The sequence below is a fragment of the Homo sapiens genome, chromosome 2 (genome assembly GCF_000001405.40).
Source record: "Homo sapiens chromosome 2, GRCh38.p14 Primary Assembly".
NCBI classification, from domain to species: Eukaryota; Metazoa; Chordata; class Mammalia; order Primates; family Hominidae; genus Homo; species Homo sapiens.
In genome coordinates, this window is record NC_000002.12 from 105515681 (window position 1) to 105587769 (window position 72089).

Genomic DNA, 72089 nt, shown 5'->3' on the forward strand with positions numbered 1-72089 from the left:
ATTCAATTGTACTTTGCAGGCCCGGGCACTCAAAGCTAATTGTATGTGTTGACACATGCGTACCCAGGATGGCATGGGCAATGAGCCCAGACCTGTCCCCAAACTCTTCTCCGTCCCTGGCAGCCGGCGTCAGTTTCCATTCAGCCACTGCATGCTCCTGTGTGCCCCAGAGCAGGAACAGCAGCAGGGTGGGAGGAGGGAGCTGCAGGCCGAGCGAGTCCTTATCCTGAATGTCATTCCACTGCCTACAGGATGAGAGCCACGCTCCTTGGCAAGGAAGCCCAGCCCTCCACTAGCCAGTCCTAACTTCTTTCTCCAAACTCACCATCTGCCAGCCTTGCTCCCTATCTCCCTGCTGCCAAACATGCCTCTGACACCAGCCGAGCTTCTTTATACCTCTGTGTCATTGCACGTGCTGCCCTGTGGCAGGGCATGGTGTTGTTCGCCCACAGGCCTTCCTCTCCTTCCTTGCCATGGTCACTGTGGAGGAAGTAGCCCACCCTCCTGGCCCACTGATGTTGGAACTGGCCATACCACTTGTGCTGGCCAAGGAGATGGTGACAGGAGGGACAGTGCTGGTTCAGGGCCAAGCCCTTAAGAGGGATGCAGGTTTCTGCTCACTTCTCTTGCGCTTCTCCATCTATCATGAGGAGAACATGCTCTGAGTAACCGCTGACCTCCAAACCTGGAGCCAGGAGGAGCACAGCTGAAGACAGTCCGCAGCCTGAAGCCAAGTCCAGTTGAGCCCAATAATGCCCAGCTAGCCCGTGGACCAGAAGCTAGAAACAAATGCTTGCTGTTAAAACCACGGATTTTTGGGGGTCATTTATGACAAACCTTATTGCATAGTAAATGTTAACTACTTATTTATTGCATTCCCCAGGTGCATGCAAATGTGCGGACACACCCTTATAAAATTGTTTCCCACCTGAAAAAGCTTCTACTGATTTTCCAAGACTGAATTCAAGGAAAGAATACCCTGAGGTAAAGTTTAAACCTTGTTTAAATGAAATGTTAGCAGCTGATTAGTTTAAGCTAAACAGCAGGGCCGGGCTTAGGAAGGGGCAGAGAGAGCAGTTCTCAAAGACACGTGAAGTCAGGAGCCATCCACCCCAACTTCGCTGAGGAGCCAGGTCAGGACGCTGGCATTGACAAACGTGCTCCTACTGAAAGGACTGTAATGACCCATTTGCTTCTACATCAAGATGCCCTGCAGCCCAGACTTCCACAGCCAGCCTCCTGGCTTAAGCCTTTCAAGGTTACCATCATGAACATTTAGTAGAGAAAGTATGATACGTTGCAGTGTCTCAGAGAGATTCATTAAGCCACAACTAGTGAGCAGCTACTTTCGTATGAATTGATTTGTGAACTAGCATAACACAGGGCCCTGATAGAAAGGGAAGAGGTGGATACATTTGGATGGGGCAAGACAGGGAGCAAAGAGTTCCTGCTGGGGGTCGTGCCCACCTGAGACTGCAAAGGGTTGAGCAGTGCTTATGGGGAATCCAGGGCAAATGGGGGCCTGGATCAAAGGCCCTGCAGGTGGGATACCAAATAGAAATCGGGGAGAACGAAACTGTGAAGAAACTTACTTTTTAAATGAGGAATATCCCCTGGGCTATCAGTGAAAAAAAGGGACTGTATAACCAGTCCCTGGGCTTGGTGGATCCTGCCCTGGCCATGGGCCATAAACTTGCTTCTGTTTCTCCAGGAAACATACACACAGCTAATCTTTTCTGCCAGGTTCAACTTCCTCTTGGTTTGTTAACTTTGACTTCTAGATAGTAATGTAGCTGGGCAATTTTTTTCTTTTTTTTTTTTTTTTTTTTGAGACAGAGTCTCGCTCTGTCCCCCAGGCTGGAGTGCAGTGGCGCAATCTCGGCTCGCTGCAAGCTCCGCCTCCCATGTTCACGCCATTCTCCTGCCTCAGCCTCCCTAGTGAGTAGCTGGGACTACAGGCACCCGCCACCACAGCCAGCTAATTTTTTTGTGTGTTTTTAGTAGAGATGGGGTTTCAGCTGGGCAATTTCAAATAGAGGCCTTGTCTGTTTTGAGGGCTAAGATCCAACTTTGCATTATTAACATATATTTATGTGTGTGTGTATATGTGTACATATATGTACGTGTATATATGTGTATTATGTATGTATGTATATTTTTCTCTGATAACTTAATGCTGCCTTTGAGGGCACAGGCCCCAGCTCCCTGGTATTTGTGCTACAGAACTCTGGCAGGCACCCAGGGACTTGGCTGGCCAGAGGACCAGGAGCATGTGGGACCAGTGCCTGGGGCTCCCAGCCAGGTTTTCAGCCCTTGCCATGCTGCCTTCTATACTGACCCCTTGCCCTTTGCAGAATGCCTGTGGGTTTGAGAACGTCCCAGGGGACTTGCTGTTAGCCGCTTCCAGCTGGTGACATCTAAAGGCTTGGAGGCCATGGCTCCATAGGCAGCATGCCCAGAACACTTACCAACAAGAGTGCACCCAGAGGCTGCAGTTTCGGCTCTAGATGGGGTCCTCTTGTCCTGCCATGCCCATGTGTCCCAAGCAGGCATGTGAGGGAAAAGAGAGTCAGAATCCCTTCTGCACTGATGGGCTCTCAAGAGGTATTATATGTACTTGCATAGAGAGGGCCAGTGGGGATTTAGAATCAGCCAAACAGAACTGGGTTTGAACCCCAGCCCCCTGATGACACATGTGTGACCTGGTGAGGTGGCCTGGCCTCTCTGGACCATAGTCCTCACAGGAAACATGTTTGCACCTGCATTGGACCTGCTTCCCGGGGTGCTGGCCGGCCAGGGGCTCAGCCTAGGTGTTCAGTGATGTCTGTCTCGGTATCATCACTGCCTGACTGCCATGGTCTGCAGGCGGGGTGGGGCAGGGCTAGGAAGGGTCCATGGCTGGGACCAGCTCCAATGTTGATGAGCGTTTCCTTTATAAGAGGTGCTGAGCAAGCACTGTCCTCATCCAATCCTCCCAACAAACTTGGGAGTTTGGTTTGTTAATCCCCAGGTCACAACCAAGGAAGTCACCTCTCACGAAGGCCACTCAGCTGATGGACAGAGTCAGGCCTACATCTGGCCTCCCTGATCTGCTTCCCCAGGAGTCCAAAGACCCAGATGTCCTCCACATTAGCTCATTTCCCACCGCACTGCACTTTGTCATCCACACCAAAGTCAGGTGGAGTTAATTCCCTGCTAAACTCATCCTTGGCTCTGCAAGATGAATGCCGAACCCTTAGCCTAGGCCAGGAGGGGAACCCTTCACACACCGGGGGCCGCAGCTCCAGCTCAGCCCCCAACACCCATCAATGCACACAGGCTATTTGACCCCCTTGACAGCTCCCAGGCAGCCCACACTTGTGTCTGTGCACGTGTGCTGCTGCATCTTCCAGGGACCATGCTTCTCCTCTAACGCCTTGTGTAAGTGTGACCTCTCTGGGGAAGGTCTGCCTCATCCCCTGGGGAGACACACTTGCTCCCTCATCTGGGCCCTCTTGGCATGGTGTTCATTCTCCACTGCATAGCGCTATCATTGATCAGTTTGCATGTATGCTAGGAGCTCCTAACCAGTATTTATTGGACCTCTGCAAGCCTGGGAATCTGTAAGTGCTGAACTCCATGCAGGCAGGGCTGTCTCAGCCACCTGCTGCCTGGGTGGCTCTGGGCAGGCCCTTCAACTCTGTGCTCAGGATCCTCATTTGCACAATCAGCTAAAAGTAGCATTTTGTTCCTAAGGTTTTTATAAAAATTAAATTAGTTAATATAGATGAGGTGCTTAGAATAATGTTTGGCTCACAGTAAGTAAAAGCTAATAAAGATTGACTACTATTATTATACTCAGTAAATATTAAATTAATACATGAAAATAGCACAAATGGAAGCCCAATTTAGCCTTTTGCCCTTCACAGACCGCAGGTTCCCTTTCTTCCGTATCTATAAAAAACTTTCTGGACAAAGTAGTTACTCAACATTTATTAAATACAAAGAATAAATTAGTTTAAATATCACAGAAAAGAAGGATGCTAAACCCCACACCGCCACTTACTGGAAGATATCATGCACTCAAACCATAGGCTATTACTAAACTTCAGTTTGTCTTTAAATAAAAATTCTTGGGGGGACAGAGTCTTGCTCTACTAGAGCTAGAGTACAGTGGCATGATCATAGCTCACTGTAGCCTCAAATTTCTGGGCTGAAGTGACCCTCTGCCTTGACCTCTGAGGAGCTGGCATGCACCATCACACCTGGCTGACTTAAAAATAAATTTTTTTTAAGAGATGGGGTCTTGCTATGTTGCCCAGGCTGACCTCAAGCAATCCTCCAACCTCAGCCTCCCAAAGCACTGGGATTACAGGTATGAGCACCATACCCAGCTTAAAATTTTTTATTTCTAACTGACAATCAAGAACTTGCACTGGAACAACTAGCAGGGAGCGCTGCCCCTTCAAGATATTTCTTACTTGTTTTAGCCAAATTGGTTTCAGTTTGGGTGAGATTAGATTTTCAGTTGTTTTTTAGTAATGTAGACACACATTACTATATGCTTATTTATATCCTCTGACTTTGAGTGTTCTCAAGGGTTCTAGTCACAGAGTCATCTAGTCTTTAGGAAAAAAAGAGACCAGAAGGGCATTAACATATATTTAGTTCTGACCATGTGCCAGGCATGGACCTCTGGGTTCAAATGGCCTCATCTAGGATATGGGATAAGTAAGAACAGAACGGTTAAGTATGTGTGATGAAATTTAAGTATTTCTGGAATCTATAATGCAACAAACCGATATCCCCTATTCTCTTACCCTATCCATTTGTGCACTCATTCTTGCCACAGCTGTGTCAGGTATCTATGCCATAATACAGCTGGGCACCTCAGGGGGACCAGGAGAGCAACATTAACCTCTAAGTTCCAAGCAGTTTATATTTGAGATTAATGCTAAGGCAAGTTCACAAATAGTATAATGGGCAATGTAGGACATATGAACTAAGACATTCCACGGTTCCAAAATGTAGCCATACTTACACTTTTAAAATTTAGGGATAAATTCTGCAATTTGCGTGGAAGTATAAGGTACATGGACATTTGCATCTTCTGTACAGTTATTTGTTGTGAGAACGAGAGAGGTCTATCTTATGATAATTAGCATATTGAATGTTTATTACACTAGTTATTGAAAAAGAATCTCTTAGTATTTTTGCTTTGCTCCTCAAGTTTAGTAGGGAAAAAAGTAAAATGAAAACAAGATAACACACACAATAAGAAGAATACAAATTCATTTCTTATGATTGTTAGTAGTAGACATAAATTTCAAAAAATGCATTTGCAAGCAGTATAGTTGATGTTTCAGAAACTATTGGAATGATAAGCCAATAGGTTTTATAATTGTATATAAAAATTATGAAAACTTGTGTTAGTTTGAAGGCAACCACAGGTATTATTTAAATGCATAATTCCTTTGGCAAAGTAGGTATAATCTAGCTGAATCATACTCTCTAGACCATCTGCTATTCTGTTTCCCCCTAAAAGGCTTAGGGTAAAGTAAGCCTTTCATTGTGCTATGTCCTTATGTGAAAAGGTATTAAACAAATTATATTGACCTGATGGGAACCAACAAGTAAAAGCTGGTTATATAAAATAGGCAGCTATTTTGGAGTCTTTAAAAAAACAAACAAACAAAAAAAAAAAAAACCAAAGGAAAACCAACTCTGCCATCTGGTGTAAAAACAGATTATTACAACTTCTTTCTTCAAACAAAGCATAGTGGCTATTCCAGTTATTCCTTATTTATCATTGATTATCATGATGTGGTGAGAATTTTGAGCGAGTGTTCCCCCTCTCCCTCCTTGGGTAACTAAAGCTTGATGTACATATATTTTAAATTGTTTATGGGAATATTTCTAAAATAATTACTAATTTACTGCCTTATTAAGTGAGAGATAATGAACCCAATTACATCTTTCCTTGATGATGCAGCGTGCTGACTGTATTGGTCCATTCTCTGTTGCTATACCAGAATACCACAGGCTGGGTAGCTTATAAGGAAAAGAAGTTTCTTTAGCTCATGGTTCTGGAGGTTGGAAGGTCCGAGAGCATGGCACCAGCATCTGGCGAGGGCCTTTCTGCTGTCTCATGACATGCGGGAGGCATCCCATGGCAAGACAGGGCAAGCGTGCATGTCAGCACAAGACTCTCTTTCTCTTCCTATAAAGCCACAAGTCCCTTCATGGGGATGCACCCTGATGACCTTATCTACTAATATTTCCCTTTAATGCTAAAAGATACCATCTTCAAATTCCATCAACATATGAATTCGGAGATTAAGTTTCCAACACATAAAATTTAGGGGACACAGCCAAGCGCGGTGACTCACGCCTGTAATCCCAGCATTTTGGGAGTCCGAGGCAGACAGATCACTTGAGGTCAGGAGTTTGAGACCATCCTGGCCAACGTGGTGAAACCCTGTCTCTATTAAAAAAAAAAAATTAGCTGGGCATGGTGCTGGGTGCCTGTAGTCCCAGCTACTCAGGAGGCTGAGGCAGGAGAATTGCTTGAACCCATGAGACAGAGGCTGCAGTGAGCCAAGACTGTGCCACTGCTCTCCAGTCTCCAGAGAACAAGACTCTGCCTCAAAAAAAAAAAAAAAAAAAAAAAAAGAAGAAGAAGAAGACTTACGCCTTCTCTTACGCCTGTAATCCCAGCACTTTGGGAGGCCGAGGCGGGTGGATCACCTGAGGTCAGGAGTTCAAGATCAGCCTGACCAATATGGAGGAACCCCATCTCTACTAAAAATACAAAATTAGCCGGGTGTGGTGACGCATGCCTGTAATCCCAGCTACTCGGGAGGCTGAGGCAGGAGAATTTCGTGAACCTGGGAGGTGGAGGTTACAGTGAGCCGAGATTGCACCATTGCACTCCAGCCTGGGCAACAAGAGCAAAACTCTGTCTCAAAACAAAACAAAACGAAAAACCAAGAAAACATTTAGGGACACATTCAAACAATACCACTCATTATGAGCATTAATTAGCTTACTTTCTCTGTAATAGATAACAGCGATAACCTCAGGGTTAAACAATACTTTCGTCAAGCCTAACTGACCTCATGGATTGTACTTTTTTAGCTTGCAACACACAGTGTTTAAATTTCTGCTCAGTATGGCATTACTGCCTGCTGTGGAAGCTGGCCAGGAATCTGGGTCAAGGTGACCAGAAACCCGGTTGCAGAAACCTGAAGCTACAAGGCAGAGATGGGTTTCACTGCAAACAGGTGGCCTCCAGATGCAGCAGCAGACCGTAAAAGTAGAGCAGAAAGTCAACAGGTCAAATTGGCAGGGAACTCTCATGGGACAAACTCAAGGAAGAGGCCAAAAGAATAAAAACTAAGGGGAGGCCGGGCACAGTGGCTCATGCCTATCATTCCAGCACTTTGGGAGGCCGAGGCGGGTGGATCGTTTGAGATCAGGAGTTCAAGACCAGCCTGGCCAACATGGCAAAACCCCGTCTCTACCAAAAATACAAAAAAATCAGCCAGGCGTGGTGGTGTGCACCTGTAATCCCAGCTACTAGGGAGGCTGAGGCAGGAGACTCAGTTGAGCCTGGGAGGCGGAGGTTGTAGTGAGCCAAGATCGCACCACTGCACTCCAATCTGGGCAGAGAAAATGAGACCCTGTCTAAAAAAAAAAAAAAGAGGAGAGTTGAAGGGAGACAAGAGAACTATGTGATGGTCTAAGCACTGTTGCCCAGACAAGATTCTACATCTTTCTTCACTGTGGCTCCAGCTCACCCCTACTGAGTTCATTCCAAATCTTGGTGCTTCATTCATCACTAGTATCACAGCAGAGCCCAAACTTCAGTAGGAATAATAATCAGCTGGAGGGCAGATCACAGAAGGATCCAAGATGCGCCTGCATGTCTTCATTTTTAAAATAAAACCCACAGATGACCTTGATCCAGGTGGTACGAAGGCCCCAATTTGAGAAACAAAATCAACTCCTAAAATTCTATAATCAAAGTTGTTTGCCACATGCCAGAGTTGAACAAATAACAGATCTGGAACATATAAGTTGTGTGTTGTTTACTTTACTACTGACCTTTCTTTACCTAGAACCCTTTCCCATAAACCTTATTAATATAGAGAGTTTCATTAACATTGTTGAGGACATATTTATTTGAAACATTTTTTAAAATAAAGTAGATGGCCGGATGCGGTGGCTCATGCCTGTAATCCCAGCATTTTGGGACGCTGAGGCAGGTGGATCAAGAGGTCAGGAGTTCAAGATCAGCCTGGCCAATATGGTGAAACCCTGTCTCTACTAAAATGACAAAAATTAGTCAGGCGTGGTGGCACATGCCTGTAGTTCCAGCTACTCGGGAGGCCGAGGCAGGAGAATCGCTGGAACCTGGGAGGCGGAGGTTGCAGTAAGCTGAGATGGCGCCACTGCACTCCGGCCTGGGAGACAGAGCAAGACTCCGTCTCAAAAAAAAAAAATTAAAAAATTTTAAAAAATAAAGTAGATAAACAGTGTAATATTTTTCTCCCAACAAAACAACAATGTGAAATTTTATTACTAAATACTCTGACACTAGGGGTAAATTTGTAATTCCAGAGTACTGGAATCAATTCAAGCATTAAGAGCTTACTGCCTGATAAATATTCAGTTTTGGAATCTTTGCAGTGCCTGCTTATAATTTTCCCTTAGCCTATGAAACATGTTTTTGCTCATTTCACCTATCTAGACTCTAAATTTTATTTTACGAACTTTTCAAATTTCTTTTAAAATTGTTTATTTTATCATTGTATAAAATCTTCAAATGACAATGTAGAGTGATTTTTTCCAAATATTTTTCTTTCTTTTTTGGAGACAGAGTCTCGATCTGTCGCCCAGGCTGGAGTGCAGTGGCACAATCTCCGCTCACTGCAAGCTCCGCCTCCCGGGTTCACGCCATTCTCCTGCCTCAGACTCCCTGAGTAGCTGGGACTACAAGCGCCCGCCACCACGCCCGGCTAATTTTTTGTATTTTTTGCGGAGACGGGGTTTCACCGTGTTAGCCAGGATGGTCTCGATCTCCTGACCTCGTGATCCACCTGCCTCGGCCTCCCAAAGTGCTGGGATTACAGGCGTGAGCCACCACGCCCAGCCCAAATATTTTTCTATACATACTCCATGTAAAGAGAAAGAGAAATCATTAGTTTTTTTCCTCAATAATTATTTGTAAGTAATTAACAGAAGTAGGCCTTAAAGTGAATTTAATTTACTGTTTTTATTTCTTAAAGTGAAATTTTGCTATAATTCCTAAAATTTGTAACTACAGGTAGGGTGATCATGCATTCCAGTTTTTCCAGGATAATCATAGTGATGGCAGTGGCAGCCCATCTGGAGTGGCTGCTGCGGGCAGGCCAGCTGCAGCAGGAGAGGTGTGACTGGGGCTGCATGCTCTGGGGAGTTGGTGGGGGCTGGGAACAGGTGATCCCAGAGGGAGCCCCGCATCCTACCAAGTTGGCTGGTCAGGAGCCCATGCTCCCAGGCAGAACTGCAGCCACCCAGCTGCAGCTCTGGACCTGGGCATCTCTGTGCTCTCAGGAGCCTGGAAAGATCCCTGCCCCTACAGGCTCAGAGGTGCCTGCTCCCACTCCCCAGCCTCTCCCCACTCCTGGTGCCCACTCCAGTGTGGAGCAAAGTTATAGCTGAGCCCAGGGGCTGTCGCAACCCAAGCTGCATGTGTGCGTGCTTAGGGTGGCACTGACATGCCAGCTCTTCCACCACTTTGGCCCCCTCTAAACTTTGGGGGCCAACGAGCTCAGGGAGGTGGGGAGGGCTGAGGGTGGCTTGTCGCAGGCCTGTGGGTACCCCTCAGCACGGACAGCATGGGTACCGCTAACAGCATGTTGATGGTGGTGGGAGGCAGACAGGTTCCTGGGCAAGGAGTGGGACCTCGCCCCACCTTCAAGTCAGGAACAGCCTGAAGCCTGGGGGCCTTATTGCCAGTTCTGGGTGGAGCCCACAACCTGGAGTGAGAACTTCATTGATGCCTTTCGGACAATCCAATGGTGCTTTTTCCATGTCCACCCATGTCTGCACATGGACCAATCAGCATGCACTTCCTCATTACAAGCCCATAAAAAAACCCAGATTCAGTCAGACTCAGACGCTCACTGGGACGACCTGCTTGTGGAAAGGAGCTACCTACTTTGGGTCTCTTGAGAGCTGTTCTGTCACTTAGTAAAGCTCCTCCCTGCCTTGCTCACCGTCCAGTTGTCCATATAGCCTCATTCTTCCTGGATGTGGGACAAGAACTTAGGACTCACTGAACAGCAGGAGCAAAGGGAGCTGTAACACGTTCCTGGCCAGCTTGCTGAGCTGTGGGTGGTGACATACCCCTGGACTACAAGAGTGAAGACTGGAAACCCTTCTGGGGGCCTAGACCTTGGGGTTCCCTGAGCCAGAGCTGCTGTAACACTTTAGCCCTTCCACCCTCCACGGGCGCCAGGTAGCCGCCCCACATGGCAGGAAGCAGTGGTGGGGCTGAGCCAGCCCAGAAGCTGCAAGCCAGAACAGGGCGGGCGGTGGGACTGAAAGTGCTATAACACAAATGGGCTGAAACCCTCTAAACATGCCGGCTCGCCCCCCGCCCTCCACAACGTGCTTACCACATTGCAGGCAGGCAGCCAGGAGAAAAGAGTTGAGGCCCGTCCTTCTGGGGGCCCAGACCTCGGGGCTCCCTGAGCCTGGGCTCTGACACAATGTAACAACATCTTCGGGGCTCTGCAGTTCCTGGCGTCTCCAAGTTTTAGGCGCCACCACGTTCCCCGGTGCCCACAGCAGAAGCCACTTGCGGTACACCTGGTCCAGACACAGCCTCACACAGAGCCAGTGGCTGTGCTGCTGCCTGGAGCTGCCCACCCCACTGCAGCCAATGTGCCTGGCTGTGCACAGTGACCGGACCCTGAGTTCACTCATGCACATACCCTTTGCCACCCTGCTCCCGGCTTGCCCTTGACAAGCGTGGGATCTGGATCGGTAGCGTGAGCCAATCACAGCCTGCTGGGTTGAGTGGGTGGAACGAACCCAGCAGGTGCGAGCAAAACTCAAGCAGAGGCGCCGCCGGCCACAGAGGTTTCGACTGTCCAAGCGACACCCTAAGGATCCTGTGACATTCATTTATACCTATTTTTTTCTGGTGTATCCTATTTACTTAATGGCCCTTTTACTCTCAAAAGTATATTGCTTTGGATGATAAATAATATGTTTATCCTAATATTAGGCAAATAATATCAACTCACAAATAAATAGTATTATGTCTTCAGATTCAACAAAACTTCACTTTTCTTGTCAGAAAAAATGTTATTTTTTTTAAATGCAACAGCTTAAGTTAAGCACATCTTTTAAAAAAACAGATGCTTCTTTCTATATAATTTTGAAAATAGTATTCTAAAGTGCAATTTTTGTAAAAATTTCACTTTTGGCAGTTTTCACACACAACCCCCTTACTAGAACCCTCTAGCTCTGGAAAACCAGGAAAATTGGAGTTAACAAAAATAAGTTTGAAAACAATACTGAACTACCAGGCAGCAAGAACTTAAGAAGCCACTTTTCCAGGCAAAAATGTCCAGAAAGGTAAGTGATCTTTGCCTCTACTTTTGCACCACAAGATATCTGGATTTTCCAAAGTGGAAGCTGATAAGGTGTGCACAGCTGGGGGAGTCTCAGATGGCTGGAGAGACAAAAGTCAGAGCTCAGGAATCACCAAAAAGGAAGGCCAGGTAAGCATTCCGGGTTTTCAGTTGGGATCTCTGAAAGGCTGCACCCTGGGAAAAATCATGAATCTAAACCAGATATGAGCTTCTAAAAAGCCCAGATTTGAATCAAACTAAATTTAAGAGATATAGTAAGATTCTCCCACCCCAGCTGCCTGTCAGAAGCAAACGTAAATTCTCTTGTGGAAGATAATATCATCCAGAGTCTCAAATTATCTCCATGAATTTTCTTACCCAATGTCTCACATTCAATTAAAGATAACCAGGCATAGAAAACAAGACACAATGAACATAAAATCAAGAAAATGTATAGACAATATATCCAGATATTGGATTTATCAGATATAAACTTCAAAATGACTGTGATAAGTTCAATACGTTTAACAAAAAGTTGAAGAAATTCATCAAGAAACTGAAAAATTCAAAAATTCAAATAGATATTCTAGAACTGAAAACAGTAAACAAAATTAAGACCTAAACAAAAGGGTTTAAGAGCAGAAATGAGTTAGGAAATTGAAGTATAGATAATTGAAAAATAACTAGATTGAAGCATCTCCATGCTTATCTTTCAAGCTAAAAAAAAAATACAGAAAATAGCTTAAGGCATATGTAGGGCATAGTGAAAAGTTCTAACCATACGACGTATTTGAGTCCCAAAAGGAAAAGAGAGGGAAAATGAGGTTGAAGCAATCTAAAAAGATTAATGGTGGGGAACTTTTTAAAAGGACAAAACACTACACCAAAGATTTAAGAAGTGCTACAAACGCTAAATAAGATAATTTCTTTTCTTAAAAAAAAATACACACTTATACTGTCACAGAATTGTTAAAAGGTTTTAAAAATTGAAAGCAGCCAGATGAAGAATAGACATATTTTCTTCAAAGGAGCAACAACAAGGCTGGGAGATGACTTTTTAACAGAAATAATGGAAGCCAGAGGATAATGGTTTCAAAAAGATGAAAGAAAATAACCCCCAATATAGAGTTCTATATCTAGCGGAATTAACCTTCAAAATAATGACAAATAAAATACACTTTCAAATAAAAACTCAAAATTTCAACAGCAAACTGCTCTAAGGTATTAAGTTTGATTGTGTTGTCATATATATATAACACTGAAATCAGAAATGGAAGATTATGCTTTCTTTTTTCAAGGGCACATGAAACATTTACCAAAATTGACTGTAAGCTGGGACACAAAACATGTTTCAACAAAGTTCAGAAGATTAAAAACATACAAATACATTATCTGAAAACAGTACCACTAAGCTCAAAAGCAACAATACAGCAGTAATTATTTTTTCTTGTTTAGAAATTAAGTGATGCATTGCTATATAAGCCATTGATCAAACGCAAATCACAATGGAAATTACAAAGTATTTTTAACCGAATAAAAATATTTATATTGATACTTGTGGGATTTGGCTAATGCCAAAATTAAAGGGACATATACAGCTTTAAATGAATACCCCAGAAAAGAAGCAAGGCTAACAACCAATGACCTAAGCACTAATCTCAGGAGTTTTACTTGGGTTTATTTTTAAAATGCATGGTTTGTTTAGTGGTTAAAAAAAAATCATAATAAACTAGGACTTGAAGCAGTTTTTCTTAACTCAATAAAATATATAACCCATATACGTTTATTTTATTTTATTTTACTTATTTATTTATTTATTTTATTATACTTTAAGTTCTAGGGTACATGTGCACAACACGCAGGTTTGTTACATATGCATACATGTGCCATGTTAGTGTGCTGCACCCGTTAACTCGTTATTTAGCATTAGGTATATCTCCTAACGCTATCCCTCCCCCCTACCCCCATCCCCCAGCAGGCCCTGGTGTGTGATGTTCCCCACCCTGTGTCCATGTGTTCTCATTGTTCAGTTCCCACCTATAAGTGAAAACATGCAGTGTTTGGTTTTCTGTCCTTGTGATAGTTTGCTCAGAATGATGGTTTCCAGCTTCATCCATGTTCCTGTAAAGGACATGAACTCATCCTTTTTTATGGCTGCATAGTATTCCATGGTGTATGTGTGTCACATTTTCTTAATCCAGTCTATCACTGATGGACATTTGGGTTGGTTCCAAGTTTTTGCTATTGTGAATAGTGCCACAATAAGCATACATGTGCATGTGTCTTTATAGCAGCATGATTTATAATCCTTTGGGTATATGCCCAGTAATGGGATGGCTGGATCAAATGGTATTTCTAGTTCTAGATACTTGAGGAATTGTCACACTGTCTTCCACAATGGTTGAACTAGTTTACAGTCCCACCAACAGTGTAAAAGCATTCTTATTTCTCCACATCCTCTCCAGCACCTGTTGTTTCCTGACTTTTTAATGATCGCCATTCTAACTGGTGTGAGATGTGTATAACCCATATACATTTTATCATAAAATAATCCCATTTATAATTGCATACAAATATTCTTTAAAAATCTATCAATAATAAATAAATAGAATTTGCAAGAGAAATTAAAGACCTAGTGTGCATGCAAACACACCACACACACACACACACACAGGCACACACACAGCAAGCATATTTATGATAAAATATTGAAAGCTTTCCCCTTAAGACTGAGAAAAAGACAAGATGTCTGCTATCAAAAACCCTATTCAACCTTGTGGTGAATATCCTGGCCATTGGTCTAAGGAAAAAAAGGATAAGGATTGCAAATAAAGATATAAAATTCATGTTATTCAGAAATTACAAGATTGTGAATTTTAAAAATCCAAACAAATTCTATAGAAAAACCACTAGAATTTAGAATTTAGGAAAATTGCTGGAAACAAGGTAAATATAACAGATTAATTTTATTTGTATGTACCAGTATCAATTAGAAGATAAACATTTAAAAATGATCTCATGTATAATAGCATCAAAAATACTTTTTAATCTACCAATAATAAATAAATAAAATTTGCAAGAGAAATTAAAGAAGACCTAGTTAAATAGCAAGACATACCATATTAATGGATATAGGAAATCTCAATTTGTCAAGGCATCAAATGTCAATTCTCCCCAAATTTATAGATTTAATGCAATACAATCTCTCAGCAGGTGTGTGTGTGTGTGTGTGTAAATTGAAAAGCTGAACCTAAAATTTATGGAAATACCTGGGAAATAAATGTTTAGAAAAATACAAAAAACAAAGGTGAAAGATATACATTATCAGATATCAAGACCTATAATTAAGCTAGAGTAATTAAGACAATATAATACCAATGCAAAGATTAACAAATAGTCTGTGAAAAAGAATAGAGAATCTAGACATAGATTCAAACATAAATGAATGCTTTATTACTGTCATATGTGTTTATGACTAAGGAGTACTGGGGAAAGAATAGTCTTTTTAACCTTATGTATTTATTTTATTTTGAGACAGAGTCTCACTCTGTTGCCCAGGTTGAAGTGCAGTGGTATGATCTCGGCTCATTGTGGCCTACCTCTGTAGCCCAAGTGATCCACCTGCCTCAGCCTCCTAAGTAGTTGGAACTACAGGCACATTCCACCACACCTGGCTAACTTATTTTTTATTTTTTTGATAGAGACAGAATCCGTATGTTGCCCAGGTTGATCTTGAGTTCCTGGGCTTAAGTGATCCTCCCACATCAGCCTCCCAAAATGCTGAGATCACAGGCATGAGCCACTTTGCCTGGCCAGGATGGTCTTTTTATAAGTCGTGCTGGGTCAATTGGATATGATAAAATAAAACCTTACTCTTACATCATTCCATATACAAAAATTAACTTTTATAGTAAAAAACATAAAGATTCTGGAAGATAATATAGGAGAATATATCCATAAATTTGGGATATTAAGAAAATTCTGAATCCAGACACAGAAAATACTATCCACAAAGGAAAATATTTACAAACTGAACTATATTAAAATTAGAAACTTCTTTCCAACACAAAATACCATTAAGAGTGTGAAAAGGTAAGCCATAGAGCAAGAAAAGACAGTTGCAACTTTTTTCTATCTCTAAACTCCTACAAATTATTTTTTTTAAAGAGAAAACACATAAAAGAGTATATTCAAATGCTCAGTAAAGTTAGGAAAAGATCAACTTCATCATTCATCAGAAAAATGTAAATCAAACTTCAGAAAAGAAGCTATATCCTGATGATAATGATTTAAAATAATAACAATACAAAAGATGGTTATTACCACACGTTGACTGGGAAGAAGAGCAAATAGCCAGGCGCGGTGGCTCATGCCTGTAATCCCAGCACTTTGGGAGGCTGAAGCGGGCGGATCACCTGAGGTCAGGAGTTCGAGACCAGCTTGGCCAACATGGTGAAACCCCATCTCTATGAAAAATACAAAAATTAGACGGGCGTGGTGGCAAGTGCCTGTAGTCCCAGCTCAGGCGGCTGAGGCAGGAGAATCTCTTGAACCTGGGGGACAGAGGTTGCAGTGAGCCGAGATCACACCACTGCACTCCAGGCTGGGCGATAGAGTGAGACTCTGTCTGAAAAAAACAAAACGAAACGAAACAAAACAAAAACCTCTTGTGCTCTCATTGGGAGTGTAATCAGCACAACTACTTTGTAAATGAATGAATTGCTACCATACACAACAACATTAATGAACCTAGCAAACCTGGTATTGAGCAAAAGGAGGTAGGCACAAAAGAACACTGACTTGTGCGATTCCCTCTATATAAAGTTCACAACCCAGCAAAACTGCTTTATGGTGTACAGTCAAGATGTGGCTGTACAAGATGTGGCTTCCTTCAGGAAGGAGGGGATTTGTACCTGGGATTGGACATGAGAGGGATTCAGTGATGCTAATAATGTTCTACTTTTTGATCTGGGTGGTGGTTACAGAGGAAAGTATACTTTGTGCTGTGCACTTGTCTGTATGTCCATTTATAGTTCAGTGGAGAGCTTCGACTCAAAAAACAAAAATTGTAGAGAACAACCAGAGTCAAGAGACAGCCTATGGAATGAGAGAAAATATTCTCGTACCGTATATGTGTTAAGGGGTTAATATCCAAAGTACATACAGACCCCAAACAGCTCAATAGCCAGAAAACAAATAACCTGATTAAAAATGGGTAAAGGACCTGAAAAGTCATTTCTCAAGACAGGACATAGAAATGGCCAACAGGTATGTGAAAAAATGCTTAACATAACTAATCACCAAGGAAATGCAAATCAAAACCATGATGAGATATCACCTGACACCTGTTAGGATGGCTATTTTTAAAAATAAGAAAGATAAGTGTTGGCAAGGATGTGGAGAAAAGAGAACACGTGTACACTGTTGGTGGGAATGTAAATTAGTACAGCCATTATGGAAAACTATTTGGAGATTCCTCATAAAATTAAAAATAGAACTACCATATGAACCAACAATACCAATCCTAGGTGTGTGTTCATAGAAAATGAGATCAATATATCAAAGACCTATCTGCATTCCCATATTCATCGTAGCATTATTCACAATAACAAAGCTATGGAATACGGAATAAGCCCACGTGGCTCTAAGTGGATGAACAGATAAGGAAAATGTGGTACATATACACAATGGGAAACTATTCAGCCTTAAAAAAGAAGGGAACTCTGTCATTTGCAACAACATGGACAAACTGGGAAATATTAGGTGAAATGAAGTAAGCCAGGCACAAAAATACCACATGATCTCACTTATATGTGGAATCTAAAAAGTCGAACTCGTAGAAGCAGAGAGTAAAGTGGTGGTTACCAGAGGTAGGGTGGTAGAAGGATTGAGGAAAGGTTGGTGAAAAGATTAAAAATTTTCAGTTACACAGGAGGAATAAGTTTAGATCTATTGTACAACATGGTGATTATAGTTAATAACAATATGCTATTATTATATATATCATGTACTTGAAAATTGCTAAGAGAGTAGATTTCAAATGCTCTCACCAAAAAATAAGTATATAAGGTAATATATATGTTAATTAGCTTGATTTAGCCATCCCACAATGTGTACGTAGATCAAAACATCATGTTATACACCATAAATACATACAACTTTTACTTGTCAATTAAAAAATTGAAAATTAAAAAAATTTGAAAACTTTTAAGTAAATTGTTGGTATACCAGAAGAAGGTGAAATTACTTCATTAATGTAATTCCTCCAAGTGTGTGCTATTTACCAAAATACACACTGCTCTTAATATCCTGAAAAGCTGGATGTTGCTATTAAGTGCCATATGTTTTCTTATAATTCATTAAGGCTATAGTTTTTTTATATTGTATTGTAGGCTATTAAACTGTTTACTCTTTTTTTTTTTTTTTTTTTTTTGAGACGGAGTCTCGCTGTTGCCCAGGCTGGAGTGCAGTGGCCCGATCTCGGCTCACTGCAGGCTCCGCCCCCCAGGGTTCACGCCATTCTCCTGCCTCAGCCTCTCGAGTAGCTGGGACTACAGGCACCCGCCACCTCACCCGGCTAATTTTTTTTTGTATTTTTAGTAGAGACGGGGTTTCACCGTGTTAGCCAGGATGGTCTCGATCTCCTGACCTCGTGATCCGCCCGCCTCGGCCTCCCAAAGTGCTGAGATTACAGGCGTGAGCCACCGTGCCCGGCCTAAACTGTTTACTCTTAAAGAAGTCCAGCAACAAAACGAAAAATTGTAGACTTTCTGCTGTTGGGTTAGGAAACAAAACACATGAGAAACTTACCAATGCACTCCCAAATTGGAGTCAAAAGGTGTTTATTTTTTACCCCTTCCAAACCTGCTGCTCTTGCTGTTTTATTCCAGTGAATGGCACTGCCTCCATCTGGTTTTCAAGCAAGGACTGAGAGTTTTCTGTGATGGTCTCCCTTTTCCTCAACCTACAACACTCAGTTAATCCTGTCTTCCCGTCTTCTTTTTTGAAAAAATTTATTTTGGCTGGGCACGATGGCTCATGCCTGTAATCCCAGCACTTTGGGAGGCTGAGGCTGGCGAATCACGAGGTCAGGAGTTCGAGACCAGCCTGGACAACATGGTGAAACCCTGTCTCTACTAAAAGTACAAAAAATTAGCTGGGCATGGTGGCAGACGCCTGTAATCCCAGCTACTCAGGAGGCAGAGGCAGGAAAATCACTTGAACCCGACAGGCGGAGGTTGCAGTGAGCCAAAATCATAATACTGTACTTCAGCCTGGGCGACAGTGCAAGACTCCATCTCAAAAAAACAATTACTTTATTATGTATTTATTTATTTATGTTTGAGACAGAGTCTTGCTCTGTCACTGGGGCTGGAGTGCAGTGGCACGATCTCGGCTTACTGCAACCTCCGCCTCTTGGACTCAAGAATTCTCCTGCCTTAGCCTCCCAAGTAGCTGGGACTACGAGTGTACACCACCATGATGGACTAATTATTTATTTATTGTATTTTTAGTAGAGACAGGGTTTCACCATGTTGGCCAGGCTGGTCTCAAACTCCTGACCTCAAGTGATCCGCCTGCTTCTGCCTCCCAATGTGCTGGGATTACAGGCATGAGCCACCATGCCTGGCCAATCGTGTCTTCTTGTATTCTCCCTCTCAAATTCACTTACATCTCTCCACGCCCTCCACCTCATCCATAATCAGGTCACCGCCATCAGCTTCAAGGGGGTTCCTGCATTAGCCTCCAACCTCCAGTCCTGCCTCTGCTATCCACTCTCCCTTGAACCCTTGAGCACCCACTGGGCTCTTTGACGTCACCTCTGTTGAACACTTCTGTGGCTCTTCAGCCAGCCTGTAGGATGGGGTCAAAACTTCTTTTTTTTTTTTTTTTTATTATACTTTAAGTTTTAGGGTACATGTGCACATTGTGCAGCTTAGTTACATATGTATACATGTGCCATGCTGGTGTGCTGCACCCATTAACTCGTCATCTAGCATTAGGTATATCTCCCAGTGCTATCCCTCCCCCCTCCCCCCACCCCACAACAGTCCCCAGAGTGTGATATTCCCCTTCCTGTGTCCATGTGATCTCATTGTCCAATTCCCACCTATGAGTGAGAATATGCGGTGTTTGTTTTTTTGTTCTTGCGATAGTTTACTGAGAATGATGATTTCCAATTTCATCCATGTCCCTACAGAGGACATGAACTCATCATTTTTTATGGCTGCGTAGTATTCCATGATGTATATGTGCCACATTTTCTTTGAAAACTGGCACAAGACAGGGATGCCCTCTCTCACCACTCCTATTCAACATAGTGTTGGAAGTTCTGGTCAAAACTTCTTAACAAGGCTTAAGCGACCTTTCCTGACTTCCCCCTTGCCTCCACCCTGTTCCCACCCAGCTCAGGCTCACTGCAAACCTGGTGAGCTCCTACAGTCTTCCAAAGCTCCAGACTCTGCACATGCCCTTCCTCTTCTCTGAAACAGTCTTTCCTAATCATCTCAAGACCCAAGTGAGCATCCCTCCTAGGACCTCCAGGATGTCACCCTATCCTTCCCCCACCACAGCACACATCACACTTTCTAGTAACTGAGTGTTTGCTTATGTGAGCACAGGGACTGTGTCTGTGTGTTCATTGCTCTGTGCCTGTGCCCAGCGCAGTGGCTGACATGTGGTACCTCCTTGACGTGGCATCCAGTGAGTCCAGTGTTTGATAATATCTGTTAAAGAAGAGCTTGGCAAGTGGAAGAGTATGAATTGTGTCCCCGCACCACTCCAATTCATATGTTGATGTCCTAATCCCCCAGTAATTGAGAATGAGACTTTATTTGGAAATAGGGTTAGAGTAGATGCAATTAGTTACTATGTGATGAGGGGGTACCAAGGTGGCTCCTATTTCAAGATGACTGGTGTCCTTATAAAAAGGGAACATTGAGACATGAACAGGAACACAGAGAGAACACCATATGAGCACCAAAGATTGCCAGCAAACCACCAGAAGCTGGGGGAGAGGTCTGGACAGACGCCTTGCCCAGCCCTTAGAAGGACTTAAGCCTGTGCACACCTTGCCTTTGATCTTCCAGCCTCCAGATCTGAGACAGTAAGTTCCTGATGTCTCAGCCACTCAGTTCGTGGTATTGTACTACAGCAGTACTAGGAAACTAACACAGATAGGAAAGGGAATGATGATCAAAGGAACTCTGAAGCAATTACTAGTTTTTCTTTTTGTCTTCCCCATGCACAGCTGCTGAAAGCCGCATTTTAAACCTGAGAGCCTGTCAGGACACACAGAGGCATCCATGGAAAGCCTGTTTTGCGTGTGAACAGCTGGGAGCTGGCCCATGCTTCTTCAGTTCTGTGCTTTTTGGTCTACAGACTGATTTCTGTCATACTGAAGCAATCCTCACAATGTTCACAAGAATTCTGGACAGAAATACAATTATAATTGAGCATGAATCAGGCTGCTCTTTGACCCACTTCCTTGTAACTAAAAGTCATGTAGCACTAGATACTGACCATTCGCTAGATATCAACCACTCGCTAGATACCGACCACTCGCTAGATACTGACCATTCGCATCCCCACTGTTCCCATAGATAGCATCTCTGATGTTAGAATCAGAAGGCTTTTGTTTAAGAATTGCTTAGGCAGATCCTGAATTCTGGTGGAACAGCTGATGCCAACCAGTTTGAAGAGCCCCACAGAGGAACTGAACTGGCATGAGAATACAATGGCTTCCTCTCCCCATCCCATGACTTCACCTTGTACTCTTGACCAATCAACAATCTCCACACTTCATGCTACTCCAACCCTTTAAAACCCTCCTAGGGGAGATGGATTTGAAGTCTCCCCGTCTCCTCGTTCAACGGTGCTACAATTAAACCTTTCTCTCTGCTGCAACCCAGTGTTTCGGTGTATCGACTTGCCATGCGTCAGGCAATGGATCTATATGAAGAGGCATTCTTCAGACCTCCAGACACTGGCTAACCAGCATTTACTGTAAATCAAGAGGTTTACACTTGCCAACTGAAAACGCAGGTTGAAGAAATGGAGCTGAATTCCAGGTAAGCTGCAGTCAGGTTGAGGCAGCACAGTGGAAACTGTAGGCTATGCCCAGGGCTTTACACACCATCTCACTTAACCTCCCCAGCATTCCTCATTATCAAAGGATAGTTTGCTTCTCAGCTGCTCTGTAGTTAAGGACCAAATTCTCAAGCATCCCTACTTACAGTGGGCATGACGTTGAGCTTTCTTAGTAGGGCCTCGCCTGCTGATCACTTCCCTGCAGCTCCCTCGACACTATGCCAGCAGCTCCAGGCCTCCAACCCACAGCAACACCACGTGTCCTCTGCAAGCCTGTTAACACTCTCTGCTTGCCCAGCACTTGTGGACCAGCTTTGACCCAGGCAATCCGGCGAACTTCTGTGTCATCCAGGAGTGGCAAGCACACCTTCTCTCTCTTCCAAGTTCACCTTGCTCGGGCATGCTCCTGCAGCCTCAGGAATCATAGAGGGATTTTGTTACAGGTATTTACTTGCTTAAAAGAACTAAATAATTCACTGCTGTTTAAATTATTGTGTAGTCCCATTTCCATCCCTGGCTGGACCCAGACTCATACACACAGGAAAGTGGGGATGGCTGTATATTCATTTTGAGATGAGAAAACTGACATGCTGAGAAATCAACAGATTTGGTAAAAAACACACAGCTATGGTTATTTCTGCAACCCGAGCCCTCCCTCTGCTGCAGGGCTACCTGGCACAGCGTGCCCTGTGTGTGATCTCCATACAGTTTCGTGTTGCTCACTGACATCTGGGTATGTGAATGTTGCTTGTTAGTGGGTGGGAGCCTCTTTTATTTATTTGCTTCATTAAGGTGCATAATATATGTCAGTTCCTCAAGAGCATGACCAGGTCTCTGGGAGTCAAACAATTGATCTTCAGGCAGAGTGGGAAGGACAAATGAGCTGGATGGTTTTCCAATTGTTCATACACTCATTCCAAACACATTCATCGAGGAAAATCTCCTCCCTTCTCCCCAAGTCAGCAGCAGAAGAGAAACTTCTGAGGAATAAGACCCTTCTTACTCCTCATGGGAACACTCCCACCATGCTGCTGTCTTTGCTCAGCACTTTGGGTTTGGGGTTGATGGTTAATTTTCTGTGTAACTTGTTTAGGCTATGGTGCTAAGTTGTATGGTCAAACCCAAATCTAGATGTTGCTGTGATGGTATTTTGTAGTTGGATTAACATCCGCAATCGTTTGACTTTAAGTAAAGCAGATGACCCTCCATAATGTGGGTGGGCCTCATGTGAGCAGATGAAGACCCTGAGAGGAAAACCAGAGGTTTCCCAGAGAAGAGGGAATTCTGCCTCCAGACTGCAACATGGAAATCCTGCCTGCACTTCCAGCCTGCTGGTCTACCCTGGAGATTTCAGACTCACCAGCCCCCACAATTGCATAAGCTGATTCCTTAAAAATACATTTCCTTGCATATCTCCAAGAGATGCTGTTTGTCTGGAGAGCCCTGAGTGACATCGAGGCAGTCACCATCCAGGAGATGATCAAGCAGCCATTGCTAGTAACAGAAGCAGCTCCATCATTAAAATCCTCGGGGTGGCTAAATCCAGAAGAACTTCCAGGTCACTTTCTAGTGCCACCTGGAGAGTTTGTGGAGGACAAGGTGGCATGTGTCCAACGGAGGACAGGACGGGGGTGGGCAGTTTAGCAGCTCCCTGCTGGGAAGCTCAACAAGCTCAGAGTAACCATATTGAGGGGCTCTGGGGTCCCTGGGCTGGAGAGACTTCAGGCGCCCTGAGGACAGAGGTGTTCCTGGTGAGCTCAGGGACCCCAGCAAAGTCCTTGGCACAGAACAGAGGGAGGCAGGGAGCTGGGCAATAAAAATAAATCCCTGGGCACCTGGTACAGTGAGGCCCTGAGCTACGAAAAGTGTGGCTAATCCCTGGGTTCTGGTACAGGTTTAGAAGTGTCGTGCCACAGTGACTCTGAAGCTGTGAAGAAATTATAGTTAACAACTAGTGCCAAATCTTTAAACAAGAGTCAGCAAACTATGGCCCATGGACCAAATATGACATGCCTCTTATACTTTATGTCCTGTCAGAATGGTTTTCACATTTTGAAGAAAAACTACTTTGTGGCATATGAACAGTCTATGAAACTCAAATTCCAGTGCTCAGGAATGACATTTTGTTGGAACCCAGTCATACCCGTTCCTTTGTGTATCGTCTGCAGCTGCCTTTATGCTACGATGGCAATGCTGAGTAATGGCGGCAGAGACCACTTAGCCCATGCTTAAAATATTTACCAGTCTGGCCTCTTACAGAAAGAAGCTCCTGCATTAAAACATCATAAAGCATTTTGTCTTCCTGGGAGGATTATAATTAGTGCGCCCTGTCATAGGCCCATAGCGTGATAAAATCAATAAATAAACAAGGATGCTCTTAGAAGTTTTCAACACATAAAAAATTCCAAGAAAGAAAAGCAATACAAATATTTTAATAAAAAAATGTGGTCACCTAACTCACAGAGGAACATGCAATGTTAAGTGAAAGTCCTAACCCCTGTACGGAAGCATTGTTGGGTGCTGTGAGCTTAGCAACATATGGTGATTTAATGCTACTGTAGAAGGGAGAGGTGGTTTTTAAGCACTGGTTTTAAAAGTGGCAAATCCAAGGCCAAAAGTCAGGACATGCCTTTGCCTGTCAGTGGGCACAGAACCCAGGACTGACCAGGTGGGTCCCCTGTCCTCAGAGATGCCACCTTGCCCTCTCCAATGAGGGGACTGTAAGAGTGGCTTGGTCCAAAATCATTTCCTTCTGGAGAGATCAAGTACAAGTGTTGCCACGCTCTTGACAGTTCCAAATGCAACTCTCTCCTTCTTCATTCCAAAGTGAGGAGGCTACTGGAGTGGAATTTCTGCCTGTGGAGGGAGAAAGGGGCAGTGAGCAAAGGCTGTCACCCTGCTCAAGTTCTGGCCTCTTCTCTGTTGTCTTTGCAACAGGGAGATACTACCGTGATTAAGCAGTGACCCTCTGGCTAATTGAGTAGACTAATCTCTTGCAGTTGGAACAATATAAACCCAGGGTATGGAGGAACCTTGAAAGTCCTCAATACCACCCTAAAAACCACCTCTAGTTGGAAAGAACAAAACTACACAGAGTGTAATTGATACCTACGGAAGCCCCAACACTTCAGCCCTTGGTTTCTGGGCATCTCTTCTGTGTCTTAATCTCCAAGGCCTGAGGGCTGTCCCATCCTCCTGCCCAATATAGATTATGAGCACAGAATTAAAGCACATGCACAAAGAGGGAAAGAATTGAATCAGTTTTCGAACGATGCTTCAGTTTGAAAATATGGCTTTCTTCATAAAATGTGTAGATAATTAAGGGAAAATATTATCTTAAAAAATATATTCATTTTCTTTTTTTTTTTTGGTTACATGCCTTTGACTTTCTGGGCATGTGTCTTCTGATTTAAAATAACAATAACAACAGTGTCATCACAGGAAATGAGCTTAAAAGGAAATGAGCCAGCTCGGAGCTTGGCCTAATCACTAGGAAATGGCCCTCATCTTTTCTGTAGGTTATCAATCCCCTAGCTCATCAGTGGCCCCTAAGAAATGCTGTGCCTTGTGGCATAATTATGCTTAATCATGTAGACTGTTGAGTAAACTTATGCTTATGCCTTTCCTGTTCCATGTTAGGTGTTATCCATTCAATTCCACTTCTTTGCAATGGTGAAGCCCCGTTTTGATGATACCTTCTTTTTGTAAATAGCCTTTTTTGCAGATTAATGCAGGGTCTACTGCACCTTGGCCCAAGTGGCCTCAGTTAATATTTGATGAATGAGTAAATGAATGAATGAATTAATAAACCCATCTGGATTTCAGGACCCTGATATCAGCAGGAGACGAGTAGAAGGAGGAGCCTTTGAAGTCAGCAGTGTCAGCTGGCTGGCAGGGGCCAGGTCATTGCCCTGGCTTGCTTCGTAGAGACTGTTCCAGTGACAAGTTCCTCATAGCGGGGTGAAAACGGAGGTGGGGAGAAGTCATTTCTTAACTCACCCCTGGGAAGCCCAGGGCAAATAGCAGGTGCCTTCCCCCATGACCCTCTCTGTCTCCGAGGCCCACTCCCATGGCCTTCCTTGTCTCTTGCAGGTGCATCTCTGCCTTCAGTATCAGGGATCAGGGGAGACTGTTGTCAGGGTGTGGTGGGTGTCACCAAAATCCTCATCCTCCTGTGTGGCAGCCCCGCCTAGAACGAGGTTGCAGTCAGGGAATCTGCCTGCCCCACGTTGGAAAAAGCAGGCACAGAGGATTCTTTGGAAGTGAAAATGCCCATAGAAAATTTCACAAGGTCTCGGAGGATGTGCTTGAAGTCCAGGGTGCGGTGTGCCTGTGGCTGATGTTTTAGGGGAGGAGAGTTCTCTATGGATGCAGCAGCTGTTATTGCTGGGTGGATTTGCTTCACACCCTTTGTTGATTCACAGCCTCAACATGCACACAGGTGAGCAGTAGCAACTGCCCTCTCCTCCGCCCTTTGTCACATTCCATCCAACACCAGTTGCTGTCTCTCTCATTCCAAGCTGTCTCCTAGGCCTGCTAAGCAATATACTAGCAATTAGTGGTGACTGAGTCACACCTAAGTATTTCAGCTTCTTTCCTGTATTCTATAGTGGCGTTCCCTCCTCTTCGTCTCCTGTCCCTCCTGCACAAGGCACTCTGTAGCAAACATTAATCTGATCCCATTAAACAATGCAATGCCCTCTACATTGCCTGGGGACAGGTCTGAAGAGATGCTTGCAGCCTGCCTTGAGTGCAGCCTGGCCTCGATCTCCTCAGCCATGCTCTGACCACCATGGCCATTTGGCCTTCCTGTCACCATCCCAGGCTTCCACTTGCGTCCTAGGCTAGTTGGGTTTAGTCCGCATCTACCTCCTCTCTCCTTTTGCTGATTTCTCGGAAGCGCGGCTGACAAATTGCTCCTTTCCAAAGCAATCCTGTCTTCTGTATGTTTTTTCTAAAGCCCTTCTTACCAACCACTGTCCCAGCACCATATGATGACTTAGTGACATGCCTTTTTACCTCACCCTCCACTGACCAGGAGCCAAATGTATAACACAATTCCTGACCTGTGCTTGGAGGGTGGTGGAACAGGCCACCCCAAAATAGGTCACTTTGGCAGAAGGATTCTCTTGAGCTGAAGGCACTTGAGAAATAGCAGATACAGGAAGGGCATTCGAATCACCCCTTTTCTTCCTAAAAACAAGGGATAAAAATCTCCCACGTGAAAAATGTACTCTCTGTAAAGGGAGAAAAGAATCATTCTTCTATGGGGAGTCGTAGTTGAAAGAATTCTGCATAAACAGACCTTTTTAAAAATAGTTCTTATTGGCCAGGCGTGGTGGATCATGCCTGTAATCCCAGCATTTTGGGAGGCCAAGGTGGGCGGATCACTTGAGGTCAGGAGTTCGAGACCAGCCTTGCCAACATGGTGAAACCCTGATCTCTACTAAAGATACAAAAATTAGCCAGGCACAGTGGCATGTGCCTGTAATCCCAGCTACTCGGGAGGCTGAGGCAGGAGAATCGCTTGAACCTGAGAGGCGGAGGTTGCAGTGAGCCGATACGGCACGATGGCACTCCAGCCTGGGTGACAGAGTGAGATTCCATCTCAAAGAAAAAAAAAATTAGTTCTTCTCTTCGTTTAGTCTCCCCACATGGTTGAGTCACTTGTCCACAATTCCCATTCAGTATACAATGTTCAACTCTAACCCCATCCTTGGGTGTCCATTTCCTTATGAGGGTTCTTGAGTCAGATAAAACTTAAATTACATTTGTTTGCTTTTCTCCAGTCAATCTATGTCAATTTAATTCTCAGGCCCAGCCAGGGACCCTAAGAGGGTAGATGTAAAGTTTTTCCTCCCCTACATGCTCAATAAATAAACACTGAGTGAACCTGAGGCCCAAAAGGTGTATGTGAGAGATGGTACCTTCCAGATTTCCTTGTAACATAAGAAAGCTAGGGCTGTGACATATGTCCAAGTCCCTCTCTTAGAGGTTCTGGCTTAACCAATTGTTACAAGGCCCCCCAGGTGATGGTGAGGTGCAGCAGTAATTAAGAAGAGGGCCTCTCCCCATATTGGACGATGAGAAAATTGAAGCCAGCAGAGCCTAAACAACTTGACCAAGCATGCAGTTAGTAAATGGCAGAGCCCAGGATGGAATGCAAATGCCTCAACTCTCATTGTCAGGAAGGAAGTAGCTGAAATATCCAAGTGCACCAGATAGAGTCCCAAAGGAACCTGCCACCATCAAGGTGGGGCAATTCAAAGAGGGTCTGGTTCACAGAAAGATAGTTTTCAATGGCTGTTGTGTAGGAGAAACACACAGGACACTATGCTGTTCCAGAGCTGGTGGTGGCCACACAGTTACCACCCTAGGCTGGAAGATACCTGGGAAGAGGGCAACTGCCTGAATCTGGAAGGAGGGAGATTAGTGTAGAGTTGGCTTGAGAGGAAAGTAAAGTTTGGCTGAGGAACTCGGGCTGCCCAAGGTGACCTTGCAAGAGAAAACAAGTAGAAAAACACCCTGATTCACTCTCCACTTCCCCTATCTCTGCCATCCTCAACTTCTGCAGGGGCTCCCTCTTGACTAAACCCAATCAGAAGCTGGGGGTCATGGACACCCTACTGATGTAGTTCATGCAGGACCCCTTCTGGGGCAGAGTACGATGGAAAAAGATGAGGAGCGGATCCAAGGGACCAATAGAAGATTCCAGCACATAAAACTATGTACTTAGGAAACTTTCAAGAATGGTCATGGTAAGTATAATTCCAATTCCTTTTTGGAAGCCATTTGGGCAAACCGCTAGGCCAGTGCTCATTCATGTTCAGTATCTAATGGACACAGGAACTCTCTTCTGCTTTCTCCACGGTTGTCACCTCTCGCCTCTCACCCAGGTTCTTATTTTATACACAGTTGTCCACTTGATTGAGGCAGCCCTTGATTATGATTCCCAGAATATTTTATAGGAAAGAACATGAGACAATGGACTCACAGACTGGAGCCTAGATGTCCGGTGGGCAAGCAGCAGCCCGCTGACTCAATTTCCATGACTTTGAAATGGGGAAGATAGAGTTGCTACACTACCTCCTAATGGGCACGTTACGAGGCCTAAGCAAGGGGCTTTAAAAAGCTTTATGGAAAACAAGGACAAAGTTACACATCATGAATGCACCACTGGGGAAGAAATTTTCCTCTACAATGAAAGGTCTTGCTGCTAACTTATTCTATGCAACTAATGGTTGTTGGAAGCACAGACCTTTAAGCTCTGCCCTTGAAATCTTAACTCATTCAACATCACAACGCGCAAATGAGGCAGGCCACATTAATTGCAGCTGATGGATGAGAAGGTGAGTCCCTAGGGGCTGAGTAACTTGAGCGGCCCCAGGAAGTCTGGCTGCTGGGATGCAACAGGGCACAGCTCTGAGCCCTTGTTCTTCATCTGCTGGTGTGGTCAGCCTGGAAAGGGGGTCCTGAGAACGAGGGAACACATGTGAGTGCTTAGGACCGGGGCTGGCATGGAGTGGACAGTTGGTAGCTATTCGTTATTAACTTTCCTGTTTGTTGTAACTTCTGAAAAACATTGACAAACTTGGGCATACCTGGCCAATGGCAAAATATGCCTCACTCAGATTCCGTCACAGCCCTGTGGTGATGGGGTGATGTCAGCCTTATTCTGAAGAACTAGAGCTCACTTCAGGGCAGCGGAGAGGAGTGGAGCTAGAACCACAGAGCTATCCTTGTGTTTGAAAAGGTGGCAGGCTTTTCTTCTTGACGAGAAAGGTCACTGGAATTTGTGCTTTATCAGCAAAATGCCGCCTGTCAGGACATTGAGTTTTTGCTTCATCTACCACCTAAATGTGCTTCTTTTAGCCACATGGACTTTCCTGGTCCTGTCTTCCATGTTAGTTCCCATTGCTCAACAAGGCAGTTAACTCCTCACGGGCGGGGACATTTTATTTCTAATACATCTGATCTGAAACACTACCAAAGACATTGGATGGGTGTGCAGCGTGTTTACTATTATCCCTCTCAAATTGCATGTGAGTTTCCTTCTTGAGTATCTTATATTCTAGACAGGCCCCAGGAACCCCTCATCCTTAAAGAAACGTGCGTATCTTTCAGGGGATGGGCTGTGGCTCTAGTCGGAACTGAGTCTGAATTCTGGCTTCGAGACGGTTCTCAGTTCTGAGGGCTTCAGCCACTCATTGAACCTCCCTGAACGGGACAGGAGCCTGAGGGCTGAGGATAATTCATGGAAAGCACTTAGCACAGTCCCTTCCTGCAGAATGTCCTTAAAACGATGCCATCATTTCCCTTCCTAAGCGTTCTCTCCCTTCCTATTTTGCTCCTCTTGTTATTCATGCAGTCTCTCAAAATAGAAGAGACTCATAAAACGTTGAGGAGATCCTGAGATCATTGTCCTAAACCTCTATCAGCCCATGCAATAATACACTGAATATTTTTCCCCTCCTTTTCTCCCAATTCAGATCGGTTCCTGCAGGTGGAAGAGCCTGCCAGTGGTTTCCCACCCTAGCTGGGGCGCCATCTCCTGGTCATCTCGGGAAGATACAGGTGTCTTATTCACTAAGCCTTTCTAGCCACAACAAGCAAATGTTCAATTCCAGTATTATTACCACATACTTTTAAAAGAAATAGGCAGAAGAGCAACCCAGATAGAATATTGGGGTTTTTGTATCTTGGCATCTTTGTTTTAACTTACCACAGTACTGGGGATGAGAGATAAAATGTATAAATTTATTTATTTATTTTATAAAATGGCTTTCATCTGAACAGTTGAACTTTTCAAGTGGGTGAAATGTTGTAAAAAAGTAGCAAATGATGACTAGGAGTCAGTGTAATTAATGTTTCGGGTGGAGTGAGTGCATTAGTGATACTGAATGAGGTTTAATGAGGTTCTTCTACACCCCAATCCTTCCTGCTCCCCAAAGCAAAGCAGAAAGGTTAGGACCTGAGGGGCTTTGTTGGCAGTGGTGCTGCTGTCTCCCACGGGATGCATTTCCTCCATGGAGCAGGTGCAGCGTGTGAGGGAAACCCACTCACCATTTGCGCCCTTGCCAATCACTGCTGTTGCTTCTCAGGAAAAATTCCGTCCTGCTCTTCAAACACAGCAACTTCTGGATGCTGGGGAACCACTGGTGACCACTGAGCAAAACCGTTTCCCTGTGAAGCACCAAGGGGATTTGTCCTTTCCCAGGGGAGAAGACTTCAGCAGGCAGAACAGGCTACGAGGCAGGGATGGAGAAAGAAAACGCCTCCAGGACACTGAGTCGCTGCTAGGTTGTGAGGGAAGCTGCACATCAGATAAAAAATTCAAAGTCCTCACTGTGCTGCTGAGGTGGAGCAGGTTTTGCAAGTGACACAGCCAAGAATCTTCATCAGGCACACCTGTGCAATCAGCTGCTGAAGCAGAGGCAGGGGGTTGACAAACTCACTATCATTGCCATCCGCAGGAAATACAGGACGTGCTGACTGCCTGTTGTTTCCGCTCCAGACTCCCCACCCTTGCTTCCCATAGCTTGCAATAGCTAAAAATTATAGCTAGACTAGTTGCTTAAAATACGGATGAGTCTAGGTTATTTGGGTTCCCACGTCCCTTTTTTTAAAACGTATTCCTTAACGTCCAGCCTACCACATTGTGTTGTGGTGAATGCATGACTCCCTGATAGAGCGAACAGAGACGCTTGCTCTCTTATATGCAAATGGTTAAGACTCTACGACGAGGCAACTCATTAACAGATAGCTAGATAGCTATTCACAAATAACTATTGTCATCTAAGCCTCAACATTTTGATAAAATGGTCCCAGCTTTTAGCTATCTTTTTTTTTTTAGATGGAGTTTCGCTCTTGGTAGCCCAGGCTGGAGTGCAGTTGCATGATCTCGGCTCACTGCAACCTCCACCTCCTGGGTCCAAGCTATTCTCCTGTCTCAGCCTCCTGAGTGGCTGGGATTATAGGCACCTGCCACCACGCCAGGCTAATTTTTGTATTTTTAGTAGAGATGGGGTTTCACAATGTTGGCCAGGCTGGTCTCGAACTCCTGACCTCAGGTGATCCACCTGCCTGCCTTGGCCTCCCAAAATGCTGGGATTACAAGCATGAGCCACTGCGCCCAGCCTAGCTATCTTATTTGTAGTCATTTCTAAAGCAAGTTACTTTATTCTATTCAATGTAAGCAACTATTTCGGCAATAATTTATGTTAGCTGTTACACCAAGAAGCTGTTACTTGACAAAGCAAGACTTTCTATGAGCATTTTCAATTGAATTTCTGTCTATGTGTTTGTTTAGTGACTGAGGCCAGTTTTTGGTTCCACTTACTTGAAATTTTTTTCTAGGGTAAAAGTTCTCCTCCAGCCGTAGGTCCTTGCATCTGTTACCACCTCCGACCTTGTTAGAAATAGATAATCGATGCCGCAAAGAGAAGTCAGTACAGAGACAAAAGACCTCAGTAAGGCCATCTTTACTTTCTGCAGAAAGGGTGCTTAATCGCAGATGGAACAATGGTGGGAGCACACTTGAACAAAGGAAAAGCAGACTTATTTATCCCTTATGCATTTGGGTTGTCCTTACTGCTGTGTCCTGCATCCATTGGCTGGAGCAGGACCTCACAATCTTAAACTGATACCCGATTTGCTAATAGCCTAAAACTTTCCTAAATAGGTAAGTGCAGGGAAGAACAAAGAAGTTGCTTAGAAAAGGTTTAAGGAAGCGATAACATTTCCAAATAAGGAAGGGGCATAGGCCGTGACCTGGGATGTGCCTGTGAGCATGTCCAACAGTTATATAGGATAGGGCTTAACAAAGAGTTATTAGCACAAAGCAAGGAGGCTTGAAGAAAGTTGGTCTTTAAAAGAAACTATTATTTCTAACACTTATGATTTATTCTTTAACAAGAAGGGGAACTTTGAAGGGGAAACTTTTTACTTTCTGCAATCCCTCCTCTTTTACTTTATCGTTTTCCTCTTCAAACTTGCTTAACATGTCTTGGCTTAGTTGTTTTGATTAACTCTTGGATGTATGGTGCAACATAATACCTAAGAAGAAGGAGTACACTTATTATAGTTGTTAAAGAGGTAAGAAGTGAGGCTACTTTTGTTTTTCTCTTTCTGGTTGCTGAATGCCAGAGTAAAAGGGATAGCCAATTGAACTAGAGCGTAAGTACTGCTCTGATTATTTGGTAAAGTGTCCAGTAAAGGTCCTCCATAATCCCACCATACATCCACTCAGGGATGAAAAAGGGCAGACTGATAGGTCAGCTCTTGAAAGTGCCTGACTTCACTGCATCCTGTTAAGTCTCCAAGGAATGCCAAATTTTTCCCCTTGTCGTTGGAGACACCAGGTAAAATTGGTTTTGGAAGATGGAGGCTGGACGGCCCTTGGGGGATGACCCACAGGGTGTCACTCCAGCCTGGGCGACAGAGCAAGACTCCGTCAAAAAATAAATAAATAAATAATTAAAAATATATATAATTTTAGCTTGTAGTATGTATTTTAATTGGTAATGTAAAGGTACCAAACCATAAATTCAAACAGTATAGAATAGAATGCAATGACAAGTAAACCTCCTTCCCCATCCTAGTACCCTGGCCAGCCTGGGACTCTTCTTCCAGACAACTTGTGTGAGCAAGTTCTTCAGTGTCTTCCCAGCAAGGGACTAATATGTCCAATTACTTTATTATGCATCTTGGTCTTTTAAATTAAAGAATTTATCTCGGTGTTCATTCCATAAAGATAACGAGCTTCTTTATTCTGTTAATAGTTGCATATTATCCTTTTATAGGAATAAACTGCAATTTATTTAACTAGGCTTTTGTGGATAGACATTTAGATTAGTGTCAGTTTTTTTTACATCTATAAAATAAATTCTTAGGCGTTACCAGATTATAGGCATCATTTCTCCTGGAAGTAAGAGCTTTGTAATTGGTGTTCCCTCATCTACTCTCAACCACTGTAATCCTTTTTGTACTCTGCAGCCTGAATGATCATTTTTCCACATGGGTATCCAGTTGTATCAGCACCATTTGTTGAAAAAAGACAATCTTTTCCCTCATTGAATTATTTTACATCTTTGCGAAAAAATCTATTGACTTATCTGTCTCTCTTTTTTTATATGTGTGTGTATATATGTATGTATGTATGTATGTATGTGTATATATATTTATCTTTAGGTATCTTTCTTTATATCTACCTGTTTATCCATTCATCCATCCCTCCATCCATCCATATATAAACTCTTTTGTTGCATTGATCTATACGTTTATCCACATGCACATTTCACACAGTCGTGATTACTGTTTTTGCTTTCCTGGGTCTTTCCCAGTTCCATATAATTTTAGAGTTAGCTTGTCAATTTCTATCAAAACAACTCAAAAAAAAAAAACAAAAAACATTTAAAAAAAGCCCTGCTGAGATGTTGATTAGGATCATGTTGAATATATATAGATCGATTTCACAATTGGGGAAGATCAATCTGGGGAGACTTATATCTTAATAATATTGGGTCTTTCCATCTACAACTTAATATATTTTTCTTTTTATGTAGGTGTTTTTTAGTTTGCCACATCAATATTTTACAGTGTTTTGTGTAAAGGTTTTGCATATTTTTAATTGAATTCATCTCTAAGTATTTAAGATTTTCTGATGCTCTTGTAAATCGTACTTCAAAATTTTTTCTTCTTCCAGTTGTTGTTGGTATATGGAGATAAAATTAGTTTTATGCATTCGTCACATAACCTCTCAGCAAACCATGAATACAAGGGAACTTTATTAGCCCAATAAGAGGCATCTATGAAAAACCTACAGCGGTCATCATACTTAATGGTGAGAGACTAAATGTCCTGCCCCCAAGGTTAAGAACAACATAAGGATATTTTATCTCAGCATTCCTATTCAATTTTTTACTGGAAGTTCTAAGCAGTGTAGTAAGGCAAGAAAAAAAGATACAGATTAGAAAGGAAGAAATTAAAAAGTCTCTATTTGGATATGACATAATTATTTATCTAGAAAATCCCTAAGAATGTAGAAAAAAATGTTTCTATAACTAGAAACTATACACTATATATACTATATAGCTATAACTAGGTGAGCAGGGTTGCAGGATGCAATGTTGATATTTAAGAGTGAAGCGTATTTCTTTCTTCCTTTTTTTTTTTTTTGAGACAGAGTCTTGCTCAGTCGCTCAGGCTGGAGTGCAGTGGCGCGATCTCGACTCATTGCAAGCTCTGCCTCCCAGTTTCATGCCATTCTCCTGCCTCGGCCTCCCGAGTAGCTGGGACTACAGGCGCCCACCACCACGCCTGGCTAATTTTTTTGTATTTTTAGTAGGGACGGGGTTTCACCGTGTTAGCCAGGATGGTCTTGATCTCCTGACCTCGTGACCCACCTGTCTTGGCCTCGCAAAGTGCTGGGATTACAGGCGTGAGCCACATGCCTGGCTGGGCCCGGCCGTGAAGCATATTTCTGTATGTGAACAGTAAACGATTGGAACTTGAAATTTTACAAATATTTACAAAAGCATCACAAGAAATAAAATACTTAGGTATAAGGAAGAGAGCCCTCACTAGCAACCAAATTTTGCTAGCACCTTGATTTTGGACTTCTCAGAGTTCAGACTACAAGAAACAAATTTCTGCTGTATTAAGCCAAAAGTAAAAAAACTTAGATATAAATCTAACAAATGATGTGCAGGATCAGTATGCTTAACTACAAAACACTGAAGAGAGAAATTAAAGGAGACCTAAATAAATGGAGAAATATATCATGTTCATGGATTGGAAGATACAATACCGTTAAGATGTCAATTCTATCCAATTAGATGTGGAGATTCAGCATAATCAAAGTCCCAGTAAACTTTTGAATCAATAAGACTCAGTAAGCTGATTCTAAAATGTATATGGATAAGCACAGGAACTGTTTGGAAAGGCCAAACAATATAGTTAATTGATTTTTGACAAAGATGTTAAGATAATTCAATGGAGAATTACTAATAGTAATTTGAGCAAAGGATTAAAAAAAGAGAACCTTAATATACACCTCAGAACTTTTTCAATATTAGCTCATGGATTATGACCTAAATATTAAACATAAAACTTAAAAAAGTGCAAAAGAAAATGTAGGAGAAGATCTACATAACCTAGAGTTTATCAAAGAGTTTTTAGATATGACTTCAAAAGATAAATTTAATTTGATCAGTTTGGGTGCAGTGGCTCATGCCTGTAATCCCAGAACTTTGGGAGGCCGAGGTGGGTGCATCACTTGAGGTCAGGAGTTCGAGACCAGCTTGGCCAACATGGCAAAACCCCATCTCTACTAAAAGCTAATACAAAAAATTACCTGGTCATGTTGGCAGGTGCCTATTAATTCCAGCTACTTGGGAGACTGAGGCAGGAGACTCGCTTGAACCCGGGGGCTGGGGTGGTGGTTATAGTGAGCCGAGATCGTACCACTGCACTTCAGCCTGGGTGAAAGAACAAAACTCCTTCTCAAAATAAATAAATAAATAAAAATAAAATAAAAAATAAAAATAATATGATCAAATTTAAAAGCTTTGCTCTGTGAAAGATACACAGAAATACAAAGAGAATAAAAAGATACCCAGAGAATGAAGACAAACCAGACTAGCAGGATATGTTTGCAAGTCACAAATCTAATAAAGATCTTGTATATGGAATACATAAGGAACACTCAAAACTCAGTAAGGAAACCACCCATTTCTTAAAAAATGGGCAAAGGATCTGAACGCACACTTAACGAAAGAAGACACAAGGACAGCAAGTTCCAAGCAAATGAAAAGATAGCAAATCCTAAGCAAATGAAAATGTAGCAAATCCTAAGCATATGAGCAGATACTCAACAATACCAGTCATTAGGGAAATGCAAATTAGAACTACAAACTTTACATACAAAACACAAGCTTGGAAATAAAAGTATTATGAATTTCAAGATGACAGGAGCAGAGCATTAAACCAAGTGGGGGGCCCCTCTGAGCCAAGGGCCCCATGTGACTGCGTAGGCCACCTGCCTGTAAAACCAGCCAACACAATTTGTGCAGAAAAAGAAAAATGGCAAAGTAGAAGCTTACTATTTTCAGCAGGTAAGCCCCAAATTACTGATAACCTTGATATTCATAGTGATAATACCTAAAGCAAAATCAATGTTGGTTAGATGTCAAGGTGGCTGATAACTTGTTAAATTAATTATTTACCAATTTGTTTCATGATATAAAATTTTCTCAAAGCATTTTCTAAAAGGAGACAAAATCAACAACAAAAATGTAAATACATTCCGTTCTATTATTCTCTTCTTGCGTAATTTTACCACACGATCAGTGCCTTAAGTAGCAAGATGATACAGGTAATCATAAAAACAGAATGGGCTCATATCATTGCTTTTTCTCTGGTCTGAATTTTAAAATCTTACTTGGGCATAGATTTCTACCAAATTGTTGAAAATAACATCTTCTTCTAAAGAAAAACATAAACGCACTTGGTCCGCATAGAACAAATGACTTTTTTTTTTCTTTCTTTCTTTTCTTTTTTTTTCAAGACGAAGTCTTGCTCTATCACTCAGGCTGGAGTGCAGTGGCACGATCTCGGCTCACTGCAACCTCCACTTCCCAGGTTCAAGCAATTCTCCTGCCTCAGCCTCCTGAGTAGCTGGGATTACAGGCACACGCCACCACACCCTGCTACTTTTTGTATTTTTAGTAGAGATGGGGTTTCACCATTTTGGCCAGGCAGGTCTGGAACTCCTGACCTCGTGATCAGCCTGCCTCAACCTCCCAAAGTGCTGGGATTACAGGCGTGAGCTGCCACACCCGGCCACAAATGACTTTTCAAAAAGTTGCAGATCTTAGAGAGTCATCTCGGTTCCAAGAAGAATAAGAACTTTTTATAAGGCAAAATCATTTCTGTTAACAGGGGAAAATTTTTATCTAACGACGTTTAGTGGGAAATGGGAAAATTCTCATTTCCCCTGGCCAAATGCTATTGACAGAGCAATAACAAAAGGAGAAAAGCATGTCTGTGAAGATTATGTGAGAATTTCCAATAGCTGGTATCTGAGAATTGCTCTGGTCAATTGCAGAAACTGCTTTAAAAAGAAAGAAAAATACCTTTCAGGGATGAAGCTATCATACCAAAATTTAGAACGTCCTATTCCTCAGTTAGATGAACTAAGGGCTAATTTTTCCCCCGCACCAGGACAGGCAATTCATTCCAGGGACCACTCAGTAATTCATGATAGGGAGTTGAAGTTTCTGCATTTCTAAAATGCAACTGTTTTGTTAGTTTCTTGCCAGAAGCTGTCTTGTAAAACATAGCTAATCCTGTGTTTGTGTACCTATGATTCACAGCTGAAATATGACAGGAATGTGGTTTTTATTTTTATTTTATCATTATTATTATTACTTTCTGAGATGGAGTCTCACTCTGTCACCCAGGCTGAAGTACAGTGGCGTGATCTCGGCTCACTGCAACCTCTGCTTCCTGGGTTCAAGCGATTCTCATGTTTCAGCCTCAAAAGTAGCTGAGACTACAGGTACTCGCCACCACGCCTGGCTAATTGTTTTTTATTTTTAGTAGAGGCGGGGTTTCCCCATAGTGGCCAGGCTGGTCTTGAACTACTGACCTCAGGTGATCCTCCTGCCTCGGCTTCCCAAAGTTCTAGGATTACAGGTGTGAGCCACTGTGCCTGGCTGGAAGCCAGGTTCTTAATGCTCTAGATCATTGCAGATCTTGCTAAAGGCCTGGAAGAAATAGGAAGGCAGGAGAACTTTTAAAAAAAATTGTCAGTGAAGCTCTGCATTGTCATTCAGTAAGCTGGCTCAGGTAGTCTTCAGGTGGACAACATCTTGAGCCAAAGTTGGCTCCAGGTACAACTGCTGCTGTTGGTAAGTCCTTCCTCTAGCATTGATTACAGTCCAGCAGAAGCTGCTGTTCTCATCATGGGCTGGGTACAAAGGGAAGATATCCATCTGTTCTTGTCTCTGGATGAATATATTTAATCAAAATGAATACAGATCTCTCCTGTCATATTAGATTTTATTTTCCTGGTCACTGAAGATTTCCAGACAGATTGCTGGTATGTACTTTTTAGAACAATCACATTTGGATTTTAGAGGGATATTGACAGAAACACAAATGTTTATATGTCTCAATTTCACTAACATTTTTAGGGTTTTCCTATATATGAGCATGTAGAGGAAATAGAATAGAAAGGGGAATAGTAAACTAAACTAGGTTTGTCTGCCTTTATCTATGACCTTTATCTATGACCTTACATTACAATACAGGAGATAACATATGTGGGTGAATAAATATGACAAAGAAAGTGGTAAGGGTTATAAAGCAGGCAACGCAAGACACTGTCATTGTTCAGAACAGCACAAGATTGCTTCCAACTAGGGCGATTCAAAAGGAAAGCTCAGCATGGAGAAGCCAGTGTTGTAGCTGGGTGTCAAGGATGGACCCATATGGCCACTTTGTGTGGGGACCTTAGAAGCAAAGGCAGATCTCTCGGAATTTCAAGACTCATGTTGGAAATGGCAAGTTCATCCTGTGGAGCTATACAGTCAGGTCTCAGCAGAAGAACTTGCAGAGGTTGAATTTACATTGCAGAAAATTTAGATACCTGGCTAAAGCGGGAGTCACTGAAGCTTGCGAGCCTGAAAGTGACTTGATCTTGCAGTTGTCAGGAAAATAATTCTCCAAGGGAGTGCAAGGTAGATAAAACTTGAGAGAGAAGGGAACAGGGGAGACCATCTGGGGGTTACCAGAAATGTTTGGGTAAGAGACAGCAAAACTCTGAACCAGTAGGGAGGGGTGAAGACGGAGAAGGGTAGGGAGTTGTTGGGTTTGGGGAATTAGAGACCCAGTGATGTTGGCATTGAAGATGATGGTGCCTTCCATCACTTTGTCATTTTGCAGGTGAGAGAAGGGTCCAGTCCGTTCACAGTCCTGCACAAGGGGAAGTAGCTTCCTGATGGAAATTTCCAATCATGCATGTTTGTTTCTCTAAACTCCACTGTTCTGTCTTTTTCAGCTGTGTGACATTTTTGGGACTTACTAGCAATCACTTTATTTTCTCATTTTCCTAAATTTGTGGACAGGGCAACTGACATGATCTAATTGAACTGAAAACTTTGGAGATGTATGAAACGCTAGTTGCTAGAGTTCCTCATCTGGGAACATGTTCGGTATGTGTAACTTTCAACTTTGAAGTAGTAGAAGAGAGAAGTTCTGCAGACCAAAACTTCCTTGCAGCCTATAGTTTTCCATTTAAGAAGACTACATGGAGGTTTCCTGGTCCAACTATGCCAACTATGGGGGGGCAATGGTGACTCTGCCTCAGGATCTCAGTTACTGGGATTGACCTAACATTACTGCTTCCCAAGGTGTGTTATAAAGATGGGGAAGAAAGTTTTCTAAATCAAATACATTTGAGAAACGCTAGATTGAATAACATAAACAGATGACTTCACCATGGGACTTTTCAGTCTTCAGCACATGAGTGTGCACTATACATCTTTAAGGGGGCACTGTGTGCTATTCTTCCCAAATGTAGTTGATCAAAATCCATATTTCATGCATTATCTCGGTCCTGCATTCTTAGTAAGCACCTACTCACTACTCACAGTGACTTCACAATGCCTGGCAGGATGACCCCACAGATGTACTTGAATCTGGACCTATATACCCAGAACTGATAAATCAAACCACTTCCTGAGTTCAAGATTGAGGGGCTGAGACAGAGACCCCCTTTGTACAGCACTGTGTCTGTCCCTCAGTGCTTGACACTGAGTGCTGTCCAGTTTTGACTGAGCACACTCATTGCATATGGGGCCACAGGAAGGGGCATGAGGACTGGATTTGGTGTCTAGAGGCCTGAATTAGCAGCCTTGAGATGCCTTTTACCTGCGTCCTGATCTTGGGCAAGTTGCCTAATCTTTTTGGGTCTCCTCTGGAAAAATAAGGATAAAACGTCATTTTATCCTGTAATAATTATCAACCACTTTCTCAATGCTAGGCATTGCTCTAGATGAGGGGATAGAATGGTTGCTCAGCCCAGGGCCTTAAACCTTCCTTGGCAGAAAAAAACCCCTCTTCCTGGAGCAGTGGGTCCCTTGGGTTCAGATTAATTTCCATCTGTCCCCAAATAACTCACAACTGAGTGAGCAGGAGCCTCCTCGCTCCTGAGGTCTATGAGTTATTTGGCCCCACACTAGGAGCCTCTGGTCCCCTCCCCTCCCTTCCTTCACTATTGGAGAGAAGGAGTGCAGCATTTGAACCCCACGTAAGTATCACCCATCAGGCTCACTGCAGGGTTCATGGATTCCCTTGTCCTAGGTATGTTTACAATAGCTCATGAGTTCTTCACAATTTGCTCACAAGGAAATGGTAACCGCCAAAGTTGGAAAACCAACCATTTGGGGCCAAAGGAAAGCCTGAGGTGAGGGTGCAGTTTGGCTGCAGCGCCATGGGAATTTCTAAAGGCAGAACTTGGCTGTTTTATCTCGTTCCATCTCCCCACGGAATTAAAAACTGATGAATCAAAGCTCTTCTCCAGAAATGTGCTACAGGAATGACAACATTTCCCCTGACAAGTCTTTTATATATTAAAGTGGCTCCACATTAAGGCTGAGGCTCAGTGGGAGGACTGAAATGTGGAATTGAAAATGTCTTTTTCACAGAGCTGGACAAGGCATGGAAAAGAGGCAGGATTCTGGGAAGTGGCCAGCGCTGGTGGGAGCATGGTTCCTGCAGAGACAGGGAGGACACCCTGGCACTCAGCCCTGCATGCGCAGTCCACCCCACAGCTCCTTCTCAGGAAGCAACACTCTAGGTTTACAAAATTAACACGGCTAGGTTCGATGTTTCCCTCGTTGAATCCACACAACAGCATTTCAACTCCTCTGCATTCCCCGATGGGGAAACCAAGGCTCTGAGTAGCAATGTCAGTCGCCCGAGAATGTATGACTTCCTAATGGCACATTAGGAAGCTTGATCTGGAATGATACTTATTTATACTGACTGTGCCACCTGCATCAGGAAACAGATGGCACACTCAAAATAGATAAGTCAAGGAGATTTCTTTGTGCAGAGGCTACTGATAAGGTGTGGGTGAGTATCATGCTGGCTTGGTGGCAGCCAAGCTGTTAGCCCCTGGGAAGAAAAGGCAAGAAAGTGGGTCTCAAGTACAGGAGAGGGCTGTGCAAAGCAGCCTCTGCAGACCCAGGACACAGCCCTCTCCAGGCGGCCCTGTGGGACGGAGTCACTGGGACTGCTGCCCTGCCCTTGTCCTCTCCCCTCACTCCCTCTCACTCCTGCCAGATCTATCCCAAGCAGAAGCCGGGGGCATGGGAACCCTTGATGTGGTTCCTGCAGGTCAGCCTTGGGGCAGAGAGCAGGGAGGAGAAGGCATGAGGATCCGATGAACTTGGACTGAGAAAGTAACACTGTGCCTGGCTACTCATGAGTCTGGGATAATAGAAATAGACAAATCCAGCTGGAACATTACTAATGTTCTTCCCAAGGACACACTGAAGCTGTGACATGTCAGAACAACTACTGCTTTCTCATTCACAGAAAGACCTTGTTCTCTCAAGTCACAGACTGTTGAAAACTCTGCCGTCTGCAGTTGCAGGAGTAACAAGCAGCATCCCACCTTTGGATGGAAGTCACTCTGATACAGAGAAGCTGCTTCAATTTCCACTCCAGCTGTAAAGTTTCAGATGAAGGAATTCTAGGCACAAAATTCCACATCCGTTTTAATGTCTTGATTTCCAAAGAAACAGGACCCTCCATCCACTCTGCCATCCAGTCCTGAGGCTGACCCATTGTATTAGTCTGTTCTCATGCTGCTGATAAAGACACACCCGTGACTGGGTAATTTATAAAGAAAAAGAGGTTTGTTGGACTCACAGTTCCACATGGCCGGGGAGCCCTCACAATCACGGTGGAAGGTAAAAGGCACGTCTTACATGGCAGCAGACAAGAGAGAATGAGAACCAAGCAAAAAGGGAAACCCCTTATAAAACCATCACATCTCATAAGGCTTATTCACCTACCATGAGAACAATATGGGGGAACCAACCCCATGATTCAATTATCTCCCACCGGGTCCCTCTCACAACATGTGGGAATTATGGGAGCTACAGTTCAAGAAGAGATTTGGATGAGGACACAGCCAAACCATATCACCCATCAACATGCAACACTGCTTTGTTTCAGCTTATAAAATGATGGCTGAATTTAAATTTCACCCAAGCTCCACTCTTCCCCAAGTCCTATAATAATTCTGTCTCTCTCTCTCTCTCTTTTTTTTTTTTTTTTTTGGTGAGACAGGGTCTCACTCTGTTGCCCAGGCTGGAGTGCAGTGGGTGATCATGGCTCACTGCAGTCTCAAACTCCTGGGCTCAAGTGATTCTCCAGCTTCAGCCTCCTGAGTAGCTGGGACTACAGGTGTGTGCCACCATGCCTGGCTAATTTTCTTTCTTTTTTGTAGAGACAGGGATCTTTCTATGTTGTCCAGGCTGGTCTTGAACTCCCAGCTTCAAGCAATCATCCTGCCTCAGCCTCTCAAAGTGCTGGGATTGCAAGCATAATAACTCTATCTTTTCCCTTTCTGGTAAATGCCCCAAAACTGTGGTGTATGCTGTTCCTCACTGCTCCAAGCCAATAACCCTGACCTAATCAGACTTCATGTGTGCCCCTGGTGTTTGGGTCTTGGGCAAGGATCAATGGAGAAATCGGCTTACTCTTCCTTCCCCCTTAAACTACAGAGTAATGTGATGGTCACTTTCTATCAATGACTGTATTGGTGTTTATGAGCCTCTCTCAAGCTTTCAGGAAACAGCATGGGTTTTAATCCTAGTAGGGAACCTGCTTGTCCATGCAGGAAATGTTTAGCAATTTTCTCTCTTCCTTTTGAGTTTTCTCTTTGTCCAGATCACTGTAATTTTTTTCCCCTTCTATTCTGCTGGGCATTCTGTGAGCCCTTTTGAATGGAGGTTGGACCTTTCTTGCCTCTCTGCCTCCAGGGGAGGACTTTGAGCTCTTACACAGCAAGTACTTTACGGGGAAAGACGGGACAGGCTGCACCACACACACCTGGGGTGTGGTGGGCTCCCCACACTGGCGAGTGTGTGGGCAGCTGAGAGATGAGTTGGGTTTTCTGGTTCCCTTGGAGGGAGTTCTCAGTTGCTTTTCTGATTCAGAAATGGAGCAGCAACCCCCTCCATACACACCTTCCTTGGCAAAGCTTCTCTGCCTGGAGCAGCAGGTCCCTTAGGTTCAGATTAAGGGCCTTCCTACTCCTGAGGTCTAAGAGTCACTGGCCCTAAGACAGGGCCCTCTGGTGCCCTCCCCTCTCTTCCCTCACTGTCGGGGAGAAGGAGTGCAGCACCTGAACCCCACGGGTACTGCCTATCAGGCTCACTGCAGGGTTCACATTGGTGTGCTGAGGTTTGTGCATCCCCCACCTCCACTCCCACCCTCCACCCCTCTCTGGGGAGGATGCTGTCTGCATTCGTCACCATCCTGACTCAGGACCAGACTTCAGGTTTCTTCAGAAATTGGTGGGATCTTAACTCTTAAGCTCTCAAATTGGGTGCTTCTTTCCAGTGGCCACTGTCACAGGACCCCTGAGACCCTCACGTTCAGACCTGAGCCAGGCTGAAAGGAGAAGCACCACATCAGGCATCCAAGTGCTGATTCTGCCATGGGGTCAGCCCGTGCTGCCAGCACAGCCAGGCGACAGGTTGGAGGTGCTCGGCTTTGGGCTTGGGTGTAGTAGGGGGAACATTTCTCCCTCTCTGCCCCTTGCTGGTTCTGCCAGTGGGGATTGCTGGGCGGCCCAAACCCCACGAATGAGGAGCGGAGCCAGTGCTGCTTTGCATGGCCTGCGAATGTGGGTTAGGAAGCCCACGCATCAGCCCCTCACTGCTACTGTTTGGATGGAAACTTCCCAATGTGTCTAATAAAGTTCTGTCAAAACCCCCGGGCCGCGGGCTCTTAGGAGGTAGTTGAGTAGCATTTGACTTCTTAAATTTATTCATTTATTTACTTCTAACTGTGGTAAACGCACATGACATAAAATTGGCCATTTTAACCATTTTTAGGTGTACAATTTAGTGGCATTAAGCACATTCACACAGTTGTGCAGCCATCACCACCATCCAGCTCCCGCACTCTTCAACCTCTCAAACAGAAACTCTACCCATTCAACAACTCCCCACTTCTCTCTCCTGCCAGACCAACAACCCCCTTTCTACTGTCTATCTCTGTGAACTTGACCACTCCAGTACCTCATGTGGGTACAATCATGCAGTGTTTGTCCTTCCGTGACTGGCTTATTTCACTGGATAGAATGACCTCAGGGTCTATCCACATCACAGCATGTGTAGACTCTCCTTCCTCTTTAAGGCTGAGTAGTATTCCACTGTATAACATAAGCCACGTTTTGCCCGTGCACCCATCCATCCATGCACACTTCAGTTGCTTCCACTCTTGGGCTGTTGTGAACACGGGTGTGTGGGTGTCGTCTCGGCGGCATACATTTTGACTCCTGCCAATCAAAGATATTCAATAGACATCTTCTGATGTCTATAGTTCAAGCTTGTGGGGAAAATTCCAGCTGTGTGGCTCTTTAGACAACTAAACAAGTCAGCATCCCCCATCCCTCCCACTCCCCATAGAAAAGAGAAAGAGCATGCCTGTTCTAGAGATTGTGACTCCTTGGAGCTTCTGCCTCAGCCAGCAGCGCCATCCCTGAAACCGTGAGGGAAAAGTGCTCTTCATTTGTCCACGTGCCCTTGGCTATTCTTAGTGGGAAGAAGCAAGCCTGGCTCTAATTTAATGTTCATTTCCTGCCATGAATGTTGCAGGGGGTCCTGCGTCATCCTCAGGACCCTGCAATGGAATTTCCAAGGGGCTTGCCTATCTGGTCTTCAGCTCACTCATGAGCCCTTTTGGCAGCCTGCACAACACCATGTTGATTTGTGACAGTTCTCCCAGTCCCTAAGCGGTATGTTTGTGCATTAGGAGGTTTGCGCCCTCCTTGCCAAGGGCCCATCTCTCTCCCTCGGCCACTGTTGGCAGCTCCCAAGCTCCCCCCACCTCTACCAGACGAGGAGAGCTGGAGCTCTGAGCACAGCCTCCATGGCAGACCCGTGTGTGTCGGGCCCTGCACCACCCCAGTGGAGGGCGGTGCGTGGTTTGGTCTTTGTTCCCTGGGTGGAAACTCCGCCTCTCCACTGCAGGTCCCTGATGCTGGAGAGTAGGAAGGTCACAGTCTGGGGGAGCTGACTTCCAGCACCACCCCCACCAAAGGCTACTCAGGAACAAGGTTTCCCTTGTGGGAAACCTACTCTCCTCTCTTACACTGTGGAGGCCCAGCTCTCCAGAGGAGCTGAGCTGGGGGCAGTATTGCAAACTGGCTCTGGCACAACCCAAGCCAAACTTGTGGGCTCCACAGGCCCAACACAAGAAGTTGGTCTAATTACAACCATCTCCAGCCTCTCTCAGATGTTCTGGGACCATCTCCAGCAAGAAACTCAGGGGCATTGGTCTATGGGGTCCACATCCCATGTCACAGTAGGCAACACATTATCAGCGGAGCCGCGAGCACGGGGCTGTGCCATGTTGCCATGCCCAGCAACTAGCTCCCACAGGGAAGGCCCAGACACTGGAATTCAGACAGCATTGACCTCAGGGATGGCCCTGCCCTTGAGGAGCAGAAAAAGAACAGAAAAGGGAAACCAGCTGGAAGCTGAGTGTGTCCCTTCCATGAGCCCAGCATCAGCTACAGAGGGTAGCAACAAAGGATGGAACCACAAGACAGTGCCAATGAGACAAGTAACCGAGGGACTCATTGTAAAAAGCCTTCATGAATGGCACCATGGCCAAACCTGGGAGTGGGCTCGCACGCTCAGCACAAGTGCGAATCTTACACTGTGTGAATAAAGGCTCCCAGGCCTGTCAGCGCCGCAAGGCAGAGCCCCAGACTCCCAAGGCCTCGGCTTTCCAACCTCAGAACTACTGCAATTTGGACCACATAATTCCTTTTCGCTGGCTGTCCTGTCCGTTGTAAGACGTTTATTTAGCGGTGTCCCCGGCTTCTATCTACTCAATTCCGGTAGCAATCCCCACTCCCAGTACGACAATCAAAAATGTCTTCAGGCGGGGCGCGGCGGCTCACGCCTGTAATCCCAGAACTTTGGGAGGCTGAGGAAGATGAATCGCCTGAGCTCAGGAGTTCAAGACTGGCCTGGGCAACCTGGTGAAAGCCCATCTCTACTAAAAATACAAAAATTAGCCAGGGGTGGTGGCATGTACCTGTAGTCCCAGCTATGTCGGGGGCTAAGGTGGGAGGATTGCTTGGGCCCAGGATGTCGAGGCTGCAGTGAGTCATGTTCGTGCCACTGCACTACAGCCTAGATGACAAAGGGAGACCCTGTCTCAAAAAAAAAAAAAAAAAAAAAAAGTTTCCAGACCTTGCCAAATGACTCCTGGGGAGCAAAATAGATATTTATGAAGAATTTTGTATGTACCCATAACAGTTTCATACGTAGTAACCTATATAACTCTTACAATATCATGAGGTAAGTATTATGATTGACCCAATTTTGCAAATGGGGAAACTGAGGCTATGAGGGATAGGCAACTTGCCCAAGGTCACACAGATAGTAAGTGGCAGAGCTGGGGTGAAAATCACAGGTGACACTCTAGACCCAAGCCCCTACCAGGTGTGCAAAGCTGCCTCACTTATTCTGATGACCTCATTTAATTTGCTTGATAACCCATTTTACAGATGTGGACACAGAAGTCGGTATCTCATCCAAGGTAGGTCACACAACTAGTGACAGGCAGAGTTCAAGCTGAAACCCTGGCATGTGAGCTGCTAAAGTCCATACTCTGAAAACTAGATTTCAAAGCAGAGGAGGAGTGGTAAAAACAAATGAACAGAGGAAGCCGATCTCTCTGTTGTTGAGTGGGATGTGGGATTAAGTGGGCTGAAGGTGGATTCTGCATAGAGTAGAGGCTTTTGCCCTCACGGGAGGTCAGCTCAGCTGATGTGGTGGCTTCTGGTCTCCGTTGAAGCCTTGCAACTGCACCAGGCGACCCCTGGGGTTTGCTTCCTGCTACAGCGATGGACTCTGAGCCTGGTGGCTCCCTTCCATTCCAAAACCACTCATCTGCGTGTTCCTGAGCCATCTGAGCTCATTCCCACCCAGCCATTCCTTCCAATGAGGGCAGTTACAAAGGTGTGAAGCAGGGCTGACTTGGTATCTTGTGCCATCAACCTGCGGTGTGACCTTTAGCAAGTTTCTCAGCCTACATGAGCCTCAGTGTATAAATACAAAAAATGGGAGCCCGGCACCCGCTCATTAGGCTGGGAGGGTATAAAGCACACAGTAGACACTCAGACAATGGTGCTATACCAACTCTGTATTGTCCCACACTCTCCCCTCCACATTCTATATCTCTCTTTATGTGCTATGAGCTGTAAAAATGATTTCATTTCATGTCTTAGACTCCAACTGACTGAGTTTTTTTTTTTTTTTTTTTTTTTGAGTGCAGTAATAAGCCCTCAGGTGTCTGGCTGAAAATCAGTGTTGTCGCTTGTGTCGACTTATTCTGATAAACAATAGTCGCTCCCCAGGTTGCCTTCATGTCCATTCCCACATAGTAGCTTTTTGTAGCATCGAGATAGAAATCTGCAGTGGAGGATTCATTTTATTTTCCCTGTCAAATAGCTCTGCCCTTATTTTGAGCAATTTAAGATGAAATAAAGCCAATTGTGAGGAACTGATTCAGCAGGAGGGACTGGGGCTTGGGCAGTGCACACAGCTGTGTGCGGCTCACAGGCCAGCACCTGGCACTTCCGAAGCCCAGCGCAGCAGCAGCACAGCGGCTTACCTTAGTTCCAGGCAGCTCCCAGTTTAGCAAGGGTGGGGCCATTCTGGGACGGTCATCTCAGCAACATACAGTAGAATAGAAAGCCCGTGAGCAGTTTATTCAGCGAGATCTGGGAAAAGCCTGGCTCCATTGTCCACCCAACCTGTGACTTCAGGCTTCAGCACTGACTTTTCTGAATGTTGACTCTCTCACGTGTGAAGTGAGGAGACCGGTCCTGCCTCAGAGGTGGTTTGTGAGCATTCAGCAGGATAAAGACTTCGAGGTCCCTGGGACTTAGAGTGGCCGCTCAGTGCCTTGCAGTTCCTCTCCTGCGATCCTTGTTTTGATCCATCCAGCCCTTTCTGATGTGCAGATGCTATTTCCCCATCAGTTGTGTCCACTCCTTTATTCTGGCTGCCTGACAGTTAACACCCCCTCTGGTGATAGACATAGCATCTGAGAGTGCTTTGGGATGATATAAATGGAACTGGAATTCATTCAAGCAATTTCTAGTGCATCTGGGCTGGGAATTGCCTTGAATAGTATTTTTGAGCCAATCCCTGCCACCACCCTCACTGAAAGCAGCCTTTAGTTGCTATACTGAGACCAGGCCATATAAGAAGGTTTTCCCCATCCCTAAGTTGGGACCTATACTCAATCATTACCTAGGAGACTTCAGGGAAGCAACCTTTGTCAGTGGCAAACAAACGCTTCCTTCACGTGGTGTCTCCTGACTGTCTCCTGACTAGTCACTAGTTCCTGGATGGGTGTGAATTTACTGGGGGCTTATGGCTGAGAATAAGAACTTGTCCTCTGACACAACAGCTCACCAATGCAGCAACTCCTTCCATGGTGATTGCAATGGGTTAATTTTATGTGTCAACTTGACTGGGCCATGGGATGCCCAGATAGCTGGTTGAACATTATGTCTGGGTGTGTCTGTGAGAGTGTTTCTAGAAGAGATGAGCATCTGAATTGGTGGGCTGAGCAAAGCGGACAGTCCTCCTCAATGTGAGTGGGCATCATCCAGTCCATCGAGGGCCTGAGCAGAATAAAAAGGTAGGGGAAGATTGAATTATTTCTCTGCCTAATAAATTGAGCTAGGACACGGATCTTCCTACCCTCATTCTTCTGGTTCTCTGACTTCAGACTGAAATCTTTACCATTGGCCCTCTGGCTTCCAGGCCTTGAAATGACCACTGTCTGGGTTTCCTGGGCCTCAGAGTTGCTGATGGCAGATCATGGGTTTTATAAGCCTCTATAATTTTGTGGGCCAATTCCTTATATAAATCTCTTTCTAGAGATAAACATATTTCCTATGGGTCTGTTTTTCTTCAGAACCCTGACGAATACAGTGGTTGTCTTTATTGACCCGGGCTTCAGTGAAGGGCATCTGTGTGCCACACTGGCCACTGCATGTTCTATCTGAGCGGTTAGCAGTACACATCAGGACATGTTAGCATTTCGAGGAAATGATGGTCCTCAGTTGGAACCTATGCCTGGAAAACTAATTTGCAGAAGCCTTGTCATTGTCTTAAGTGGCTCCAAAGAATATTCATGGCATTGCAGAGAAACATATAGAATAGGGTGCATGCACAGTGAAATCACCCAGTGCCTGGCGCTCCCACCCCCAGAGTTGTTTTTTTTTTTTTTTTTTTTTTTTTTTTTTGAGACAGAATCTCACTCTGTTGCCCAAGCTGGAGTGCAGTGGTGTGATCTTGGCTCACTACCACCTCTGCCTCCCGGGTTAAAGCGATTCTCCTGCCTCAGCCTCCTGAGTAGCTGGGATTTCAAGCATGCACCACCATGCCCAGCTAATATTTTTGTATTTATAGTACAGATGAGGTTTCACCATGTTGGCCAGGCTGAATTCCTGGCTCAAGTGATCTGCCCGCCTCAGCCTCCAAAAATGCTGGGATTACAGCACCCCAGGGATTCTGATTTAACTGGTCTGGGGTCAGCATCAGCTCTGGGAGCTTTATGTGATCTCCAGGGTTTCTAACATGAAGGCCAAGTTGAGCATACATTAGACAGGCCTGAGTTTAAGCCCTCAGTCATTGATGAGTTGTGGAATCTTGGTAAAGTCACTGAACTTCTCTGACCTCAGTTTTATCACCTGTAAAAGGATGGATATACGATTGATCCCAGAACCTTGTCTTAAGGATGACATAGACAGGATGTGTGAAGTGACCGAGGTGTCTAATGGAACAAGAGTGTCTGCAAAGTGAGGACCTCCCCACTAGGCACCTGCATGGGAGGTCAGGGAATGTGCCTTCAGGGAGGCCTCAGCGTTTTCAGATTGGAGCCCTTAGCTGAGGCCAAATGCTAATGTTCCCTGCACTTACGTCCCCTCTCACTGTTCCTCCCATCCCCTGGCTGGATTGTGCTCTCTACACCGCCCCACCATGGCCTGGAATAAGACCAAAAATATTTGAGAATTGAGCTTGCTGTTTTCAAACACCTCAGATGCCTAGAATCTCTAGTTCTTAAATCACTTTGGGTTCATGGACCTTCAATAATGTGAACATGCACTTAGGCACACTGAAAGCAGTTTGGATATGGCTCGAGGGTGTTTCTCAAGCCACTGAGTCTATCGCTAACCCCATGTTGAGAGTGCCGGATCTGAGTGAACCAGTGAGGTCTGACACTGAGAAAAGAACTGACAAAGCCATGGTTTATTCTTGGTTAGTTGCTTGGTAAAGTAGCTGGTAAAGTCAGTGGTGAAATTGGGAAGAAGATTCCTATTCCTTATCCTGTTTCACTGGTGCTAAGGACTTGTTTTCACTCTGCCCTTTACAAAGCAAGGAGTTGGAAAAGAGCTTAAAGTTCATTACACTTGATCTTGTTCATCAAGATGTAAAGGTATAAGAAAAATGCTTATTAGGAAGAATCTGGTTAAGTGTCCCTCCCTGATGTTCCCAGTGGGTGCTAAGCTTCCCCTACCACAGCAGTGATCACCCCATGGGGTATTTGCTTGGTGGTCTGCCTGTCTCTAACACTATGAGGCGCCCTGGGGACCAGGGACACACCTGTCCTGTTCACCCAGGCGTCCCCACTACCAGGCACAGGTTAAGCAATTGATACATATTTATGGAATGAATGAATGAATAATTACTCGAAAAACAAAAGAGAGCAGTCAAAATACATAAGCATGGGCCAGCGCCGTGGCTCACGCCTATAATCCCAGACTTGGGAGGCAGAGGTGGGTGGATCACGAGGTCAAGAGATCGAGACGATCCTGGACAACATGGTGAAACCTTGTCTCTACTAAAAATCCAAAAATTAGCTGGTCGTGGTGGTGGGCACCTGTAGTCCCAGCTAGTCAGAAGGCTGAGGCAGGAGAATCGCTTGAACCCAGGAGGCGGAGATTGCAGTGAGCCAAGATCGCACCATTGCACTTCAGCCTGGGTGACAGAGCGAGACTCCATCTCAAAAAAAAAAAAAAAACAGCATAAGCATGATTCATTTAACTAAACATTCCACACAGTATCCATCCAAACTCAGAATGTGTGTTGTGTTTAAACATTTTAAGTGTTTAAACATTTAGTTATAAGTCAGCTGCGTTTGGGGCTTCTTCCTTTCTCATTGCCCCCTGTGTCTGTAGTTTCTCAGTAAGAAGTGAGACCCTGTGCATTCAATACCTGTAGACAAGAACCTGCCAATTCTGATGCCAGAGACTCAGGCAAAACCATTAGGGAGCGTCTGGAATGTTTTTAAAGCACTGCGTCCCCTCCCAGGGAGAGTTAAATGCTATCATCGGGTCAGTGCTGGACACCGGAGAGCACACAGCTATGCTCTCTCGTTGAGGCACTCTCATCCATATGCATTCTCTCACCTTAGAATAAATGACACCCCTGCAGAATAGGTCTTCGCCAGACTGTTTACAGAGCAGCGGACACGGGAAGCCCATGAATACGGAGGCAGCATCGCAGTGAAAGACGGTGGGGTGCGGTGTGCAAGGAGAGCCTTTGAGGCAGTCAGGAAAACACCAGGGTGTGAGGGGTGTCGTTACGGTTTGCAGATGACAAAGGTGGCAAGGGAATCTAAAAACCTCCAAGCAAGGGCGAAACAACCATTTGCAGAGAAGTCTTTGAGCTCTAAATGCCTCGCTGCCACCTCATACTCTCACGGAATTGATTTCCGCCCCTTGGAGAAACTATTTGCTGTGACCTACTTTTTCACATGAAAGACCTCACTAAAGTGTTCTTTTCTCTTCACTGAAGGTTTGAAAAAAAAAATTCTTTTTCTAACTCTTACACATCCATGCTATGGGTGAGGACGCCTTAGCTAAGAATGCCCTACCCAGCGCTGTCCCGTAGGACTTTCTGTGACGATGGAAATGTTCACTATCTGTGCTGTCCGGTGTGACAGCCATGGCCACATGTGGCCACCAGGCACTTGAGACACGGCTGCTAGCATGATGGAGGAACTGAATTTGAAATTTTATTTAATTTTAATTAAACTTAAATGTAGCCATATATACTAGGGTCTACAGACCAGGCCTTCGCATTCCCCTATCAAAAGAGTTCCTGGTCATGTTGTTAAAGTGAAAAAAGAAAGGCAAATTGTAGTGTTATATATTTAGTATAAATATATACACCCACCCCAAACAAAACAATATATTACATTTGTGCATAAAAATGCTTTTAAATGCACAGAAAAATGGCTGAAATTATACCCAACAGACCAATATAAAAAAGGAGAACAATTTACAAGTGTTTTCTTGTAAGATATATCTTGGGTTTTATTTTTTTTTTCTTGTGGTCCAGTTATCGTGACAAATCCACCTGGATCTAATATCTAAGACCACAGAAGCTTGAGAACAGGCAGACCAGCTGTAAGACTTTTTTTTCTTTTCTTTTTCTTTTTTCTTTCTTTCTTTCTTTTTTTTTTTTTTTTTTTTTTTGAGTTGGAGTCTCACTCTGTTGCCCAGGCTGGATTGTAGTGGTGCGATCTGAGCTTACTGCAACCTCTGCCTCCCAGGTTCAAGCAATCCTCCTGCCTCAGTCTCCTGAGTAGCTGCAATTATAGGCACACACCACCACCCCTGGCCAATTTTTGTAATTTTGGTAGAGATAGAGTTTCACCATGTTGGTCAGGCTGGTCTTGAACTCCTGGCCTCAGGTGATCCAACTGCTTAGGCCTCTCAAAGTGCTGGGATTACAGGAATGAACCACCATGCTTTGTCATAAGACATTCTTTTTAAAGAACCCAGAGATCCTCCACAGCAGGTTGTGGGACAAGCCAAAATGCACACATGCATCCATGTGCACCAAGTCGCGTGGAATATGCTGTTCTCAACCTCAACTGTGCATCAGAATTGCCTTTTCAAAATATCCAGAGGCTTTGCATCCCACCCCAAAGATTCTATTTCAATTTATACAGAATGGTCCCAGGGCAATGGTATTTTTGAAAGGCTGCCGGGGTGATTCTATTGTATAGCCAGGGCTGAGAATGCCTGAGCTGGAAGCAGCACATAGAGGAATACCCAGCAACAGGGAGCCGCAGAGCTGGGAACGGCCGAGTAGGAAGATGCCTCAGCCCGTCAGCCACTGTGAGTGAGGAGCAGGATGCAGAAGGACCTACTTGTCTTGGCCTCATGGAGAGAAACATGGCATCTGAACCATGGAGAGCCCCAGGGTTTCATCCTAGTCTCTGGGTACCCTCGCTTCTTAGGTAATCTCTCATCTCCTGTGGCTTTAAATTATGAATGCCATCTCCATGCAGTAATTGAAAATCCTCAGCCAGACTGCGATTTCCAACTTCCTACATGCCATCCCTACCTGGATGTCTAGCCAGCCTCAGCCATCACACAGCCACACTTGCATGACTCCTCCATCCCGAGATCCCCTCTCTCAGACAATAGCCCCGCCGTTCTGTAACTGCCCCCTCCGGAAGGTGTGCAGAGCACACTGAGCCCTCTCTTTCCCTCACACCTCACATCGATTTTATCCTCAGGTCCTGCTGGCTCTAATGTTGAAATATATTGTGACCAACCCCTTCTTACCAACTCCATCCCAGCATGCCGGCCCACACTGCCAACATCCTCTGAACATTGTACCAACCCCCAAATGCATCTCCAGTGCTCCTTCTCTCTTCCTCCTTGCAGCAGAGGCCACAAACAGCAGCCGGAAGAAACTTGTTAACTCAGCCCTGCGGCTCCATAGGTGAGCATGCTCACCCTCCAGGGGCTTCCCATCCCCTCAGAGCAACACCTGGTGACACGCTGCGGTGCACAGGCTCCGACACCACCCGGTGTCGCTCCCTTCCAGATCCACCGCCTTCTACTCCATGCCTTTCCCACTGAGTCCCATCACAGGGTCTCCCTGTTGTTCTTGAATATTCTCTCCCCCAGAGCCTCTGCACCAGATTGCACACCCCTCCATCACCAAATTCACCAAGATCTCTGCTCAAATCCCACCTCTTGGAGTGGGGTTTGGGGGGCTTTCCTGGCCCTTCAATCTCTATCAAGAATACTCTCCCTCCCCTACCAGCTTTCCTCTGCGGCCTCCTACCTGGCCTTATTTTTCTACCCATCACTTATGGCTACCTAAAATTACTGCTTGTTTTTGTTTCTCTGCCTCCTCCCCTGTCCTCCCCTGGAATCTAAGTCCCTGCAGGACAGAAGGTGCCTTGCAGCTGCACTGCTGGCTCCTGGAACAGGGTTGGCATGACCGCGGCCAGGCAGGTGCTCCATGTGTGCTGACTGAGTCTTCATTAAAAGCTGCACAACAAACACAATGAAGTGTTTGTTAATTTAACTTTTTAAAATTATGGTAAAATAGATGTAATATGCAATTTCTATTTTTGACATTTTCAAGAATACAGTTCGGTGGCATTGAGTACATTCACTTTGCTGTGCATCTATCACCACCATCCACCTACAGGACATTTTTGTCATCCCAAGCTCTGCACCCATTAAATGCTAACTCCCCTTCTTCCTCCTCCCAGCCCGACACCCACCCCCCACCATTCTACTTTCTGTCTCTGTGAATCTGACTACTCTAGGGATGTTAGGGACGTCATACAAGTAGAATCATGCAGTATTTTTCCTTTTGTGATGGCTTATTTCACTCAGCGTAATGTCCTCAAGATTAATCCATATTGTAGCATGTGTCAGGGCTTCCCTCCTCCTCAAGGCTGAATAATATTCCACTGCATGTCTAGACCACATTCTGTTCTCCCATTCAACTGTCAATGGACATTCGAATTGTTCTCATTCAACTTGCAGCCACAGTGCTTGCAAAATATGAAGTACGAACAAAAGGATACAGGGCGATCCAGTGCGATCCAGTGTCACCAAGAGCCCCAGTTTTCCAGGAAGCCAGCAAAGCAGGACATTCCAAGGGTCCCTGTGGAGGCCTTGGGGCAGCAGGGTCAGAACTGAGAGGCCTGGATGTGTGGCAGGCACGGAATGACCGATTTCATCAGTAGCATTACACTGAGTAATCACCAACCACCAACTCCTTCAATTACTACCACAACGCGGCTGAGAAGAGGAAGATCTGAAGAGGAAGAGAAACGTGTGGTCTTCTTCTGCCCTGGTTTGAGGCTGAGGTGTCCCTGGTAGCCCTGAGGGGCCTCCTGGCTGTCCTTGGCAGGTGTGGCTGTCCTCACTGGCCACTGGCTTTCTCCTTACACCTACCCAATGCCCCCCATGAGGCTGACTCCCCCTTCTCACCTTTCCCTCTCCCCACTCACCTGCCAGCCCTTCCCATTAGGACCCCAGAGCCTATATGAAGGAGCAAACGGGCTCACTGTTTTATTTCTTTAAAACTTAAGACCCCATGAAACAAAGCAAGGTCTGGTCATATTGGGTTGTGTCACAGTTTGAAAAAGGCAAGGTCATGTCTGCAAGAATGACTCTGCTGCTAGGAGGGCAAGAAGGCTGGGATGGCCAGGCTAGAGATGTGTGGTGGGAATTTGGGGAAGAGAGGTTGGTTAAGGAAGGGAGAACCAATGGTGAAAGGACTGGAAAGAAGACACACAGGGAAAGGTGGTGTTCTCTACCGAGGGGAGGCCTGTCTTGGGTAGGGCTTAGGAGTGAAGGAAGGGGGATGTCTCATTCAGCCTCCATTCTGAATACCCTCTAAGTTATCTCAATAGGACACGTGGCTCCTCAAAGTGAGGTCTATGGGTAGGGCTGGTCTCTGACTGTCTGTTACCAGCCCTCAATGAGAAAAGCACAGAAATGAGAGTCAAGTGAGTAGAAACTTGTGCCTTTGGCGTGGCTGCAGCAGCCACTAGCTGCAATCAGTGGCCTTGGCTTGTGGGTGGGTCTGAGACCAGGGCAGGTGCTGTTCAGCATGTGCTGAGATGCAGGCAGTATGAGTCACGTGCTGTCAGGGACTGTTGGACCTTCAGGGGTCTGGGAGAGGTGGAGGACACTGGTTTTCACTACAGCCGGTTTGAGGAGGTGTGCCCTGAGCCATGCTCCATGACCCCGCACACTGGCATCTCCTCCAGAGCCTGTTCCCAACCTGGGCACCAGGTGATGTCATTGGCCTGCATTTCGGGGCATATGTGCACAAAAGAGACCTCTGTCCACCCTAGACTCACATTCTACCCAATGGGGGGAGCCTGGGACCAAGGCGATCTGAGGAAACAGCAAAGTCCCTCCTCCAATTTCCTCTTGCTTGAGTGTTCTCTCTGAGTAGAATGGGGGGAGGTGGGGTGGAAATGTCCCTATTTCTTAATCCCTTTAATTTATTTAAATTGGTCTCTCTCCACACATGCAATTGAATGTGCACAAGTTTGTATGTATAATTTGACTCCACTGTAGAAGTTACCACCCAAGCAAAAACCAGACTGATCACGTGCTCAGCAGGAACCAGGCACTGGGATGATGGCTTTGCAAGAGCTTTGACTCCTCACATCGAATCTGTGAGGAAGGTGCTGTTACTATCATGCCCACTTCACACATGGGTTTTAGCTCTTCCCACCAACTGTTGTTGGTTGAATCGTGCCCTTCCCCTTCCCCTATGTACACCTAGTAATATATGTTCAAGTCCTAACCCTTAGTACCTGTTAATGTGATCGTATTTGGAAATTGAGTCTTTGCAGATGTAATCAAGTCAAGAGGAGGTCATTAGAAAGGGCCTTGATCCAGTATGACTCACGTCCTCATAAGGAGGAATCTGGACACAAACACACAGAGAGGGAAGACAATGTGAAGAGACGCAGGGATAAAATGGCCATGTGCAAACTGAGGATTAAAATGATGCATCTACAAGCCCCAGAATGCCAAAGCCTGCAGCAACCACCAGGAGCTAGAGAGGGGCAACGAAGAACTCCCCTACTACTTTCAGAGGGAGTGTGGCCATGCCAACACCTTGGCTTCAGACTTCAGCCTCCAGACTGTGAGACAATCCATTTCTGTTGCTTTAAACCACCCGGTTTTGGGGATTGGTTTGTTTGCTTTCGTTTTTGTTTCTTTGCAGCGTTAGCAAACGAATGTACCCTGTGCCTGGATATAACCAAGTAACCTAGGCCTGGCCAAACAGAGTCCCTTAACCACCCTCTATCCACTATGATTATAGTTCAGGAAGGAGCAAGGAAGTTGAGTTGATTGGAAGCATCATAGCTTTTTCCATAACTGCAGGGAAAGAGAATTTATTTTGATGGATTCCTCAACTGCAAATGTTGGCTCCAAGCCTCTGTCAATCACCTGGATCCAGCCACACCTAAAGTCATGACACTTTTAGCCACATAAGCACTCAATTCCTCTTGTCTTTTTTTTTTAGCTGGATTTCTCCCATTTGCAACCACAGAGTGATGGCTTTAGATAGTCTGCATAGTCAGCAAGGCTTTTTGGGTGGCGTCTGACCTACCAGCCACCTTCCCTCTGCTCTGCAGGCAAGATCCAGCTTATCGCAGGAGGACTACAGGAACCTCACACTGCTAAGCCACCAAGCTAAATTACCGTGGAACAATGTTGCCAAAATAATAGCCTCTCAGAACAGCTTGATGTCTTTTTCTTCATATGGTTTCCCAAGCAGGATATGAAGTTGGCATCATTATGTGATGAGGGATTTACTCAGCAGGACCAGGAAGGGGTAGGGTGGGGTGGGAAAGAGCTGTGGCTCTGCAAGGGAACCTCCAGGTTTAAGTGCAGCTCCCAGACAGTGATCCACGTGTGCTGCCCTGGGCCGGAACTTCCACGCACGTGCAGAAGCCTGTGCACTGGTGAGTGGGGAGCAGAACACCTGTTGGCAAATCAGCCTCTCTAGACCTTGCTAGAGTGGCAATTAGGCCTTCTCTGAGAGCAAAACAAATTATCTTAATAGATATGTAACCCTCAGATCCTATTGGAAAAACGTTAGATCATTGGGGGACTATGTATTTTTAATCAAAAGTTGGCATTTTTATAAAGAGCATGTGATTTGACCATTTTTAGTCTATGCCCTCAATGCAATTTAAATATGACATGCTGAGCATACACTCAGTTTTGTTCTTAAAAGAACAAACCTTGAACCTGGCTAGAATTCAGTAATTTTTTTCTTTGAACCAACAATGTTGAGAACTGAATTTTTGAAATATATGTATAAACCAAAACTTACCAAAGGGAGAAGCTTATTTAATTTCAACCAGCTCTTACTGCGTGTCTTCTAACACAGGGCTTAGAAAACTAAATAATCTATGGCTCTTGTTCTTGCTCTTGAAAAGCTGCCAGTCCTTGGTAAAGCCTAAGAGACCTGAATTTTGGAAAAGCATTTTGGAATGCTTTTAGTTGCAAGAAACAAATGAACAAAACTAACCCCAAGGAACATAAACAATACAGGAAATTTAAAACTCACAAAGACTTAAAGCCTGAAAATAGATTTGCCTTCAGGTGAAGCTTGATCCAGGACCTCCATGACCCAATTTTTTTCCATCTTTCCTGTTTTCAGATTTCCATTCTTGGCAATGTCCTCTCCTCTCTCAACCTCGGCTTGTCCTCTCAACCCCTTTGCTAGCCTGCTCCCTGGGAACTAAGAAGGGGTTCCCAGAGAAGGTAATGCTTAGAATTTTGAGGCAGAATGTGCATGGGATTGACAATAAAGAAAGCACATTCCAGAAGGGAGTATCCTTCTCAAAGGCAAGAAGGAGTGAAGCCACAGGAGAGTCAGGGGAGCTGCAGGTAGTTTTTATGCTGCTGGAGGAGAGAGTCTACTTGAGGGACTAGCAGTGATGGATGCTCAGGGGTAGGGAGGAGGTAGCAGGAGGAGGGATGGGGACCATGAGCTCTGTTCTGAGCGGAGCTGAGGTGGAAGCACTTTATCCTGAAGACGATGGAGAATAATTCTAAGCTGCGTATGCAAGGATGGGATCTGCACTTCAAAGTGAAAGCAAAAAAGACCAACTCAAACAATAAGAAAGTGTATTATCTCATAGAACTGCAAGTTCAGAGGGAGGGTGGGTCCAGGCTTGGCAAGATTAGTGGCTCAAAGATACCCTCAAGGACCTAGTTTCTTTCTGTTTCTCTGTTCTGCCACTTTCTGTGTGAGCTTCAGCCAAGGTCTGGCTCCCGGCATGGTTGCAGGATCGCAGCCAGAGGCAGGCAGGGCCATATGTCGTTCCCAAACCCATCCAATAATGGAGACAGAGAGGGGGCGGAGAGAAGGAAAGGGAGAGGAAAAGGGAGAGAGAGAGGTTCCAAAGGGGCCCATCGGGAACAAGGAATCTGAGTGGGAAACCAACAGTGCCCTTCTCGAAGGCTTTCATTTCCTTCTTCAACACCCAGGGCCTGTTGTATTTCGGAATTCAGTACTTTTTGGATTTCAGGAGGGTAACAGAGTGCCTGTACCTCATCTTTTAGGAGGGTAACAGAGTGCATTAGACCCCACAGGGGCTCTGAGGTGCTGACCCCACCCCACCACACCAATGACTCTGCATAAAGGGCATGGACGCCAGGTGCCCTGCTCAGTCAGGGCAGGCTTGGCAGCCCGGGGGCCACAGTGTGCGGCGCGTTCCTTCATTCTTGTATGGACCCCAGTGCCCAGGACGTTCCTTGACTGCTCTGTGAGCAGGGGGAGGAGGGCTGGAGGGAGCGGGTGGGGGGGCAGTCAGAGAGGTGATTTCTGAGGCTATGGGGACGTGCCAGTGGGTTGCGAGATGGTCTGAAGGAGAACAGACGCGACGGGAGTGGGAAACTGTGGGGACACGAAAGAGATTCCAGAGAAATGAGGAGGCAAGGGTGAAAGAGGATTACCTGGAAAAATCAAATAGCAGAGTCCTTCTTCTGCCACTAGAGGTCATGAAGAATTAAGACTAAGTCACTTAAATTGGTGAGGTGTTTGCAGTTCCTTTCTGTGAAAAGATCTCCAGGACAAAGAGACAAACAAAGAGATTTGTTGACGTATTTCAGATCCAGAACGATGAGCTACACACTTTCTGAAATCCACAAGTGTGTGTCTCGTAAGCTCCTATGAGTGTGGTCTTTCTTAAGAGCTCAAGCTCCCTCCGGTCTTGAATTGCCTTGACATCACACACTCAGGTGGGCCCTGCCTCCAAGCCCACCTTGTGAAAACAGGGACGGGGGACCGCCACTAGGGAGAGAACGTGAGAGTTGGAAGGGGCCCAGGCCCATGGGAAGTCCAAAGTGGGCTGTCCAGGTAGGGAATCTGAGGCCAGTGAGGAAAGAAGGACTTTTCGAGGCCACAGAGCTGTGTGGGGCAGAGGTGGCACTAGAGTGAGTTTCCCTGGTGTGAGGCCCAGGCTCTGTCCTCTGCATGATCCGGGGGTGGGGGACGCTGGAAGCCTGGTTGACTAGAAGGAAAGACAAGCCAGAGGCCAGTGCTACTCTCCACTTCTGCCCTTTGCTGAGCTGGCCCTGACCCCTTCCAGGCCTCAGGGCCTCCTGCTGCCCTGACTTAAAGCTCCGTTTCCCACGATCTGTACAGATCCTGACTCACACCCTCCTCTTCATGTCCTTGGGCTACTTTCTCTTTGACTAACAGTTTTAAATTTTTATTTATTTTTATTTTTGATACATAGTATTGTACACATTTATGAGGTATGTGGAATATTTTTACATGCACAGAATGTGTAATGATTAAGTCAGTACAAACATAAGTTAGAAAGAAGAAATAAGGTTTTTTTTCTTTCTTTTTTTTTTTTTATTTGAGATGGAGTCTCGCTCTGTCGCCCAGGCTGGAGTGCAGTGACTTGATCTCGGCTCACTGCAAGCTCTATCTCCCAGGTTCACGCCATTCTCCTGCCTCAGCCTCCTGAGTAGCTGGGACTACAGGCGCCCGCCACCATGCCCAGCTAATTTTTTGTATTTTTAGTAGAGACAGGGTTTTACCATGTTAGCCAGGATGCTCTTGATCTCCTGACCTCGTGATAAATAAGTTTTTTTAGTAAAGTAATTCAAACTTTTCGATTCGGGGTACATGTGGAGGTGTGTTACAAGGGTATGTTACATGATGCTGAGGTTTGTGGTATGATTCATCCCATCACCCAGGTAGTGAACATAGTACCCAATAGGTACTTTTTCAGCATTTGTTCCTTCCCCTTCGTCCCCCCTCTAGCAGTCCTCAGTGTCTATTGCTGCCATCTAAATGTTCATGAGTATCCAGTGTTTAGCTCCCACTTATAAGTGAGAATATTTGGTATTTGCTTATCTGTTCCTCCATTAAGTCACTTAAGATAATGGCTTCCAGCTGCATCCCTATTGCTGTCAAGGATCTGATTTTGTTCTTTTTTATGGCTGCATAGTATTCCATGATGTATAAGGACCACGTTTTCTTTATCCAGCCCACCATTGTTGGGCACCTGGGTTGATTCCATGTCTTCGCTATTGGGAATAGCACTATGATCATCATACGAGTGTATGTGTCTTTTTGGTAGAATGATTTATTTTAGATGAAATAAGTTCTGAAGCTCAATAGCAGAGTAGGATTACTATATTTAATGACAATGTATTGTATATTTCAAAATACCTAGAAGGGAGGGTTTGAAATGACCCAATACATAGAAATGATAAATACTTCAGGTGAGGGACACGTGATGATTGACTGTCAGTTTTGAAGCCTGGTTTTGCACAAACACCTCACCCCAACTGCAAACACTGATAAGGGCGGCTTCCCATCCTCAAAGGCTCACACCTGCCCATGTCTTTCCTGGTGTGAACCTGTTCTCCTGCTGCATCACACAGCTGGCCTTATAGGCCATTTTTCTGGATTTTTGTATCGTGTGATGCTGTCATGGGCCACGCTCCTCTCTGCCCCAGCCCAGGTGCAATGCCAGGGAGATCACCTGAGATGACAAGCCTGCATCCTGCCATGCACATGGTCCTGTCTGATGGCTCATTTTGGGGCTGAAGATACAGGCTTATTTAAGGTGGTAGCTAACATCTTTACCCCGAAGAGGTCCAGGTTCTTCCTTTTGGAGCCTGAGAAAATAAACAGTTTTAAGAGTAAGCATGTGGGCAGGGATGCCTAAAATTGAGTCAAGAAAATTAAGCTGGAAGAAAGCTTATTCATATGCAAGGAGTATCATTAGGTCCATTGGTAATAAACTAATAAAATGTTCTATAAATACTCCATGAGAAGTATCCACTGGGCATCATCAGGTGGTCGGTCTGTGGTAGCTCCTGGGAAGCTAAAGGACTAATGGATTTCATACATGTTCCCATAAAACCCGGAGCTCATTTCCAGGATGAGGAAGAGCCAACAGAAAGACTGAATGAGGCCAGGCACAGGGACAGGCGCTCTTCTCTCAGGGGCGGCAGGCCCATTCAGAGCAAGATCTGATCGCTATAAGCCCTTTATCATAAAGGAACATATCATAAAGGATATGGATAAATTCGTTTTTGGTATCAAAGTTTTTTTTGTTGCTGCTTTCAGCGTTTTATTAACTCATATATGTGAAAGCTCTTCATGGGGTAGTGAATAGAGTATTTTCCACGCTGTGATTTGTCTGGCAATGGGAGTGAAAAGTAGCATTATTAGAAAAAAAAAAAAATCCCCTAAGATCCCTGTCAGAGTTTTTTTCCCTTCTATGCTATTTTCTGTTTTTTGGTTTTTTTTTTTTTTTTTTGGCAGTAAAAAAAAATCATCGTTCACTCTGATGCAGAGAACTAAGGAGAATTTTCAAGGTAATTTTTATCTGAGGAAAGAAAAAAAAAAAACACCGTGTAAATCACTTGGAGGTCATTTTTTCCCATGCCTTGTTGAATCTGTTGAGCCTCTCCCAGTCCTCTGGCAGCCTTGAAGAAGTTCCTGAAGACTCAGTTCTTACATTTCTGCCAGTGGTGACTTTATTCAAACTTGGAACCTTCCACTCTTTCGTAAGAGTGTACGCACAGTTTCCTTTTGTCCTCATGGAATGTTGCTGCTCCCCCCAGAAAGGACTGCCAAGCAGCAGCCCCTCAACTTGCAAAGATGCGGAGGAGCCTGTCTGCAGGGCTTCCGTCAGCTTATTTTTTACTTTGGGAAAAAGTCTGTGCCCACAGGCCTCTCCTCCTCCCTCAGTCTCCTTCCCTTCTTTCTCTGACCCCTGCTTCCCTGGGACTCCGCTGAGCTGGCCTGTCCACTTTGCCTCCTTGAAGATGGGGCACTCGTAAGACCAGCATGCTGAGGTTGACCCACTGGCACCACGTGACTTCAGCATGGTAGTTTAGTAAAAGGCCAGCTCTCCTTAGGAATGATGGCGGAGAGGGAGAAGGTATGGAAAACACAGAAAACCCCACCCTGCACCACTGAAGTGGAGATAGAGCAGCCACAGAGAGTGGATGGGCAAGGACTCTCCTCTGGCCTCTCATGTCCTGGGCTTCAGGGTCCCCATGACAACTGTCCATGGGCACCCACACACCCAGGAACCTACAGGTGCTGGGATTGGACCTCCAGGCAGGCCAGTGGTTCTCGAGCTGCATGCTCAGCACCCTGGAGGGCCTGTTAGAATACAGAGGCCTGCACCCCACCCCAAGTTTTCAATTCAATAAACTTGAGGTGTGGCCCCCAGGTGTGCACTTCTGACAGCTTCCCATGTGCCGCTGAGGACCCAGGTCCAGGGACCCCCTCACTTGGAGAACTACTGGGGTTAGCAAATAAGGCAGAAAGTAGGTAAGCAGAAGTCCTGGTTTGTTTAACCTGCATGATGAATTGTTCAGTGACGACTCACTGCAATTTCTCGCTCACTTTCTGTATTTTATACCTGAATTTCTCTTTGTCAAGAACTGGGAAGGGCCTGAGATTGACACTCCTTGCAAGTTAACCTGTTAACTGGCACAGTTTCGAGAATGCTGGCAGAAGACACAAGACGCCTGGGATAGAGGCAGAGGACAGTTTGCAACTCACAGCCACAACAGCAGCTAGGGTGTCAGCACTTGCACCAGTTTCCAAAGTCATCCCTCAGGGTGATGGTGGCACCTGCACCGTTGTGGGTTGTGCTGTAGAAGAGGAGCCTCGTGCTTAGGGAACCTAAGTCTTTTCTAACAGACAGTATGCCTGCCTGACTGTAACCTTGGAGAGAGACATTTCCTTATTACACTGACAGTAAAAATAACAACAACAACCACCAAACCAAATCAAAACAAAACAAAAAATTTTAAAAAAATCTTTTTGTTCCAGGGATAGATATTATCCCCATATATCAAGGCTATTGATGTACAAACATTCTTAAAATATAGTCTGGAACAAAGGCATCAAACACTTCCACTCTCAAGACGTGCAAAAACCTGAGACCCATGGAGAATTATCTCCAAACATCCTTCTACTTCTTCTCATTGGAAATTACTAAAATGCAAAATCCCCTTAAGGCTATCATGGTAGGCAGAATAATACCTCTTCCTCCCCACAAGATGTCCACCTTGAAACCTGTGAATATGCTACCTTACAGGTTTATTAGTTTCCCTTGGCTGCTGTAACAAAGTACCACCAGCTTGTTGGCTTAAAACAAGAGAAATTTATTGTCTCACAGTTCTGAAAGCTGAAAGTCTAAAATCAAAGTATAGTAGGATCAAGCTCCCTCTGAAGTTTCTAAGTGGGGATCTTTCTTGCCTCCTTTCATGCTGATCATTCCAGGAGTTTCTTGGCTCATCAATGCATCATGCCAGTCTTTGCTAGTGTCTCCATATGGCATTCTCCCTGTGTGTCTGGGTCTTCACATGGCTGTGTACTTATAAGGACACCAGTTGGCCAGGCATGATGGCTCATACTTGTAATTCCAGCAGCTTGAGAGACTGAGGCAGGAGGATCTTGAGGTCAGGAGTTTTGAGACCAGCCTGGGAGACATAGTGAGACCATGTCTCTACAAAAAAAATGAAAAAATTAGCTGGGTGTGATGGCATGCTCCTGCAGTCCCAGCTACTTGGGAGGCTGAGGTGGGAGGATCCCTTGAGCCCAGGAGTCCGCAGCTGTAGTGAGCTATCATCATGCCATTGCACTCCAGGCAACACTCTGGGCAACAGAGTTAGAACCTATCTCTAAAAAACGATAGAGAAAAGACACCAGTCATACTGGTTAAGGGGCTCACCCTACTCTAGTATGATCTCATCCTGACTAATTACATCTCAGTGGCCCTATTTCCAAATAAGGTCCCATTCTGTGGCACTAGGTGGGGGGTTAGGACTTCTTTTCTTTTGGCCGGGGGTGGGGGGGAGATGCAACTGGACCCATAGCACCTGACAAAGAGGAATTAAGGCTGCTCATCAACTGACCTTAATAAGGAGATGATCCTGAATTGTTGGGGTTGAGGAACAGTGTAATCATAAGGGTCCTTAAAAGTGGAAGAAGGAGGCAAAGAAGGTCAGAGCAACGCAATGTGAGAAGGACTTGGCCTTACATTACTGGCTTTGAAGATCGAGGAAGGGACCATGAGCCCAGCAATGTGGTGGCCCCTAGAAGCTGGGAAAGACCAGCAAACAGATTCTCCCCGGATCCTCCAGGAAGGAAGGCCATCCTACAAACACCTTGATTCTAGCCTGGTGAGACCTCTGTGGACTTCTGACCTGCTGGAATAGAACATGATAAATTCATGTTGTTTCAAGCCACGACATTTGTGATAATTTGTTCCAGCCACCATAGAAATCTAATAAACCCATCAAGCACAGCACAGTTGAGGTAGCACGACTTTATGGCTGCAGGCTGTTTCCTCTATTTTCTTGGATACCACAACTTAATATATTTCACATGGTCATTGTTTGCCATTTCTAATCCCATGACTGTAGTACGTTTATAACTGTTTCTGCATTTCACAAATAAGGGATTTTGCTCAGAGAGCCGATTTCTCTTTGCTTACTTCTTTTTCCCTTATTTAGAGTTTTGCATTTCTCTGTACCATTTCCAGGTGTTTGAACTCACAATGACTACTTTATCTCAGGCTTTGCTTCGCTTCTCAATTAAAATTTTGTGTTGATAGAAGATAGGAGTGCTTGCTTGTTTAATATCTGTTTATCTAGCTTGATGATGCCATGTTTATATAATAGGAGCTCTGGAAATTAATCAATATTTCTAATGAAGCAACACCCCACTCCTCCGTAGGTGTAATAGCTGGAAAAGTTTGAGATGCTTGCATATTACAACCACTCTGGCCATAGATTGTATGTATGTTAAGTGCTTCCAGGGAAGGGACTGGATCTCACTCACCTTTGAATTCTCTTAAGTGTGGAGCCTTGAACATTTTAGACTCTGACTGAATAATTGATAAATGATCAAAGATGGGGAGAGTTGTTTTCTTGAGATTTTTCTGTGTTCTGGAAGCTTTTATTTGCTGTATCTCTGTATTGTTTTCCATTCCCCTGCCATCCCTCCAGTTACCTCATCTTTCTGTAACTAAGCTTCCTGAGACAGAACAAAGTCCTGCGGGTGTGGTCTCATTAGAGGCTCTGAGCTGTGAGGTAATGCTTCTCTTCATAATGATGCCTTGTTCTTACCTGGCACCTTACTAATAAAATTCATAGCTGGTGAGGAGCATGTACACACACACACACTCACACACACACTCTCACTCCCTTCGAAGAGCTGAGCAAAAGTAGGTTACCAGTTCCCTCAGAAAACATAGAATGCCAGTCAAGCACCCTCATATTTTTTTCAAGGGACCCCTTCCTTAATTGTCCAATATGTTTCTAAAGAAAACATAATATTACCTTGAAATGTTAGAGTGTCTTTCCTCTTGGGTCTCAAAGGACAGGTGGAAACCTGAGCTTATCTCTATAACATCCCCATGAGATCAACACTCCTGCATTTGAATGCGACCTATTTAATTGGAGTGTAAGGCAGGGAAAGTCCCCCAGAGAGTGGAGATTTCCATGAAAGAATGCCCAGGAATATGGCCACTGTGTAGGGAAGACTGAAGCACAATTTATTTGAAGGACAATATAATTTTTCTAGAAGAATCAAGTAATTACTGAGAGATGTCAGATGATGAGATTTCTGGAACTCTTAGGATGTTTTGGAGTCAACTATAGCTTGCCACTTACTTCACTTGATCCAGAAATGTACAGTTAAATGGCCTCAAGGTTAAGTGGAGGAGAAGGAGGATTTGGATTTGCACAGCAGTTTCCAAATCAAAGCTGAGGTGTCTGAGTTCAGCCTGGAGTGGATTACACTAAACTGCTAAAGTTGGGACATTGTGAGAAAATTTCTGATGTAAATCCTGGTAGAAAACCTGAACTATGTCGTGTTTCATCTGGGTGTGGGAGCTGCCTTGCTATTGACTAATCCCTCAGTACACTCCAAATGTCCCTACAGATTTAAAAACACCCATGTCAGGGCTTCCTTCTTTGTCTTGCCAACATATGCATATGTTGTTTAACTCTCTAAAGTCTTTCAAAAAGGTGTTGATTGTGATGAAAGAAATATTACTTGTAGGACACATAGATGCATCCATCCATCCTGGACACATTGATCTACCACATGCAAATTAGTTTAACTTTCTGTCCAAAAATGCTTTAGACCAGACTAGATTTAACCTTCATTTCTGGAATGTTTAAGTACTTTGCATGATGGACAATTGAAAATACAATTCTCAGCCTCTTGCGACCTTTACTGACTGATGTGATTATGAAAATACCAAGATGGTCAGGACTTCTGGAGCAAGGTCATGGACTGGACCAGCGCCATGCTGAGCCATGTGGAGCACAGGGCAAATGAAGCATCATTCACATGGATCCTTTCTTTATTTAAAATTGTGACCTTTGTTCATCGTGGATTTCCCACCACAATGACTGTAAATCTTACGAAGACAGAGAGCATTGAAGAAGAGACTGGAAGTTGGAAATCAAATAGAAAAGTGGTACTTGACTTAGCAGATGAAGAAAATGACACCCTTAGCTGGCAGTGACAACAGCTGAGAAATGATCTTATTTACACTGTGGTACCCCTCTCCTCCCACACGGAAACCCTTACCAACTGGAGGAAGTGCATTTCTATCAGTGGGGGTGAGAGAGGACTGGATGAAAGCCTTCCTTAAGGAGTGGCTAAGTTCAGCAGCAGCAGACAGGAAGTTTATTTTCTGGAGAAAGTAACCTGAGGCTGTCTGAACTTGGGCACCAACCATGCTGAAGGAAGGGTATGGAAGTCAGACAGTGAGTAAATGCTCAAAACTCCAATCTCCTTCCCACTGTAGGATGGGGGCCCTGGAAAATAGCCATTTACCCTCCAGGCAGGGGATTAGAGGTGTCTTGTCTAGAGACACTCACCAGCAGATGAAACTGATGCTGGGACTCCTAAGGAAATGGCCTGCCTGACCAGCTTCCAGTGCAGGCCCTGGGTGGAAGCCCAGCAGAGCCTCCAGTCAGCCCTTAGTGGCCCACTCAAGATCATCAGACAAGGTGCTCAGGGAGAATATGTCACAGCAATGACCAGAAGTCAAGCAACAGAAAAAGAGCAGTCTGCCAAAGCAGAGGCTACTGGGACAGAAGAAGAGAACAATAATTACCTCAGAGAGACAAGAGAGGACACTGCACCCACAACACAAGAAGAGGGTCTTATATCAAAGAAATACTCACGGGACAAAAAAAAAAAATAGAAAATAAAGATGTGGTAGGTGAAATTGGAAACCAAGTGAGAAAGTTGAAAGATAATGTTGAGGAAATGCCCCAAAAGAAAGCAGAGTAAAAAGATCAAGAGATTGGAGAGGGGGGTGAAAAAAAAAGAAAAGAAAATTGGAGAATGGCCTGGCATGGTGGCTCACGCCTGTAATCCCAGCACTTTGGGAGGCTGAGGTGGGTGGATCACCTGAGGTTAGGAGTTCGAGACCAGCCTGACCAACATGGTGAAACCCCATCTTTACTAAAAAAAATACAAAACTTAGCCAGGCATGGTGGCACCTGTAATCCCAGCTAATCAGGAGGCTGAAGCAGGAGAATCGCGTGAACCTAGGAGGTGGAGGTTGCAGTGAGCCGAGATCACACCATTGCACTCCAGTCTAGGCAACGAGAGCAAAATTCCATCTCAAAAAAAAAAGAAAGAAAGAAAAAATTGGAGAATCAATGCAGGTAACAGGAATCCAACAAACAAATCACAGGAGTAAGTATAGACAGGAGATAGTGGGGAGGAAATCATTTAGGAAGTAGCAGAGGAACATTGCTCAGAACTAAAGGACACTATTCTTTTGTCCACCATGTACCCTGCTCAAAGTACAAAAATGATCTGGGCCAGGTGTGGTGGCTCACGCCTGTAATCCCAGCACTTTGGGGGGGCCGAGGTGGGTGGATCACTTGAGCTCAGAAGTTCAAGACCACCCTAGCCAACATGGCAAAACTCTGGCTCTACAAAAAGTAGAAAAATTAGCTGGGTGTGGTGGCACACGCCTGTAGTCCCAGCTACTCTGGAGGCTGAGGCAGGAGGATCGCTTGAGCCTGGGAAGTGGAGGTGTAGTGAACTGAGATTGCACCACTGCACTTCAACCTGAGTGACAGAGTGAGACCCTGTCTCAAAAAAAAAAAAAAAATCCACAGCAAGGTATATCATTGCAAAATTTTGGAAGATGGGGGGCAAATACTGGAAAGCACTTGCAGAGACAAGTAACAGTATGCAGACAAAGAACCACGAATCTGAATGACGGTGGACTTTTTTATATCAACTCCTGAGCTAGAAGACAATGAAGTAATGCTTTCAAAATTTCTGGAGAGAAGTGACTTTTATCCTAGGATCCTTTTTTTTTTTTTTTAAGTTTCTTTTTTTTTTTTATTATACTTTAAGTTTTAGGGTACATGTGCACATTGTGCAGGTTAGTTACATATGTATACATGTGCCATGCTGGTGCGCTGCACCCACTAACTCGTCATCTAGCATTAGGTATATCTCCCAATGCTACCCCTCCCCCCTCCCCCCTCCCCCCACCCCACCACAGTCCCCAGAGTGTGATATTCCCCTTCCTGTGACCATGTGATCTCATTGTTCAATTCCCACCTATGAGTGAGAATATGCGGTGTTTGGTTTTTTGTTCTTGCGATAGTTTACTGAGAATGATGGTTTCCAATTTCATCCATGTCCCTACAAAGGACATGAACTCATCATTTTTTATGGCTGCATAGTATTCCATGGTGTATATGTGCCACATTTTCTTAATCCAGTCTATCATTGTTGGACATTTGGGTTGGTTCCAAGTCTTTGCTATTGTGAATAATGCCGCAATAAACATACGTGTGCATGTGTCTTTATAGCAGCATGATTTATAGTCATTTGGGTATATACCCAGTAATGGGATGGCTGGGTCAAATGGTATTTCTAGTTCTAGATCCCTGAGGAATGGCCACACTGACTTCCACAATGGTTGAACTAGTTTACAGTCCCACCAACAGTGTAAAAGTGTTCCTATTTCTCCACATCCTCTCCAGCACCTGTTGTTTCCTGACTTTTTAATGATTGCCATTCTAACTGGTGTGAGATGGTATCTCATAGTGGTTTTGATTTGCATTTCTCTGATGGCCAGTGATGATGAGCATTTTTTCATGTATTTTTTGGCTGCATAAATGTCTTCTTTTGAGAAGTGTCTGTTCATGTCCTTCGCCCACTTTTTGATGGGGTTGTTTGTTTTTTTCTTGTAAATTTGTTTGAGTTCATTGTAGATTCTGGATATTAGCCCTTTGTCAGATGAGTAGGTTGCGAAAATTTTCTCCCATGTTGTAAGTTGCCTGTTCACTCTGATGGTAGTTTCTTTTGCTGTGCAGAAGCTCTTTAGTTTAATTAGATCCCATTTGTCAATTTTGGCTTTTGTTGCCATTGCTTTTGGTTGTTTATCCTAGGATTCTGTTCCCAATTCAAAAATCACATACGTGTGAAGGTAGAATATAGACTTGGTAGGATATACAAGATTTCAAGAACTTTGCCTCACAAGAAATCACTAAAAAAGTTACTACAGGAACACTGGATGAGGAAGAAATGAAATGCCAAGAACAAATGATGTGGCATGGACATTTCTTCAGGAATGAATGGATCCTGACATGTCTGAATAGGTCAAGAGGAGACTGACACAACTAGGTAGAGTTTGGGTGTGAAGTTGTAACAAGTTCACAGAAAGTTAAGTGTGCGCATGTACACACACATACAC

The 72089-nt window shown here is 44.7% G+C and overlaps 1 long non-coding RNA gene across 1 annotated transcript, besides 1 other annotated feature; it reads left to right on the forward strand.

Moving 5' to 3' along the window:
- The first annotated feature begins 889 nt into the window (after positions 1-889).
- Positions 890-21512, forward strand: LOC105375311 (uncharacterized). Its single transcript, XR_001739625.2, has 3 exons — positions 890-984; positions 11646-11756; positions 20857-21512. It is a non-coding gene; the product is annotated as an uncharacterized LOC105375311 (long non-coding RNA).
- Positions 60850-61748: an enhancer, noted in NCBI's record as "H3K27ac-H3K4me1 hESC enhancer chr2:106192987-106193885 (GRCh37/hg19 assembly coordinates)". NCBI's record gives its function as "activates a minimal SCP1, AML or CMV promoter by ChIP-STARR-seq in primed H9 embryonic stem cells {active_cell/tissue: H9 hESC(primed)}" and the evidence as "EXISTENCE:reporter gene assay evidence [ECO:0000049][PMID:30033119]".